Here is a 72,089-nt window from a genome sequence, read left to right as displayed (position 1 = left end):
ACTTCACAGGATCCTTCAAAAAAGCCAATATATGCTGATAAAGGTTTATTCATCATTCAAGAAGAACTTTGGATTCAATGTAACTGCAAGAAGTCTTGTTCTAAAGAAGATTGAAGAACTGAGGAGTATTAGAGCTAAAGATGCACTCCCAAAGACTCTAACTATTCCTTACACAGGGAGTAGAGTGCATCTAAGGCCCTACTGGATGATGGAGTTCATGGATGACAAAGGAGTTAGAAGATTTTTCAGATTAGAAGACCAATTGAGCATCTCTAGCAATGAGACTCTTTTGGAAATGCAAGAAAAGCTAAATCTCTCAGAGCCTGATGAACTGGAATTCCACAGACAGCTCCAAAATCAGATAGAAGAAAACAACAGAAAGCTTGGAAAGAGATCCAGATCTTTAAGGAATTAGATTAATCTGCTCAGGCTAGAGGAGCACCTTGAAAATGACTGTGAGCTAATCTTTGTGCATTTTGTTATTTGAAGCACTTTACAGTTTTATCTACTTACTTTTAAAATTGTATTTTTAGGATGTTTTATTATCATCAAGTTTCTCTTAATTTATGGCTACAATTCCAGTAGACATAAATTGGGGGAGATTGTTGTGGATATTTTGTGAACTTGATGATTTCATTAACAAAACACCTTAGTAGATTTTACTTAGTGAAAAATGTAGCACTCGATGGATAAGGAATATTGTCCCGACGGATGACTCAATATAGTCCCGACGGATGATGATTAATTATCCATCGAGTGAGTAGCTTGTGTAATAATGAGTTTGTAGCACATTTATGCATACACCTTGTTTAGATTCTGTAGAAGCACTCAAGACATGTTGACTTTAATTAGATATACATAATAGGTTGATTAATTATACGTAGATGATGTTTTGTAATTCTGCATAAATGAAATGGAGTCAAGTGCCAGATAACTACCCGACGGATAAACAACAATGCCACTCGACGGATGATCAACAAAGCAACCCGACGGATGATCATATACCCGACGGATGATCAATTCAAACATCTATTGACAGTGACAACACAGTCACATGCGTCGAGTGTATGCAAAAGGAATGCGGAAGCCTATTCAACTTGGTTTTAGAGAACAAAGGAGCATTGCCATTTCCATGCTATTATGAAGATATTCAAAGATGCTGGAATAGAGTAATGAAGCAGCATAGTATTAGACTTGATAGATTTTGTTTTATTATCTTGTCTTATTACTTTGTAATCTTGGTGATATATAAACCAAGAACTAGCAAATAGAACAATAACAAGAACAAGACTAAGAACATTATCTCAGAGAAATAATTATAAGCCGCATCCTTAGCATTTCTCTGTAAACTTAGTTGTTCATATTTGTAAGCAGCTGTGAGCTAATCTTGCTACATAGAGTTCTCTTGATATAATATATATCTCTGGTGGATACATTCAAATCCACCAGAAAGTTTTTAAGACTTGTGTTTTTAATTACTTGTGTTTTGATTTTACTAACTTTTTATTCTGTATTTTGTAAATCAAAAACTTATATATTATTAAGATAGAACATTTGTTTTTGAAAAAGGTTCAAGAATTCCATTCAACCCCCCTTCTGTAATTCTTGTTGCATTGTTAGGGACTAACAATTTTCTCTCTATATTTCTTCATACGTTCAATTTTCTCGAGATGTAAGCACATATCACTGGCTAGAACGTGTTTACCTTTTGTTGTACTCACTCGTTGTTGTTGATCTGTTTTAAACTTGTGTTTCCACTGTTGAGGTTCTGCATCAGTCGGATCTGGGAGCTGATCAACTGAATTTGGAGGGAACACACACTTTGGTTGTAATTCCGGTGGTTTTGAAGGCCCCTGGTCATCTACCTGTTTTTGAACAGTTGGAATCTCCACCCTGATTATTTGGCTTGCAAACCAGTATTTTCTTGCGGATTAATCTCCTCAACGATCATGTTTTTGTTGGAATTTAAAAATAGAGTTCATTCTAGCGCCGAATAATGTACTCCTATGTAGTACTAAGTATACGAATATTATTAAAAGAAGTTCTTTCTCTATTAAAATGCCCAACCCTTTACAATGAGCTAGTTGCCCTTTATTTATAGGAGGCATTTTTCTTATTACAAGTGGGCCTTTTTGGGATTTCTTCTGTAAGTGGGCCTTTTTGGGCCTCACTATTACAAATATGTACTATTGACTTATGATTATTGTGAGTTCTGTTGTTCGTGGGCCAACAATTATTTACTAGTCTATATCCGTGCAAAGCAGGAGTGATCATATATGTGATTGATATTTTTTTATCTTGTTAGTATAAAATTAAATATTTTTAGATCCTAATTTCATGAATTAAATAAATATTTCGATGATCAAGTTTAAGAAGTTCTTGCATAACGATATACAAAATTATGAAGTATAATATCAAGCTTTAATATTAATGGCTTTACACGAGGTAACTCGAGATCTTATTGCAATTATTCATATTTCTTCATTATTACCTTTCCTTATTAACTGCATGTATGAGTTCAGAAATAATTATGACGAGTACGTCAAAACAGTTAAACTTGATTTAGGTTTAAAAAACTGAAAGGGCAAGAAAAAATATTAATGAAAAAGATGCTAATATTCCTAAGTTGTCCCCATTTTGCTCTGTGTTTAAAATCTTATATAAAAACATAAAATTTACTTATTTTTGTTTTTTGTATACTTAAGCAAGACACCTAAATACGTTACAATTTCTTAAGAAAATATATATCTCCAAAGAAAACAATGACTCACAAATAGATAAAATACTTAGGATGCTTGTTTCTTGATCAAAGAAATAATAGAGAGGTGTTTTTTAGAAATGTAAGTTCGTGGGCGTTTCTTCTCTCCACAATTTTTTTATTAAAAAATGGAAAAATATATTTAATTAGTGTTTACACAGAGTCTGATATTGTTTAAAGTAAAAACCCAAAGAAATAATAAAAGTCATATTAATTACATTTAGAATTCATGAACAAAACCCAATACAAACCAGACCGTTCAAGGCCTGTTAGGGACTGAAAACGGCTAAAGCCCAAAAAGTTCACAGACGAGACTGTTCGTGAACAAGGCCCAATATGGCCGAAGACTAGAGACGTGAAGTCCAACATATACACTAACTCCTACAAGAAAGGATCTAGAATTCGCTGACTTACAGGAGTCCTAATTGCCTTATAAGTTGGAGACTTGTCCACCAAGTCTCCCAACCTAAGTCTAACCATAGACTCAACCTCTATATAAAGGGTTGTATCCCTCAACTTAGAACTAAGTTTTTGACTTGATTCTATACAACACAGAGATAAGTAGGTATCTTTCAAGGACCGACAGTCTTGAACACAAGAACAACCATTAAAGCTTAAGCTCACAAACCCTAGAATTAATTGCTAACAAAATTCTAGTTTTTATTCCACAATATTTGGCTCCGTCTGTGGGAAGCTAACAACAACCATGGTAAGCACACGGAGCAGAAGTAACAATAGAACTAATGATCCAATCCCGTCAAGGACACTCTCGTCCTCCATTGAGATCCCAGCGCACTCAACCTATGTTACTCTCGACGGAGGAGCTCCTGCGGTGAAAACTGACGCCCAGACTCAAGGGACGAATCCCCCAGTCCAAGATCCACCACTAGAGACGAATCCCTCAGCCCTATGGACGAATCCCCAACTTCAGCAGCTGTATGCGATGTTATATTCTCTACCTATTGGGTATGAGTTCTCGACGATCATGATTACAGGAACTACCAACCCACCTTATGGGATGCCTCTTTACCTTGAGGTTGGATAAAGTGGCCTCTGACGTCAAGGATTAGGACAAGGGCGAATACCCCAATATATTTGTGGCTTGGCCCCTATCCCTGAAGTACGGGACTTTTCTGGACCTTACTTCGAAAGGGATTCAAATTTGTTAGAAGAGGAGACCGCTCCCAAGAAGAAGGCATACTAGCAAGGAGCCTAAACCACGAGTTCACCATCAGCCTCTGTAATAACCCCAATATTTTGAAAATTTTTGAAACCCTTATGAATAGTGTTTTTGATGAATGAGAAAACTTTTCATGCCACACTATGTAGGGGTTCTGTTATTGATCTTCTGGGATATTATTAGTACTCTATGTGGTATATAAGTGTATGTAAAGATCGTCAGAATCCAATTCCGAACACTTTGATTTTTCCCGGAAATCCACTAGATACGGAAAGAATTAAGTATAAGGTAATAGGATAAAAAGGATTTAAATTAAAGGATTATAAGAGAGGATCATAAAAGGATTATAATGTATTGAGAAAGGTTAAGGAAACCCAAGTAATAAGATCCCGGGTATGATCCCTCAAACGATAAACGAAAACGAAAGTTAAGTGAACCGTATAACAGATCAGCGGTCATTAGGAAAACAATTAGGAAGCTAATCAAAGAGATTAGATGGGATGATGTCATCCAACCAATGAGAAGAGGACAAAGAGGGGAGGATGACATCACATGATGACATAAGCATGATATAGGGAGGAAGGAGATGTGGTTGGTTTATAACCACACAAAATCAAGGTTAGAAAGGTAATTACCCAAAAACAAATCAAAAACAACCAACCAAAGAATCAAATCAAAGCAAAAACACAAAAATCCCTCTTTCTTCCAAGCTTGCTCTCGGCTTTTCTTCTTTTTCAAAGAAGAAATTTTCAAAAATCAAGTTCCAAGCATTGTTAAATCACAAGGTAATTATCTAAGGTTCCTTGTACATAGATATGGATATCCTATAAGTTTAAGCTCCTAATTCCTTCACAATCTCTTCCAATAAATCAAGAAAGAAGAAGGTGAATAGTAACCTTCAAGAAATAACTTTAGTTTTCTTGAATTTTTATGAAAGTTTAAGGTTATACAAGCAAGGATCAAGGTTCTTTAGGCATTCAAAGCTCTTGTGTTGTGTTAAGAAGCTTCAAGGAAGGTATAATCTCTTAACCAAGCTTTGTTATTGAATGTTAAGAGCATAATATGAGTATTCTAGTTCATGAGAGGCTTGATGGTTGTGTATGTAGAGATTAGTTGGTTTTGGGATATTTTTGGAGTTGTAAATCTTGGTTGTTGATTAATGAACTTAAGTGTAGTTTAAATTCATGATAAAGAATAGTATAAATTGTTAATGTTGAGTTGTTCGGGCTGTTATGATAAAGTATGGATGGAGTTTTGATTAGGTTGTGATTGTGGGTTGATTGTGAGATGATTTGGAGTGGTTTAGAATTGGGTAATCGCGTAAACATAGCCGTCATAATGCCCGATTTACCGTAGACTGTTTTTGTTCTTAAGATCAGAACCCTTGAACTCACTGCCAGATTTTGGCCATTGCCATGTTTAGAAATTTCATGTTACGAGCTTCGTTTTGATATGTAGTTCGTTTGATTCCGATGTACGGTTTAGGAGAAACGACCGTTTTAAGTAACGGCATTTCGCGACCGAACCATTACCCCTCGCCTTACTTTGAAACCTTGGTTAAAGACCTTAAAGGACTAATTGAGCATGAAACAATTATGTTAAGTGGATTAGGCAGTTGGTAAGGTACTCGCGAAAGAATCGCTTTAAAACTCGTAATGGGTAATTTATTAAAAATGGTGGAGCCGAGGGTACTCGAGCGACTTAAGTAAATCGTTAAGCACGAAAGCGAACGTTAGGACTCTAAATGGTTAAAGTCTAGTTTCTTAAGCGACCGGGGTTTAATTCCGACTTATGTTGTTGTTCATAGGTTATCGGACCCACTCTAAGCTTAAGTCTATCCGGGAGCACTCAGGCAAGTTTTCTACCCGTTATACTGTTGTTGTGATGTATATGTGTATATGCATGATCTTGCGATAAATGCATATTTGTTATTAGCAAATTCTTACGATATATTGTAGCATGTGATATGGTATATATGCATGCCTGTTTCATATTCTTGGATTATATATCTGTTGGTTAAAATGCTTACAGTTGCATAATACCTATCCTAGAGATAAGCGGTATTGAGTTTACCCTTAGTATAGGGGATCAAAAGGTGAACATATTTCTAAACCGGGAGTCGATGTTCCCGAGTATAATATATATATTTTTATATAGATATGGTTATAGTTTTCGAAACTATTAATCGAATAAGGTTTATTCGATAACTTTAACTTTATTTTATTTATTGAATATTATTTCGAATATTCATCCGAGGACTTATGACTCCTTTATTTTATTATTGAATATTATTTCGAATATTCATCCGAGGACTTATGACTCCTTTATTTTATTATTGAATATTATTTCGAATATTCATTCGAGGGCTTATGACTCAGTTATATTATTAATGATTATTAATTGAATATTCATTTGAGGATGTATGACTCCGTTATTTTATTTAATGAATATTATTTATAATATTCATTCGAGGTATTATGACTCCGCTTGTTATTTATTAATATTCTTTATTTTATTAAAGAATAATGTTTCGATAATCAAACTTATTTTCGATTATTCAAATAAAGATAGTACTTTCGTATAAGTATATCTTTGGTTATTTAATACTCATTTCAAGTATAAGTCTTACAACTTCTACTTCAATTATTTGTATAAAGATTATTCTTTATGGGAATATTATTTAAATAATAATATTCAGACATTTTCTAAATATATTGGGACTGATTTACTTCATTAAATCAGCATTACTCCAAACACTCTTTAAAGTGTTTTCGAGTCTTCAAAATGATTTTTAAAAGTTAGAGCGGATCCCAAAACTCATTTTTATATTTAAGATCTTCCTTTTAAAAAGGGGATTTAAATACTCGCTCAAAACCTGGGGAATCCGGCTCTGTTGTGTATTTTACATTCGCAACGTGGTTGCTGTTTTGAGAAAACAATTTGATTACTTGCCCAACGTTCGGGAAGTAAGTCCATCTAATTGAGTCGGCATAAGCGATAGGCCGGGGTACGGTCTATCAAAGTGTAAGTGGCTGGGTGGCAGTCCATCAACGCGTAAGAGGCCGGGTGGCGGTCCAGCACAAGGTCCTTATGTGGCCAGGGTGATGACCGGTGGGGGATTCATCCATCTACTAGTAGAAAATGTTACTTATTGGTATCTTTGCCTGATCAGCAAGATATCGGGTTTATGCCAAAATTCTTTTCTTTCCAAAATTCATTGGATATTGCAACTCTGTTCATACTTTACATGACAGAGGTATTCAGGAAATGTATGAGAGATATATATATGGATATATATATATATATATCGGGACTTAATGAAGTATCTCGTAACTTCATTTCATTCAATAATAATTCAAAGATTGAATCTATTCAAGTCTTATCTTGTATTCTCATCTATGTGATGAACTTTTGAAACTAATTATAACTTGAACGGTGGTAGTTCAAGTAGTATTCGGAAAGATATAAGTATATTGGAGTATCTTGTAACTTCATCTTTTAAACTTATATCTAGTAAATGATTATCTTGTGCGTGTCAAAGATTTTCGAAAAAACGTTGAGACAAGGTTAGATATATGAGATCACCTTGCAACGATATTTTTATACAGTTATAAACTGGAACTCTGTGTATATTATACACGTCAGAGGATTTCAAAGATTGTGAAAAGTATATATGTACATATACTGAATATTATGTGACTTCATCACATTAAGATATCAAACTTGGTTCATTTCTTTTGACCAAGACTTTCATGAGTACTATGAGAAGGCTCATATATTGTTAATCATTATACATATTATTTTGGTGGGCTTGTTGCTCACCCTTACTTTCTTCTTTCTTCACACAACAACAGATAGAAAAGATGAACAGGACCAAGCTTCCAATTCGCAAGCGGTTAGGAAACGTTCCGCAGTCTTCTGGAAGCGTTGATGCCGCCGTAGCTGAGGTAGGAGCTACCAATAGGCTAGGTTTTCAACTATTGATGAACCAGACTTATGTATAATATGAATTGTAATAATGGCAAGGAATATGTAAATTTATTCAGAAGTCTTTTAAAGTGTAACGGTTTATAATTGTGGAATATAAGGACTTGTGTTATTTTTGGATATTCATCTCTGAGACTATAACTTGTGGTGTGTGTGTTTATTGTGGGGTCACAGTACAGAGTAGTTGATTGTTTATTAAGATTGGGTGTTATTAAGGGAAATGGAACTCGTGACAACCCGGATCTCCGACCCCGGATTTGGGGGTGTTACAGAAGTGGTATCAGAGCTAAGCGTTATAAACCTCAGAGATGATGTGACGTTAAGATAACAACTAAGATAATAAGAACTCTTGCCAAGTTCATAGTCGGGCTACCTAACGTAGTACTGACAGTTAAAACCCTTATGGGAACCCTTATAAATATCGTGATAGAAGCGTAGTTCATTATCGTATATGTTAGCGGGACTCCGAACCCTGAGGTTGAGGAGCAACAACGCGATGATGTTTCATTAGTTATTGGAGATCAGATTGTGGATCCAATAGAGCGTCCTAACACGGGACCGGATGATGTTCATATTGAGGATGTAGCGGTTGAGGATGTTGTCCTAGAAGGGATAGTTGCTGAGGAGGATCCCATGGAGGATCCTGACAAGAATGAATAAAGGACCACTGATGAATTGATGACCATGGTTAGGTCGACTACCAGAGGTAGGATTGGTCGGTCACTACCGGAGGTTCGTTCAAGTTTGTAAAGATAGTAGCCCCCTTTAACGCGGCTTACTCGTAAGACTGAGAAGTTGAATGGACAGAGAAATACGAGAACAACTTTCAAGAACTGAAGCAAAGATTGGCGAAGGCCCCTATGATGGCGTTGCCGGATGGAAAAGGAGATTTTGTGATGTGTAGTGACGCTTCGCATAAGGAATTAGGGTGCTTCTTATACAGCACAACAAGGTAATCGCGTACGCGTCAAGACAATTAAGGGAATATAAAATTCGATATCCCCACCCATGAGCTTGGGCTCGTGGCAATAGTTTTGCCCTAAATATTGGAGGCACTACTTGTATGGAGAGAAGTGCGAGATTTACACAAGCCATAAGTGCTCTAGTGCATTTTCACGCAGAAAGAGCTCAACATACGCCAGAAAAGGCGGTTAGAGCTAATCAAGAATTATGATTGGGAGATTCTTTATCATTCGGGGAAAGCTAATGTGGTGGCTGATGCCCTTAGTAAAAAGGAGAGACTCAAGATAATAATGTCTTTGTGAGAGTTTATAAGAGATTTTGAGAAAATGGAAATAGAAGTGAAGGTAACCGGAGCCGGTACCGAAAAGCTGTTTGAGATTGCAATACAGACCGAATTATTGGAAAAGAACATATTGTGCCGGAAAAAGTGATGAATGAAGGCAGAGAGCCAACAAATAGATATGAGATTAATATCGAGAAAGATGATAAGGGAATAATGAGGTATTCCTATAGAATTTGGGTTCCAAATGTTCAAGAGCTTAAAGATGAGATCTTAGATGAAAGTCATAGTTTAAGGAATAAGATCAAGGGCAAACCCTGAATGTGATAGTCAGGGAGGACGCCATCAAGATAGAAGGAACCCATAACATAATGAAGTGGAATGAGGATTTTAACGTATAAGATAACCCCAAGTATGGGAGAAGGATGAAACATTTCATACTAAGGAAACAGAAAGTCGAGTAAGGAAAGGAGACCCGAGACGGTACTCCTATACGGCAATTCATGGACCTGTCTAAAAAGGACTTAGACTATTATCCCCAACCACCACCCTGAGGAAATAATGCGGTGAGAAATTCTTTTAGGACCTTTAAGTCGCTAAGCCCTTAGAGTTCCAAGGAACAAGTTGACCCAGTCGAGGCAAGAGCCTGACTAAAGGAAATATAGGAATCATTTGAAATTCTAAATGATTGACGAATCACAAAAGACTGTTTTTGTCACTTACCCTCCTAAGAAAGAGGCCACCCGCTGGTGAAAGGCCAAGGAAGGCGCGGAGCAAGAGATTATAATAAACTGATTTAAGTTCAGTCAATTGTTTTCAGGAAAGTACTTCCCAAGGTTATGGAGATAGTGTAAAAGCTTTAGAGCCAGAACAAAGACAGACGAGTATGATGAATTATGAATCTAAGTTGTAAAAGTTGTCAAGATTCGTTCTGATGACAAGAATCCCAGAACGATGTGATGCTTGAAGTCAATAATTAGTGGGTTCATGAAATAATGATAAGAGAAAGGAAAATAAAAAGAAACTGAAGGGGAAAGGAATATAAAGGCAATAGAGTTTGAGGAATGATAAGGGAGTTGGGTATGCGGAAACCCTAAAGACTCGTAGTAATAGAAATAGAAATGTATGCATTCGTCAGGATGAGGGTGATTCACCATGAGTTAAAAATTGATGGTTGAGGGCATAAGAGATACATATAGTTTATCCCCTGTGAGTTGGGAGGATTCGAGGAAACCTTGAGATAGTTCGAAGGATAAATAATAAGACGCGGATAGACTAAGGAGACAAGAAAGTAAGAAAGTAGGAAAATTGGATGAAGGAAGTGACCTTCAAGAATGTGAAGTGTAAGACCGGTGGCTTGATACCCAGAAAGGGAGACGCCAAGTATGAAAGATATCCCAACATTGAGATGACTGTTGAGATAAACAACAAAAGTAAATAAGGAATTATTAAGAAGAAGTTCGCGTTGAACACGACCAATATCTTTCAGAACATCCTTGTTATCGTTACCAAATTAGGCAAGAAAAGCGGATAACCGTTGTTATCTTTTGGAGGCCATATTGATTGACCCCATTTTGAATACATATGTTATTGTGAAATTAGGCATATACTATCGAGGTGGGAATGATGGAATAAGACACCCTTATCAGGGATATATGACTTGATTTATCCATGGAAGGATGCATGTACCTTTTTAAAGGTGGAATTAAGGATAGAACATCGGTAACTTAAAATGAATCCTAGGGGAATGCCTAAAGGTTGGCATTTCACCCTTAATAGGGATAATATGAGTTTTGACAGTATGAATTGGAAAGAATTAAGGTAACAACAATCTTTAAGGATCAGTGGAGAAATTTTTTCAAAAGTATATAGACAATGATTCTGGTATTAATAAATGGTATCTTGATATGCCCTGTGCCTAGGGTGTACCTGATGAAGGATTTAAGGATAACCTTAGAGGTTTTACAAGGAGAAAGGTAATATTCAAAATTCTCAAGAATAGAAATTTTGATAAAGGAAATGTGATGTAATTATAATGATGCCAAGTGGGGCACGTGTTAAACCACGAGAAAGTATGGATCGAACCAGTAAAGGTCGAAATTGTTCAGGGCAATTAGAGCCTAAGATAAAAGATGTTCTAAGTATAATTGAGAGTCAGTCGTGACAGCGATTAACCTCTAAAGACTGAGGCAATAACTTATGGAAAAATGGTGATATTTTTTTTTACTCATCAGATTTTAAGGAAAACATCTTCACATAAGCTGTGATTGAAATGAGATATAAAATTTATTTGGAGGTGGTTAAAATGACATTGACTGTAAGGAAATTTTACTATCAGGAAAGGCCAAAGAGGTGGCCGACACTTTAAAGGTAAGAGGATAATTATAGGCGCTTGTGCCAAAGGAATACAGTGATGATGGTTAAAGCTATGAAGGTTGTATTATGGTTTGGAAGATTGACATTCCTTCTGATGACTGTGCAATACCCAACCGTAATAGTAGTTTGGTAAAGGTTTAATTTGTGTAATCGCCATGAGCGGGCTATCTATCTCAGAAGGTAATATCTTGAGAATAATCCAGGACCATGTTTCAAAATGGACTAAACTAACCTTTGAGTTAAGTCTTCTATTGAAGGCATATGATTAAGAATGGTATTAACCTGCTATCGTTGCTTTGATTGAAACTCTTCTGCAATTTTATCTGCTTCATGTCATGAAAGTACGTCAGGATCTGGAGTGTTCTTCATGAATTATGAATGGGGGTTATGTTAACTCCTTAGAAGTATTCTATACGACATGTATGGACTCCGTATGGTTAGATATTAAGATTTCATGGAAAGTGAATGACGACAGTAAGTCAGTGGTGGACCATAGTAGTGAAGCAATGATTCTGCGAGTAATGAGTCGATTACAACCATGAGAGTTGTATTGGAATGGATGTTGAGATTAAGTACCACTAATCGGGTCGTGGTGATGTATAAGTTATCATTGAATAGACTAATTAAGTAGATTATTTACCTATTGAATATTTATTCCTCCTTATCAATTGAGGGTCGTATGACTATACGAGGAAGGTTGCGGTGCAAGCATAGAATTCTAGTAACGATGATGTCTAGAATGAGATCCCAGGTTCGATTTTCAATATCGAGGGAGTTTCAAAGGTGATTGTGTAGAAGCTCGAGGAAGAGCATGGGTCCATAGAAGGATGGACGGAATAGCGAAAATATTTAGGCATGAGAAATACGATGCTATAATACTTGATGTTGATATAAATACATATATGTTTTGTTCTCCTATGACAGACCTCTATAGTTCAGAGGTAGATTCCAAGCCAGATATTTTATGGCAATAAAATTTTTTTACGTATATACAATTCTCTTCAGTTCGTTCTTTTCTCTTCTTTTCATTTCATATAAACTAAGAAGAACAACCCTTCCAGAAGGGGAGGTATTGCCGAATGACTATCTATCTGTGTGATAGAAGCCTAGTAGGATACCATCTATTGTTTAATTGCTTGTCAAGTACTAAGGCTGGCCACCTTCTGTACTAACTATGCGATATAACAAGTGTTCATGATCATAGTGATCTTTCAACAAATTCCTTTACTTCTATATGATTGATCAAACTTTGGGAAATAGAAACAGCTGAAAAAGGAGTAGTAAAGTTATGGTGGTATTCGAAATGGAGACACAATAGTGATACTAAGGTTGACGCGTGTATTAAAAGGTTATAAAATGCTAACGAGCAAAGGTGTAACCAGTATAATATTAGGAACGGAAGATAATAGCGATTACGAACTGGAAAAGAGTGGGTATTGAGAAGCAAAAGCTATAATTATAGACTCTATGATGAGGGTCTGTGCAATAGACTTGAAAGAAATTGGAATGATCACTTAACACGGATTGAGTTTTCTTACGACAATAGATCATATGTCAGTATTGAGGTATCGCCTTATGAGATCCTTGAGGGAAGACAATGTCGATCTCCCTTATGTTAGGTTAAAGTTGTAGAGCGCAAGATGCTCGGACCGCACTAGTCCAAAGGACCAGGGAAATAATAGATCTAATCAGAGGACGGCTGGTAGTAACCCAAGATGGACATAAGAGGTATGCTGATTTGACTCAAAAGGACAAAGAGTATGAAATAGGGGACCTAGTAATGTTATAGGTATCCCTTGGAAAGGATTGATGAGGTTCGGAAAGAAAGGAAAGCTAAGTCTATAATTTGTTGGACCCTTGGATATATTAAGACGTTTTGGGAAGTTAGCATATGAGCTAGCCCTAACCCCGAACATGTAGCAGGTCATAACGTGTTTCACGTATCAATGTTAAGGAAGTGTAATTCAGATGCCAGATAAATAGGGGCATATGAGCGCATAGACATGCAACCCGACATAACCTATATGGAGTAACCAGGAAGGGTTATAGAGTGAAAAGGAACAAGTGCTTAGGAGAAGGATTATCAAACTAGGCAGAGTTTGGTGGTGGGACCACAATGTGGGAAAATTTACTCGAGAGTTAGAAAGTGCAATGCTAAGAGAGTATCCCTATTCATTTTCTATCTGATTCCGGGACGGAATCCTTTTAAGGAGGGGAGACTGTAATAACCCCAATATTTGGAAAATTTTTGAAACCCTTATGAATAGTGTTTTTGATGAAAGAGAAAACTTTTCATGCCACACTATGTAGGGATTCTGTTATTGATCTTCTGGGATATTATTAGTACTCTATGTGGTATATAAGTGTATGTAAAGATCGTCACAATCCAATTCCGAACACTTTGATTTTTCCCGGAAATCCACTAGATACGGAAAGAATTAAGTATAAGGTAATAGGATAAAAAGGATTTAAATTAAAGGATTATAAGAGAGGATCATAAAAGGATTATAATGTATTGAGAAATGTTAAGGAAACCCAAGTAATAAGATCCCGGGTATGATCCCTCAAACGATAAACGAAAACGAAAGTTAAGTGAACCGTATAACAGATCAGCGGTCATTAGGCAAACAATTAGGAAGCTAATCAAAGAGATTAGAGGGGATGATGTCATCCAACCAATGAGAAGAGGACAAAGAGGGGAGGATGACATCACATGATGACATAAGCATGACATAGGGAGGAAGGAGATGTGGTTGGTTTATAACCACACAAAGTCAAGGTTAGAAAGGTAATTACCCAAAAACAAATCAAAAACAACCAACCAAAGAATCAAATCAAAGCAAAAACACAAAAATCTCTCTTTCTTCCAAGCTTGCTCTCGGCTTTTCTTCTTTTTCAAAGAAGAAATTTTCAAAAATCAAGTTCCAAGCATTGTTAAATCACAAGGTAATTATGTAAGGTTCCTTGTACATAGATATGGATATCCTATAAGTTTAAGCTCCTAATTCCTTCACAATCTCTTCCAATAAATCAAGGAAGAAGATGGTGAATAGTAACCTTCAAGAAATAACTTTAGTTTTCTTGAATTTTTATGAAAGTTTAAGGTTATACAAGCAAGGATCAAGGTTCTTTAGGCATTCAAAGCTCTTGTGTTGTGTTAAGAAGCTTCAAGGAAGGTATAATCTCTTAACCAAGCTTTGTTATTGAATGTTAAGAGCATAATATGAGTATTCTAGTTCATGAGAGGCTTGATGGTTGTGTATGTAGAGATTAGTTGGTTTTGGGATGTTTTTGGAGTTGTAAATCTTGGTTGTTGATTAATGAACTTAAGTGTAGTTTAAATTCATGATAAAGAATAGTATAAATTGTTAATATTGAGTTGTTGGGGCTGTTATGATAAAGTATGGATGGAGTTTTGATTGGGTTGTGATTGTGGGTTGATTGTGAGATGATTTGGAGTGGTTTAGAATTGGGTAATCGCGTAAACATAGTCGTCGTAATGCCCGATTTACCGTAGACTGTTTTTGTTCTTAAGATCAGAACCCTTGAACTCACTGCTAGATTTTGACCATTGCCATGTTTAGAAAGTTCATGTTACGAGCTTCGTTTTGATATGTAGTTCGTTTGATTCCGATGTACGGTTTAGGAGAAACGACCGTTTTAAGTAACGGTGTTTCACGACCGAATCATTACCCCTCGCCTTACTTTGAAACCTTGGTTAAAGACCTTAAAGGACTAATTGGAGTATGAAACAATTATGTTAAGTGGATTAGGCAGTTGGTAAGGCACTCGCGAAAGAATCGCTTTAAAACTCGTAATGGGTAATTTATTAAAAATGGTGGAGCCGAGGGTACTCGAGCGACTTAAGTAAATCGTTAAGCACGAAAGTGAACATTAGGACTCTAAATGGTTAAAGTCTAGTTTCTTAAGCGACCGGGGTTTAATTCCAAATTATGTTGTTGTTCATAGGTTATGGGACCCACTCTAAGCTTAAGTCTATCCGGGAGCACTCAGGCAAGTTTTCTACCCGTTATACTGTTGTTGTGATGTATATGTGTATATGCATGATCTTGCGATAATTGCATATTTGTTATTAGAAAATTCTTGCGATATATTGTAGCATGTGATATGGTATATATGCATGCCTGTTTCATATTCTTGGATTATATATATGTTGGTTAAAATGCTTACAGTTGCATAATACCTATGCTAAAGATAAGCGGTATTGAGTTTACCCTTAGTATAGGGGATCAAAAGGTGAACATATTTCTAAACCGGGAGTCGATGTTCCCGAGTATAATATATATATTTTTATATATATATGGTTATAGTTTTCTAAACTATTAATCGAATAAGGTTTATTCGATAACTTTAACTTTATTTTATTTATTGAATATTATTTCGAATATTCATCCGAGGACTTATGACTCCTTTATTTTATTATTGAATATTATTTCGAATATTCATCTGAGGACTTATGACTCCTTTATTTTATTATTGAATATTATTTCGAATATTCATTCGAGGGCTTATGACTCAGTTATATTATTAATGATTATTAATTGAATATTCATTTGAGTATGTATGACTCCGTTATTTTATTTAATGAATATTATTTATAATATTCATTCGAGGTATTATGACTCCGCTTGTTATTTATTAATATTCTTTATTTTATTAAAGAATAATGTTTCGATAATCAAACTTATTTTCGATTATTCAAATAAAGATAGTACTTTCGTATAAGTATATCTTTGGTTATTTAATACTCATTTCAAGTATAAGTCTTACAACTTCTACTTCAATTATTTGTATAAAGATTATTCTTTATGGGAATATTATTTAAATAATAATATTCAGACATTTTCTAAATATATTGGGACTGATTTACTTCATTAAATCAGCATTACTCCAAACACTCTTTAAAGTATTTTCGAGTCTTCAAAATGATTTTTAAAAGTTAGAGCGGATCCCAAAACTCATTTTTATATTTAAGATCTTCCTTTTAAAAAGGGGATTTAAATACTCGCTCAAAACCTGGGGAATCCGGCTCTGTGGTGTATTTTACATTCGCAACGTGGTTGCTGTTTTGAGAAAACAATTTGATTACTTGCCTAACGTTCGGGAAGTAAGTCCATCTAATTGAGTCGGCATAAACGACAGGCCGGGGTACGGTCTATCAAAGTGTAAGTGGCTGGGTGGCAGTCCATCAACGTGTAAGAGGCCGGGTGGCGGTCCTGCACAAGGTCCTTATGTGGCCAGGGTGATGACCGGTGGGGGATTCATCCATCTACTAGTAGAAAAGGTTACTTATTGGTATCTTTGCCTGATCATCAAGATATCGGGTTTATGCCAAAATTCTTTTCTTTCCAAAATTCATTGGATATTGCAACTCTGTTCATACTTTACATGACAGAGGTATTCAGGAAATGTATGAGAGATATATATATGGATATATATATATATATATATATATCGGGACTTAATGAAGTATCTCGTAACTTCATTTCATTCAATAATATTTCAAAGATTGAATCTATTCAAGTCTTATCTTGTATTCTCATCTATGTGATGAACTTTTGAAACTAATTATAACTTGAACGGTGGTAGTTCAAGTAGTATTCGGAAAGATATAAGTATATTGGAGTATCTTGTAACTTCATCTTTTAAACTTATATCTAGTAAATGATTATCTTGTGCGTGTCAAAGATTTTCGAAAAAACGTTGAGACAAGGTTAGATATATGAGATCACCTTGCAACGATATTTTTATACAGTTATAAACTGGAACTCTGTGTATATTATACACGTCAGAGGATTTCAAAGATTGTGAAAAGTATATATGTACATATACTGAATATCATGCGACTTCATCACATTAAGATATCAAACTTGGTTCATTTCTTTTGACCAAGACTTTCATGAGTACTATGAGAAGGCTCATATATTGTTAATCATTATACATATTATTTTGGTGGGCTTATTGCTCACCCTTGCTTTCTTCTTTCTTCACACAATAACAGATAGAAAAGATGAACAGGACCAAGCTTCCAATTCGCAAGCGGTTAGGAAACGTTCCGCAGTCTTCTGGAAGCGTTGATGCCGCCGTAGCTGAGGTAGGAGCTACCAATAGGCTAGGTTTTCAACTATTGATGAACCAGACTTATGTATAATATGAATTGTAATAATGGCAAGAAATATGTAAATTTATTCAGAACTCTTTTAAAGTGTAACGGTTTATAATTGTGGAATATAAGGACTTGTGTTATTTTTGGATATTCATCTCTGAGACTATAACTTGTGGTGTGTGTGTTTATTGTGGGGTCACAGTACAGAGTAGTTGATTGTTTATTAAGATTGGGTGTTATTAAGGGAAATGGAACTCGTGACAACCCGGATCCCCGACCCCGGATTTGGGGGTGTTACAGCCTCGAAGGCCAGAACGGACGATTCCCCAAGATATTCATGAGAGGATAAGGGCTCATGAAGTCAAGATCCAAAGGTTAAAGATTGACATGGAGATGCATCATTCGCCAAGACAAGTCATGACATGAAGGTCAAGGGATTTTCCGTGTCATAGACCTGGAAGGTCCTATACCAAGGCAGAGGGTTGCCATACCAAGGGCAGATCCGACTTACTTAAAGCCCCTTGGAGTTCTCGGTCATCCAAAACCCTCCATCACTAAAGACATCATGAACGCCCATATCTCCAGGAAGTTCAAGATGCCCTATCGTCAAGGTTTATGATGGCACTGACGACCCAGCCAATTATGTGAGGACATTCACTAATGCCCTATTGTTACAGCCCATGAATGACGCTATTAAATATCGGGCCTTCCCTCAAACCCTCTCTGGCACGGCTCAAAGATGGTATAGCCGTCTGTAACACCCCCAGATCCGGGGTCGGGGATCCGGGTTGTCACGGTCTTTCTTTCCACAATATCACTTCACTTAATTAATAATAAATAACCTTATGTCGTGACCCCATACTAACACACACCACAACCCGTTATAGTCTCAGAGATGAAATTGAAATAAGTACAAGTCTTTGAATCCACTATTTAAAAGTTATTACAACCCAAAATGATTACTTGATAAATTTACAGTTAATTGCCATTATCTGCCACAAGTTATAATTATACATAATTTGATTCTCAAAAGTAGATGGTCTGAACTACAATAGATCTACCTCTGCAGCTATAGCAGCTACAACATCATCGGGAAGACGCGGGACGCTTCCCACGCGCTTGCGCTGGGTCTGCTGGAGTCCGGCCATCTCTCCTAACTGTTGTTGTGTGATGAAGAAATAAAGCAAGGGTGAGCAGCAAGCCCACCAAAATAATATGTATAATGATTTACAATATATGAGCCTACTCATAATACTCATGAAAGTCTTGGTCAAAAGAAATGAACCAAGTTGATATCTTAATGCGATGAAGTCGCAAAATATTCAGTATATATATACATATATACTTTTCAAAATATTGGAAGTCCTCTTCCATGCATAATATACACAAAGTCCCAGTGTATAACTGTATAAAAAAAATATCGTTGCAAGGTGATCTCATATATCTAACCTTGTCTCAACGTTTTTCTGAAAATCTTTGTCATTCATAAGACAATTATTAATTAGATATAAGTTTAAAAGATGAGGTTACCAAATACCCCAATATACTTATATCTTTCCCAATACTACTTGAACTACCACTGTTCAAGTTATAATCAGTTTCAAAAGTTCATCACATAGATGAGACTACAAGACAAGATTTGAATAGATTCAATCTTTAAAATATTATTGAATGAAATAAAGTTACGAGATACTTTATTTAGTCCCGATATATATATATCCACATATATATATCTCTTAAACATTTCCTGGAACCTCTGTTATGTAAAGTATGAACAGAGTTTGAAAGATCCAATGAATTTTGGAAAGGAAAAGAATTTTGGCATAAACCAGATATCTTGCTGATCAGGCAAAGATACCAATAAGTAAACTTTTCTACTAGTAGATGGATGAATCCCCCACCGGTCATCACCCTGGCCACATAAGGACCTTGTGCTGGACCGCCACCCGGCCTCTTACGCGTTGATGGACTGCCACCCAGCCACTTACACTTTCATAGACCGTACCCCGGCCTGTCGCTTATGCCGACTCAATTAGATGGGCTTACTTCCCGAACATTGGGCAAGTAATCAATTCATTTACCAAAACTGCAACCTCGTTGCGAATATAAAATACACCACAGAGTCGGATTCCCCAGGTTTTGAGCGAGTATTTAAATCCCCTTAAAAAGGAAGATCTTAAATATAAAAATGAGTTTTGGGATCCGCTCTGACTTTAAAAATCATTTTGAAGACTCGAAAACACTTTATAGAGTGTTTGGAGTAAAGCTGATTTAATGAAGTAAATCAGTCCTCAGAATATTTAGAAAATGACTGAATATTATTATTTAAATAATATTCCCATAAAGAATAATCTTTATAAAAATAATTGAAGTAGAAGTATTAAAACTTATACTTGAAACGAGTATTAAATAACCAAAGATATACTTATATGAAAGTATTATCTTTATTTGAATAATCGAAAATAAGTTTGATTATTGACACCTTATTCTTTAATAAAATAAAGAATATACCTCAGCAAATAATCGGAGTCATAGATCCTCAAATGAATATTCAAATAATATTCATTAAATAATATAAACTGAGTCATAAGCCTTCGAATGAATATTCAAATAATATTCAATAAATAATATAAAAGAGTCATAAGCCTTCGAATGAATATTCAAATAATATTCAATAAATAATATAAAAGAGTCATAAGCCCTCGAATGAATATTCAAATAATATTCAGATAAATAAATAAAAGGAGTCATACGCCTTCGAATAATATTCGAAATAATATTTAATAATAAAATAAAATTAAAGTTATCGAATAAATCTTATTCGATTAATAGTTTGGAAAACTATAACCATATATATATATATATAAATATATATATATATATATCCATATCCATATATACAAAATCTACTCGGGATCCTCGACTCCCGGTTTTAGAAAATATTTTCACCTTTGGGTCCCTATACTAAGGGTATATGCAAGTTACCGCTATCCTCTAGCATAGGTATTATCAACTGAACCAACAGATATATATATGGAAAGAATGCGAAACAGGCAAGCATATCTATATACCATAGCAGCATGCTTCAATATATTGCATCATTTGCTAATTAACCAACATGCATCTATCGCAAGATAATGCAAATACATATATTCATCACAACAACAGTTATAACGGGTAGAAAACTTGCCTGAGCGACTTGGGGTGATAAAAGGCTCGGGACGAGTCTGGTAACCTATAAACAACAAGTAAGTTGGAATTAAACCAAAATCACTTGTAAATCTATACTTTAACTAACTTAGACTCTAACGCTTGTTTTGCGCTCACTGATTCGCTTAAGTCACTCGGGTACCCTCGGCTCCACCATTTTTAATAATTTAACCTTTACGAGTTTTAAAGAGATTCCTTCGCGAGTGTCTTACCAACTGCCTAACACACTTACCATAAATGTTTCATACATTAATTAACCCTTTTTGGTCTTTAACCTATGTTTCAAAGTAAGGCGAGGGGAAAAGTTTCGTTCGCGAAACGCCGTTACTTGAAACGGTCGTTTCTCCTAAACCGTGCATCGGAATCGAACGAACTACATATCAAAACGAAGCTCGTAACATGAGCTATCTAAACATGGCAGTGGTCATAATCTAGCAGGGGGTTCTCGGGTCCTAATGCTATGCACAAAAACAGTCCAAAGAAAATCGGACGTTACGACGGCTATGTTTACGCGATTTCCAATATTTTAAACCATTCAAAACCATTCCAAATCAACCTCAAATCCAACATACAACCAACATCCATCCTCATCACATCATAACAACCCCAACCAATTCAATTTAATCATTCATACTTATGCCTAAGCTTAACTTTAATCATACTTAAGTTCTTTTAATCAAAACAACAACATTTACCAATCCAACAACATCCCAAAACTCACTAATCTCTACATACACAACCATCAAGCCTCTCATGAACTAAAATAATCATATTATGCTCTTAACATTCAATAGCAAAGCTTGGTTAAGAGATTATACCTTCCTTGAAGCTTTTTAACACAACACAAGAGCTTTGAATGCCTAAAGAACCTTGATCCTTGCTTGTATAACCTTAATCTTTCATAAAAATTCAAGAAAACTAAAGTTATTTCTTGAAGGTTACTATTCACCATCTTCTTCCTTGATTTATAGAAAAAGATTGGCTTGGAATTAGAAGCTTAAACTTATAGGAAGTATGTAACTATCCATGGGGAAGCTTAGATAATTACCTTGCTAAATAGTAAGTGGTGGAGCTTGGATCTTCAAATTTTAAGAAAGAAGCCGAGAGTTAGCTTGGGAAGAAAGAGATTTTTGTGTTTTGTTTGATGAAAATGAAATGATTTGCTTGGTTGGTTGATTTTTGTGTTGTTTTTGGTTAATGACTTAATTAACCTTGATTTTGTGTGGTTATAATTCAACCACACTTCCTTCCCTTCTATGTCATGCTTGTGTCATCCTCATGATGTCATCCTCCCCTCCTTGTCCTCTTCTCATTGGTTGGGTGACATCATCCTCTCTAATCCCTTTGATTAACTTCCTAATTGTTTGCCTAATGACCGCTGATCTGTTATACGGTTCGCTTAACTTTCGTTTTCGTTTATCGTTTGAGGGATCATACCCGGGATCTTATTACTTAGGTTCCCTTATCCTTTCTCAATACATTATATTCCTTTTTATGATCCTCTCTTATAATCCTTTAATTTAAATCATTTTTATCCTGTTACCTTTTCCTCAATTCTTTCCGTATCTAGTGGATTTCCGGGAAAAATCAAAGTGTTCGGATTTGGATTCTGACGATCTTTACATACACTTATATCCCATATAAAGTACTAATAAAATCTCAGAATATCCATATCAGAACCCCTACATAGTGTGTCATGAAAAGTTTTCTCATTCAGCAAAAACACTATTCATAAGGGTTTCAAAAATTACCCAAAAATTGGGGTTATTACAGTCTCCCCTCCTTAAAAGGATTCCGTCCCGGAATCATATAGAAATGAATAGGGATACTTTCTTAGTATTGCACTTTCTAACCCTCAAGTCAATTTTCCCACATTGTGGTTCTACCATCAAACTCTTACTAGTTTGATAACCCTTCTCCTAAGCACTCGTTCCTTCTTAATCTATACCCTTCCTGGTTGGTCCATATAGGTTACGTCTGGTTGCATGTCTATGTGCTCATATGCCCCTATTTGACTGGCATCCGAATTACACTTCCTTAACATTGATATGTGGAACACGTTATGAACTTGCAACAGGTTCGGGGGTAGGTCTAGCTCATATGCTAACTTCCCAACGTCTTAATATATCCAAGGGTCCAACAAATTGTAGACTTAGCTTTCCTTTCTTTCCGAATCTCATCAATCCTTTCCAAGGGTTTCCAAGGGTATACCTTTAACAACACTAGGTCCCCTACTTCCTATTCTTTGTCCTTTCGTGTCAAATCAACATACTTCTTATGTCCATCTTGGGTTACTACCAGCCGTCCTCTGATTAGATCTATTATATCCTTGATCCTTTGGACTACTGCGGGTCCGAGAATCTTGCGCTCTACAACTTCATCCTAACATAAGGGAGATCGACATTGTCTTCCCTCAAGGATCTCATAAGGCGATATCTCAATACTGACATATGATCTATTGTCGTAAGAAAACTCAATCCGCATTATGTGATCATTCCAATTTCTTTCAAGTCTATTGCACAGACTCTCATTATAGCTTCTAGCATTAGAGCTTCTGCTTCTCAATACCCATTCTTTTCCAGTTCGTAATCGCTACTACCTTCCATTCCTAATATTATACTGGTTATACTTTTGCTCGTTAGCGTTCTATAACCTTTTAATAACCACGTCAACCTTAGTATCACGAATGTGTTCCCATTCCGCATACTACCACCACTTTATTACTCCTTTTTCAGTTGTTTCTATTTTCCAAAATTTGATCAATCAAATAGAAGTAAAGGAATTTGTTGAGAGATCACTATGATCATGAACACTTGTTATATCGCATAGTTAGTACAGAAGGTGGCCAGCCTTTAGTACTTGACAAGCAATTAAATAATAGCTGGTATCCTACTCGGCTTCTATCACACAGATAGATAGTCATTCGGCAATACCTCCCCTTTTGGAAGGGTTGTTCTTCTCAGCTTACATGAAATGAAAAGAAGAGAAAAGAATGAACTGAAGAGAATTGTATATATGAAAAAAATATACTGCCACAAAATATCTGGCTTGGAACCTACCTCTGAACTATAGAGGTTTGTCATAGGAGAACAAAACATATACGTATTTATATTAGCATCAAGCATTATAGCCTCGTATTTCCCATGCCTAAATATTTTCGCTATCCCGTCCATCATTCTATGGACCCATGCTCTTCCTCGAGCTTATACACAATCACCTTTGAAACTCCCTCGACATCGAAAATCGAATTTGGGATCTCATTCTATATATCACCGTTACTAGGATTCTATGCTCGCACCGCAACCTTCCTCGTATAATAATACAACTCTCTATTGATAAGAAAGAATAATTATTCACTAGGTAGATACTCTACTTAATTAGTCTATCAATGATAACTTATACACTACCACGACCCGATTAGGGGTACTCAATCTCAACACCCATTCCAATACAACTCTCATGGTTGTAATCAGCTCACTACTCGCAGAATCATTGCTGCCTTACTATGGTCCACCACTGACCCACTTTAGTCATTCATTTTCCATGAAGTCTTAATAGCTAACCATACGGAGTCCATACATGTCGTATCAAATCCTTCTAAGGAGGTAACATAATCACCATTCATGATTCATGGAGTACACTCCTGATTCTGACATACATACATGACATGAAGCAGATAAAATTTACAGAAGAGTTTCAATCAAAGCAACGATAGCAGGTTAATACCATTCTTAATCATATGCCTTAAATAGAAGACTTACTCAAAGGTTCGTTTAGTCCTTTTGAAACATGGTCCAGGCTCATTCTCAAGATAGTACCTTCTAAGATAGATAGCCCGCTCATGGCGATTACACGAATTAAACCTTTACTAACTACTATTTCGGTTGGGTATTGCACAGTCATCAGAAGGAATGACAATCTTCCAACCCAAAATACAACCATCACAGCTTTAACCATCATCACTGTATTCCTTTGGCACAAGCGCCTACAATTTTCCTTTTACCGTTAAAATGTCGGCCACCTCTTTGGCCTTTCCTGATAGTAATAGTTCCTTACAGTCAATGTCTTTTAACCACCTTCAACTAAATTTTCTACCTCATTTCAATCACAGCTTATGTGAAGATGTTTTCCTTAAAATCTGATAAGTAAAAAAAAATATCACCATTTTTCCATAAGTTATTACCTCAATCTTTAGAGGTTAATCACTGTCACGACTGACTCTCAATCATACTTAGAAATTTTTTTTTTTTAAGTCCTAATTACCCTGAACAATTTCGACCATTACTGGTTCGATCCATAATTTCTCGTGGTTTAACACGTGCCCCACTTGGCATCATTATAATTACGTCATTTTTCTTTTATCAACATTTTTATTCTTGAGAATTTTGAATATTACCTTTCTCCTTGTAAAACCTCTAAGGTTATCCTTCAATCGTTCCTCCTGTATTCCCTAGATACAGGGCATATCAAAATACCATTCACTATTACTAGAACCATTGTCTATATACTTCTGAAAAAAATTCTCCACTGATCCTTAAAGGTTGTTGTTACCTTAACCCTTTCCAATTCATCCTGTCAAAACTCATACTGTCCCTATTAAGGGTGAAATGCCAACCTTTATGCATTCCCCTAGGATTCATTTTAAGTTACCGATGTTCTATCCTTAATTCCACCTTTAAAAGGTACCTGCATCCTTCCATGGATAAATCAAGTCATATATCCCTGATAAGGGTGTCTTATTCAATCATTCCCACCTTGATAGTATATGTCTAATTCCACCATAACATCTGTATTCAAAATGGGGTCAATCAATATGGCCTCCAAAAGATAGCAACGGTTATCCGCTTGTCTTGCCTAATTTGGTAACGATAACAAGGATGTTCTGGAAGATATTGGTCGTGTTCAACATGAACCTCTTCTTAATAATTCCTTATTTACTTTCGTTGTTTATCTCAACAGTCACCTCAATGTTGGGATATCTTTCATACCTGGCGTCTCCCTTTCTGGGTATCAAGCCACCGGTCTTACATTTCCCATTCTTGAAGGTCACTTCCTTCATCCAATTTTCTTAATTTCTTACTTTCTTGTCTCCTCAGTCTATCCGCGTCTCATTATTTATCCTTCGAATTACCTCAAGGTTTCCTCGAATCCTCCCAACTTAAAGGGGATAAAATATACATAACTCTTATGCCTTCAACCATCAATTTTAACTCATGGTGAATCACCCTCATCCTGACGATTACATACTCTTCTATTTCTATTTCTACGAGTCTTTAGGGTTTCCTCATACCCAACTCCCTTATCATTCCTTAAACTCTCTTGCCTTTATATTCCTTTCTCTTATCGTTATTTCATGAACCAACACAACATAAGCATTGATTTCAAACATCCCGTCATTCTGGATTCGTGTCTTCAGAACGAATCTTGATAACTTTTACAACTTAGATTCATAATTCATCATACTCGTCTGCCTTTGTTCTGGCTCCAAAGCTTTTACACTATCTCCTTATCTTTGGGAATTACTTTCCCGAAAACAATTGACTGAACTTAAATCAGTTTATTCTAACCTCTGGCTCCGTGCCTTTCTTGGTATTTCACCAGCGGGTGGTCTCTCTCTTAGGAGGGTAAGTGACAAAACAGTCCTTTTGAGATTCGTCAATCATTTAGAATCTCAAATGATTCCTGTATTTCCTTTAGCCAGGCTCTTGCCTCGACTGGGTCAGCTTGTTCCTTGGAACTCTGAGAGCTTAGCGACTTAGAGGTCCTGAAAGAATTTCACACCACATTGTTTCCTCAAGGTGGTGGTTGGGGATAATAGTCTAAGTTCTGTCTAGACAGGTCCATGAATTGCCGTATAGGAGTACCGTCTCGGGTCTCCTTTCCTTACTCGACTTTCTGTTTCCTTAGTATGAAATGTTTCATCCTACTCCCCATAATTGGAGTCATCTTTTAATTTAAAATCTTCATTTTTCACTTTATTATATTCCGGGTTCTTTATATCTTAATTGCGACCTCCCTGATTATCACGTTCAAGGTTTGCCCTTAATCTTATTCCTTGTGGGGGCATATTACTTGGAAAATTTTGAGAATCTCCGGATATTTGTCTTACTTACTTTGCTTGTGTCTTCCCCTCGTTTAGTCCTTGCACGATTGCAAATTATGAATTCTTAAGTTTGATAAACTTCATGACACTCTCTTAAGTGTTAATAGAGCAATTAACAATGTGATTTATCACAATCAAACTGATCTGAACTAAAATTAACGAATATATACATAACCATTTGTTCGAGGGTACAACAACTGAACATATTAAAGAGGATTACATCATATGAACTTATCGCTCCTATCCTAAAAGTACTACCATAGATAGTCATCTCGTCATTAAAACTAATCATTCATAACTTAGGCTAATCCTCCAAAAGCGGTGCTACATGAGACCCTTGTTTGATTGCTCTGGCTCTGCACACTACCATAGATTAAGAGATGCGAGCACGCACGACATCCCTAACATGCTCCATCACAGAGGTGATGAGGTCTAAGATAGTCGCAAGTAGAGCTGGATCAACCTGACCCTCAAGATGGCCCCTAGCTGTAACACGGGTGGTAGCCTCAATCCTTTCCATGCTATACGCTAATCCTGCCGGAAGTATCCCACCCTCAATCCTTGGTGCCGTAAGTCGATCCAACAGATCACTCCTAACATTCCGGGCCTCTGACAGGCCACCCAAAGTCATATGATAATCAGCGATAAGAGAAGCCTGAGTGGTAGCATCTAGCAGTCCATGGGGGGCAGGTGGTGCAGACCCAGGAGATCCAAATGGATAACCAAGCACGGTATCAGGTGACAATGGTGCAGGGGATAAAGGTGGCATTTCCTCAGTATGTGTTGGGCTCTGTACAGGGGAGGGAACAGGAATTGGTGGAACCTCATGGATGTCTACAGGAGCCTCTGGAAGAGGGTCTGATACTGGTATAATTGGGGTCATGGAAGGCCCCACTCCTTCTGCCCTCATTAACTTTTGTGCCCTTCGTAACTCTTCATCCTCTAGGGCCACCCTCGCGGCCATTCTTGCTCTGGTAGTCGCCCTGACTACGGTCATCTGTTCCTCAACGGTCCTCTCTTCATTCTCATCAGGATCCTCCATGAGATCCTCCTCAGCCACAATCCTTTCCGGAATAACATCCTCAACCGCAGCATTCTCTATCTGAACCTCATCCGGTCCCTCATTAGGGTACTCCATCGGATTCACAATTTGATCTCCAACTTGTAATAAAACATCCTCATGCTGATGCTCCTGAACCTCAAGGTTTGGTGCCCCGCTGCCCTATACGAGAACAAACTATGTTACTATCACGATACCTATAAGGGTTCCCATAAGGGTTTTAACTGTCAGTGCTACGTTAGGTAGCCCGACTATGAACTTGGCAAGAGTTCTTATTATCTTAGTGAACTTATTATCTTAACGTCCCATCATCTCTAAGGTTTATAACGCTTAGCTCTGATACCATTTCTGTAACACCCCCAGATCCGGGGTCGGGGATCCGGGTTGTCACGGTCTTTCTTTCCACAATATCACTTCACTTAATTAATAATAAATAACCTCATGCCGTGACCCCATACTAACACACACCACAACCCGTTATAGTCTCAGAGATGAAATTGAAATAAGTACAAGTCTTTGAATTCACCATTTAAAAGTTATTACAACCCAAAATGATTACTTGATAAATTTACAGTTAATTGTCATTATCTGCCACAAGTTATAATTATACATAATTTGATTCTCAAAAGTAGATGGTCTAAACTACAATAGATCTACCTCTGCAGCTATAGCAGCTACAACATCATCGGGAAGACGCGGGACGCTTCCCACGTGCTTGCGCTGGGTCTGCTGGAGTCCGGCCATCTCTCCTAACTATTGTTGTGTGATGAAGAAATAAAGCAAGGGTGAGCAGCAAGCCCACCAAAATAATATGTATAATGATTTACAATATATGAGCCTACTCATAATACTCATGAAAGTCTTGGTCAAAAGAAATGAACCAAGTTGATATCTTAATGCGATGAAGTCGCAAAATATTCAGTATATATATACGTATATACTTTTCAAAATATTGGAAGTCCTCTTCCATGCATAATATACACAAAGTCCCAGTGTATAACTGTATAAAAAAAATATCGTTGCAAGGTGATCTCATATATCTAACCTTGTCTCAACGTTTTTCTGAAAATCTTTGTCATTCATAAGACAATTATTAATTAGATATAAGTTTAAAAGATGAGGTTACCAAATACCCCAATATACTTATATCTTTCCCAATACTACTTGAACTACCACCGTTCAAGTTATAATCAGTTTCAAAAGTTCATCACATAGATGAGACTACAAGACAAGATTTGAATAGATTTAATCTTTGAAATATTATTGAATGAAATAAAGTTACGAGATACTTTATTTAGTCCCGATATATATATCCACATATATATATCTCTTAAACATTTCCTGGAACCTCTGTTATGTAAAGTATGAACAGAGTTTGAAACATCCAATGAATTTTGGAAAGGAAAAGAATTTTGGCATAAACCAGATATCTTGCTGATCAGGCAAAGATACCAATAAGTAACCTTTTCTACTAGTAGATGGATGAATCCCCCACCGGTCATCACCCTGGCCACATAAGGACCTTGTGCTGGACCGCCACCCGGCCTCTTACGCGTTGATGGACTGCCACCCAGCCACTTACACTTTCATAGACCGTACCCCGGCCTGTCGCTTATTCCGACTCAATTAGATGGGCTTACTTCCCGAACATTGGGCAAGTAATCAATTCATTTACCAAAACTGCAACCTCGTTGCGAATATAAAATACACCACAGAGTCGGATTCCCCAGGTTTTGAGCGAGTATTTAAATCCCCTTAAAAAGGAAGATCTTAAATATAAAAATGAGTTTTGGGATCCGCTCTGACTTTAAAAATCATTTTGAAGACTCGAAAACACTTTATAGAGTGTTTGGAGTAAAGCTGATTTAATGAAGTAAATCAGTCCCCAGAATATTTAGAAAATGACTGAATATTATTATTTAAATAATATTCCCATAAAGAATAATCTTTATAAAAATAATTGAAGTAGAAGTATTAAAACTTATACTTGAAACGAGTATTAAATAACCAAAGATATACTTATATGAAAGTATTATCTTTATTTGAATAATCGAAAATAAGTTTGATTATTGACACCTTATTCTTTAATAAAATAAAGAATATACCTCAGCAAATAATCGGAGTCATAGATCCTCAAATGAATATTCAAATAATATTCATTAAATAATATAAACTGAGTCATAAGCCTTCGAATGAATATTCAAATAATATTCAATAAATAATATAAAAGAGTCATAAGCCTTCGAATGAATATTCAAATAATATTCAATAAATAATATAAAAGAGTCATAAGCCCTCGAATGAATATTCAAATAATATTCAGATAAATAAATAAAAGGAGTCATACGCCTTCGAATAATATTCGAAATAATATTTAATAATAAAATAAAATTAAAGTTATCGAATAAATCTTATTCGATTAATAGTTTGGAAAACTATAACCATATATATATATATATAAATATATATATATAATATATATATAAATATATATATATATATCCATATCCATATATACAAAATCTACTCGGGATCCCCGACTCCCGGTTTTAGAAAATATTTTCACCTTTGGGTCCCTATACTAAGGGTATATGCAAGTTACCGCTATCCTCTAGCATAGGTATTATCAACTGAACCAACAGATATATATATGGAAAGAATGCGAAACAGGCAGGCATATATATATACCATAGCAGCATGCTTCAATATATTGCATCATTTGCTAATTAACCAACATGCATCTATCGCAAGATAATGCAAATACATATATTCATCACAACAACAGTTATAACGGGTAGAAAACTTGCCTGAGCGACTTGGGGTGATAAAAGGCTCGGGACGAGTCTGGTAACCTATAAACAACAAGTAAGTTGGAATTAAACCAAAATCACTTGTAAATCTATACTTTAACTAACTTAGACTCTAACGCTTGTTTTGCGCTCACTGATTCGCTTAAGTCACTCGGGTACCCTCGGCTCCACCATTTTTAATAATTTAACCTTTACGAGTTTTAAAGCGATTCCTTCGCGAGTGTCTTACCAACTGCCTAACACACTCACCATAAATGTTTCATACATTAATTAACCCTTTTTGGTCTTTAACCTATGTTTCAAAGTAAGGCGAGGGGAAAAGTTTCGTTCGCGAAACGCCGTTACTTGAAACGGTCGTTTCTCCTAAACCGTGCATCGGAATCGAACGAACTACATATCAAAACGAAGCTCGTAACATGAGCTATCTAAACATGGCAGTGGTCATAATCTAGCAGGGGGTTCTCGGGTCCTAATGCTATGCACAAAAACAGTCCAAAGAAAATCGGACGTTACGACGGCTATGTTTACGCGATTTCCAATATTTTAAACCATTCAAAACCATTCCAAATCAACCTCAAATCCAACATACAACCAACATCCATCCTCATCACATCATAACAACCCCAACCAATTCAATTTAATCATTCATACTTATGCCTAAGCTTAACTTTAATCATACTTAAGTTCTTTTAATCAAAACAACAACATTTACCAATCCAACAACATCCCAAAACTCACTAATCTCTACATACACAACCATCAAGCCTCTCATGAACTAAAATACTCATATTATGCTCTTAACATTCAATAGCAAAGCTTGGTTAAGAGATTATACCTTCCTTGAAGCTTTTTAACACAACACAAGAGCTTTGAATGCCTAAAGAACCTTGATCCTTGCTTGTATAACCTTAATCTTTCATAAAAATTCAAGAAAACTAAAGTTATTTCTTGAAGGTTACTATTCACCATCTTCTTCCTTGATTTATAGAAAAAGATTGGCTTGGAATTAGAAGCTTAAACTTATAGGAAGTATGTAACTATCCATGGGGAAGCTTAGATAATTACCTTGCTAAATAGTAAGTGGTGGAGCTTGGATCTTCAAATTTTAAGAAAGAAGCCGAGAGTTAGCTTGGGAAGAAAGAGATTTTTGTGTTTTGTTTGATGAAAATGAAATGATTTGCTTGGTTGGTTGATTTTTGTGTTGTTTTTGGTTAATGACTTAATTAACCTTGATTTTGTGTGGTTATAATTCAACCACACTTCCTTCCCTTCTATGTCATGCTTGTGTCATCCTCATGATGTCATCCTCCCCTCCTTGTCCTCTTCTCATTGGTTGGGTGACATCATCCTCTCTAATCCCTTTGATTAACTTCCTAATTGTTTGCCTAATGACCGCTGATCTGTTATACGGTTCGCTTAACTTTCGTTTTCATTTATCATTTGAGGGATCATACCCGGGATCTTATTACTTAGGTTCCCTTATCCTTTCTCAATACATTATATTCCTTTTTATAATCCTCTCTTATAATCCTTTAATTTAAATCCTTTTTATCCTGTTACCTTTTTCTCAATTCTTTCCGTATCTAGTGGATTTCCGGGAAAAATCAAAGTGTTCGGATTTGGATTCTGACGATCTTTACATACACTTATATCCCATATAAAGTACTAATAAAATCTCAGAATATCCATATCAGAACCCCTACATAGTGTGTCATGAAAAGTTTTCTCATTCAGCAAAAACACTATTCATAAGGGTTTCAAAAATTACCCAAAAATTGGGGTTATTACACCGTCTACCCCCCAACTTTATTGGGTCCCTCAAAGATCTAAGCCAGATTTTCATCAAATAATTCATCAATGGTAGAGTGCACGAGAAGAGTTCGACTTCTTTCATGGACCTTGTATAAGGAGCAAAGGAATCCCTCTTAGACTACCTAAACCGATTTACAAAGGAGGCCTTGAAGGTCCCAGCTCTTGATGATAAAGTGGCTATAATATCCCTCCAGCAAGGGACTAGAGATGATTTCTTTAGGATGTCCTTGGCCAAGTGTCCCACTGAAAGCATGGTATAGCTACAAGATAGGACCTGAAAGTATACCAAGGTGGAGGAAAGTATGTATAAAGCGGCTGTTTGAGGCCACGGGAAACAAGAAGTGAAAGATGGAGTAAGAGTATGATGCTAAGGAGAATTATCCTCGTCTTGGAAAGAACTCTGATTATATGCCTAGGGAAATCAACAACCGAGATTCACTAAAAAACCTAGGTTGAATGCTTCAAAGAGCCAAATCCTTTTGGAAATTGAGAAGGATAAGGAGTTCAGATGGTCGAAGCCACTTAAGGGGGACCCCAAGAAAAGAGACAAGGACCGGTATTATAGGTTTCATAGAGATGTTGGTCATGACACCGACGATTCCAGACAACTCAAGGATGAGATTGAGTATTTGATCTGAAGAGGACAGTTTGGGCGGTTCACCAAGGGTGAAGAGGCCAGAGGCTAGAAAAGAGAGAATGATCGGAGGGAAATGATCGAGATCGTAACCCACAGCCCCGAGGATTGCTAATCAACCTGATCTCAGAAAGGCCAGCAGTTGCTGGGATAAAAAAGAATTCTCGAAAGGTTTATGCAAGAGAAGTGATGAGTATAGTCGGAGACACACCCAAGCGTGCTAAGGATGAGATGACACTTGAATTCGGCGACCCCTATTTTGAGGGTTTGAAGTTTCCTTGGGAAGATCCTCTGGTTATTATACCCATAATCAAAAATTGTCCTATCAAGAGAGTCCCGGTTGACAACGAACCGTCCGTGGACATTCTTTTCCATGACATGTTTCTAAGAATAAGGTACAATGACACCCAAATGTCCCCTACGAACGCTCTCATCTATGGGTTCAACGGAGTAGAGTGCCAATTTAAAGGAGCAATTCAACTTCCCATGACAATTGGAGAAGAGCCAAGAGTGGCCACACACATGTTAAACTTTCAGGTTATATTGGCAGCCTCTACCTATAACGCTATCCTTGGAAGGGCAGGAATTCATGCATTTAGGCCGTGCCCTCCACCTACCTGTTAGAAAGCAAACATGAATCTTGATGATAAGAAAATCACATGGCATAATTATGTTAAATAATGTTTTATCATTCAACGGCTAGCCATCATAAAGGATAGCCGTTGAAGGAGTAACCCATCATCTGATGAGGTTTTTGTAATATTTTTTGTGAGATTCTTGTTATAGAAAGAAATGTTGTTATTTATTTAGAAGTCAAGTTGACTGAATAGATATTCTAAAATAGGGTGGCTAATTGGAAATACTTGATGTCATGTAATTATGATTAAGTGAAGTGAGCTATCAATTGCTAAGTGAAACTAAAACATCAACAGCTAACTACATCAACCCATCAACGGCTAATCCAATTTTTGTCAACGACTAAGGAAACTCAAATAGCTGGTGATAAAGAGCCGGAATCCTCAATGACAAATTTAGAAGATGAAGCAGAAGAAGGAGGAGGCTCGGCGTGAGTGACATCAATGTTTAAGTATGCATCGGTGTCTAAGTATGTATCGGTGATTCTTTACCTCTTGTCCTTCAGCTTAACCAACTCTGCATGGGCCTCATATAGCTGCTCGTCCTTCCATTTCATCTTCTTCTCCAGAGAAGTGAACTTGGCCTTCTGCCTCTTCAAGGCCCTATCGGACTTTTTCAAGGCCTTCTTTCAGGACTCGGCGTGATGAACGGTCACCTGGAAGTGAACATTCCCCTGAAATGGTGTCGAGTTATAAGAAAAATTTGAAAAGAAATGCGGATTAATTAAAAATGGAAAGGGAAGTTAAAGGACATACCGAAGCTAAGAATTGCGCTCCCATGAGCTTTACCCTCTCTAGGTCCTACCCGACGACGACATATCTAAAGTCGGGAGGGGTGATGGAGTGGTAGGACCAATCCCAAGCATAATTCATGGATCCAACCACGGAGTCCCCACGGTAAAAGCCCAGTGTGGCTGCAAGGAACCAGTACCATAGTGATTGGCAGTAGAAACAATAGCCTCAGTACCAGCAGAAGAGGCCTCAACAATCGGCTATTTATGCTTCCTAATAAAGGTGGACTTTGTGGATTTGCCTCGAGTGTCAAGCCCCGCAACCCTAGTTTTTATCATCATTATCGTCTCCTCAACAACCAGCATGGTGGTGTCGTTGATCTCTTTCACAACTCAAAGAAAGAAGATAAAAAAAATAATTCATGTCAAAATATATGTGGATGGAAAGTAAAATAAAAGTGAAAAAATACCATGTACTGCAACTGAGGAAAGCCCGACACGGACCAACGAAAATTCCTCCAACAAAGTCCAACTACAAGTTTTTCCTTCACCCTTAATAAGTTCATTTTAGATCATACTCTCTTCATCTGTTAAGGCGATGGTTTTGGGGCTACCATTACTGACCTTACCAAAAGATGATCTAAAAAGAGTACCCCAGTTATCACCTTCCCATTTTAAGCAACCAAAGAAATCTCTCAACTGCTGGTTATTATCGGGGGTATAAGCACTGTTAAATATTTGAGGACATTTGGGCCTCTACCTTATATATACCGACCCAGGGGAGATTAAGGCACTATTATATCATTGAAATATTTTTCTAAAACCAGCTACCGAGAGGGGGAAACCCTGCCTAAGACATAATACCATAAAAAAGGAACATTTTTCCAGGCATTAAGGGGAAGTTGGAAGGGGTTGATTTATAAATAAGCTAAGAGCCTAGGGATAAACTCATAAAAAAGGAATTTAAGCCCAGTTGTAAGGGCATCTCTATAAATAAAAAGAGTGTCACTTTTCCAGTGACAAGTGCGATCACAACCATCAATATGGACTATTTTAAAAAGGGGTCGAACATTGTATATGGAGTTAAGATCGTTAATGTCAGAAATATTGTACACTTTGTTGCGATAATCAAAAGAGTTTAACTTCGCATTTGTGGGATATCTCTCGAATTGATCATATCTATCAATGATATGTAAGAAGAACGGATATGAATTTCGTTACCTCTTTTAGAAGCTGAAGCTATTTTAGCAGCCCTATCAACGCTCTTGTCCACCATGGATATAGTTGCAGAGGAGCTCGAAGTTTGGAAAATAGGAAGAGGATGAAGATTCAAGGATCTTCAAGAACAAGCCCAGAAAATGGCAAGCGGAAGGCCAGAGAATTCTTGGTTGTTCACTGGTAAACGCCTGAGGAAACTTGAGTAAGAGTTTGAGAAGTGAGAAATGAGAAATAAGAAGTGCAAAAAATTCAATCTCACTCCACTCTGATATAGCTTTCATAACCAGGATCCTAATCGAAATAGTTTGAAGTGTAAACCAGAATCCTTATTGAAGGACGTTCTGGTCGAAATTTCCATGACCAGAATTAATTGATCCTTAATTTGGTCAGGATTCTTGGTCAAAAGAACAAATTCTGGTTGAAATTATAGTTAGAATTTAGCCAACCCTGGTCGAATGAATTCTTGACCAAAATTTTCACGACCAGGATGAAATGGTCCATAATTTGGTTAGGATTGTGGTCAAGAATGATTGGGGTGAGAAATTTCAACCAAAACTCCTGATGGAATTGTATCCTAGTCGAAATGACCATGACAAGAAAAATTATCGATAATTCGATCAGGATCCTGATCAAAGGGGCAGTCCTGGTCGAAATTATTGTTGAGTGGCATTTATGACACTTTATAATGCTCTATTAAGCTTTGAATTGATGCATTTGTACTCAAGTTGTTGGTATTTTAATGTGTTTTCTAGTGTTTTTGCATTTCAGGCATTATTCTAAGAATTAGGTGAATTAGCATTATTTTGGTGCTAATATGGTGTTAGGATGGTGTCCAAAGAATAAAGCTAGGGAAGCCAACTCGATTGCAGTAGGAATTAAAGAAAATCAGAAGTTTTTCCAGAAGCACGGCGCGCCCGCGCTGGTCTAGCACGCGGCCGCACCAATTTGTCAGAAAGCCAGCGCGCCCGTGCTGATGAAGCGCGCCCGCGCTAATAAAGCGCGCGGCCGCGCCGGGTTGGGATCCCAGAATCCTGATTCTACTTGAATTACAATTGGAGAACTTCTATCTCGCATGGGCTACTATATATACTTAATTAAAGGACGTTTTCCAAAGAGAGACGTACCAGAGCACAAAGAGAGCCATAAGAAGACCGTGTTAGCATGATTCAACGAAGACAAAGAAGATCTTGTTTTTACTATTGAATCTTTGTTCTAAGTTGTAACTTGGATGCTAGTTTTCTTATTCGTGAACCTTACTCTTGTTTCATAATTGGTTTTGTTATTTATTCAGTATAAAGACTATGTTTATTATACCATGCTTTCATCGGAACCCGTGTTGATGATGAGTCCGATTTTGGGCTAATCGTTATCGTGGGGTTCTAGTGGATTTACTTATGAATTTATTTAGTTAAATTGTTTCGATACCTTAGTGTGTGGTGATTGTATGATAACCTACTATTGGTTGTACTTATTCGTCTTATGAGATTCGCGAACTTATAAGATAGCGTGTTAATCTTTAATGAAATGACAGTGAATTTAATGATTTAGAACTTTCCATGCTGGCATAGGTTCATGTGTTATTTTTATGCATGATTCGTAGGTAATTTTAACCATCTTACTTGCCCTGTGTAATCATGATAGATAACTTGTGCTTTAAACCTTTATGTTGTCAAATTCTATAGACATATAGGGTATCAATATAATTGGTGTCTATTCAGCTTCTATCTCTTTTGTGGATGTCTGGTAGTATGTTATTCATGCAACGAATGTTGGCGTTTAGCAGTTTCGTGTTATCTGATTAGTGTCATCACCATTGCATGCTAAGGTGAAGAACAATAAGGTTATTGAATGGAGTATTTAATAAAGTTAGAATCCCATGTTTGTCTCATATAATATAAAACTCTCTGTACTCTCTTAGTTATAATTGTTAGTTTAATTCATAGTTATAAATAACCTAAAATTGTTATCGTCTTAACATTGGATAATAACCTTATCATTGGTGCATAAGTGCATAAATTACATAATTAACTAAATCCAGTCTCTGTAGGAATGAACTAGAGAATATTCTATATTACTGGCGAACGCGTATATTTGCGTGAATTATAAGGGCGTGTTTAGCCCTAACAAGTTTTTGGCGCCGCTGCCGGGGACTGTAGTGTTAACTTTTAGTTTATGTGTTTTTCATCAGTGATCGTTAAAGTTCATTGACTCAGACATTGTTACTTACCTACTCTTTTTCTTGTCATATTTCAGGTACTCTAGCGATCATTTATGCAAACGCGTTCGCGAGTTCGTAGAAGAATTCTGGATAAAAACGAAGAAGAAGTTGTAGAGGAGCGAAGGGAAGATTTTGAGGATGAAGAGAAAGTAGTAGATGAAGAGAAAATCGAAGAACCACCTGTATTAGAGATGGGAGATCAAGCAGATAATACTAAGGTGTTGATGGACTATTCTAAGCCTAAGATCAATGATATTCAGTCAAGTATCATCAGGCCAGCCATCGCGGCTAACACTTTTGAGATCAAGTCGAGCACGATTCAGATGATACATAACTCAGTTCAGTTTGGGGGTTCTCCTACTGAAGACCCCAACATGCACATCAGGGATTTCATCAAAATCTGCGACACTTTCAAGTTCAACGATATGTCTGAAGATTTTATCAAGTTGCGACTATTCCCATGCTCTTTGAGGGATAAAGTGAAGTGTTGGTTACATTCTCTACCACCAGGGTCTATCACCAAATGGGAGGATCTTGCTCAAAAGTTTTTCACTAAATTCTTTCCTATGGCGAAGACTGCTGCCATCAGAAATGCTCTTACTCAGTTTGCTAAACAAACTGGTGAATCTCTGTGTAAGGCTTGGGATCGATATAAGGAGATGCTACGGAAGTGCCCACACCATGGCATGCCTGATTGAATGATTATCAACTGTTTTTACAATGGTTTAGGTGCACAATCTAGACTATGCTCGATGTAGCATCTGGTGGAGCCTTATGGGCTAAAAGCTATAATGAAGCTTATGAGTTGATTGAGCTAATGGCAGCCAATTAATACCAGAATCCTACACAAAGAATGTTGCAAGGAAAGGTAGCAGGAATTCTGGAAGTGGATCAAGCTACTGCTATAGCTGCTCAACTTCAAGCTTTGATGATGAAAGTGGACTCTTTGGCTAATTATGGAATTAATCAGATTACTAGTGTTTGTGAGCTTTGGGCGGGGGCACATGAGACTAAGCAGTGTGTTATTTCTAGTGAATCAGCCCAATTTGTGAGCAACTTTCAGAGATCACAACAACAAGCTCTGACCGCTTATCATCCGAATAACCGCAATCATCCTAACTTCAGCTGGAGCAACAATCAGAATGCGGTGCAACGGTCTTATCAGCCATATACAATAAGGCAGTATAACCCTCCTGGTTTTCAGCAACCGCAATATGCCCCGAAGCAAAAACTCCAACTTCAACAGTTACCTCAAGCTAATGAAAAATCTGAACTGGAGGAGTTGAGGATCATGTGCAAGAGCCAAGCTGTTTCTATCAAGACCTTGGAGAATCAGATTGGGCAAATTGTTAATGCATTACTAAACCATCAACCTGGCACGCTTTCGAGCGATACTCAAGTGCCAGGCAAGAAGGAAGCTCGAGAGCATGTTAAAGCAATCACATTGAGGTCTGGTATGGTTGTGAATCCCGAAAAAGCTAAGACTCGAGATTCTGAAGTGGAGGCTGATGAAGAAAAAGTGCAGAAGGAAGCTGAAGTGGAACCAAGGAAGACTATTGTTGAGCACACTCCTCCTGAGGGTAATATAGGGGATAAAAAGATCTATCCTCCACCTCCCTTTCCTAAGAGGCTGCATAAGTAGAAACTGGATAAGCAGTTTGCGAAGTTTCTGGAGGTGTTCAAGAAATTTCACATCAACATACCTTTCACTGAAGCTCTTGAGCAAATGCCTAGTTACGCGAAGTTCATGAAAGGTATTCTCTCTAGGAAGGTGAAGTTTGATGACTTATAAACGTTGCTCTCACGGAGGAATGTAGTGCTGTGCTGCAACAGAAATTGCCTCCGAAGCTTAAAATTCCTAGAAGCTTCACTATTTCTTGCACCATTGGAAAGGTGTCATTTGATAAGTGTCTATGTGACTTGGGAGCTAGCATCAATCTGATGTCATTGTCAATCTTTAAAAAGTTGGACCTGCCTGATCCAAAGCCTACATACATGACGTTGCAGTTGACCGATCGTTCTATTACATATCCGCGAGGTATTGTGGAGAATGTCTTGGTCAAGGTGTATAAACTCATTTTCCCTGCTAATTTTGTAATTCTTGATTTCGAGGAGGATAAGAAAATTCCCATAATCTTGGGAAGACCTTTCTTGGCTACTAGCCGGACTTTGATAGATGTGCAGAAAGGTGAACTTACCATGCGAGTGATGGATCAGGATGTGACTTTTAATGTGTTCAATGCCATGAAATTCCCTATAAAAAATGAGGAGTGTTTTAAGGTGGAAATGGTCGAAACTGTGGTTAATTCTGAACTCGACCGATTTCTAAGGTCCGATGCCTTAGAGAAAGCATTGTTGGGAAATTTCGATAGTGAAGATGATGAAGGTGATGAGCACTTGCAATATTTGAATGCTTCTCCCTGGAAGCGAAAGATGGATATGCCTTTTGAATCTCTTGGATTGGAGGAGTTGAAAAGTTCTTCGAAGCGCCTCAAGCCATCTATTGAGGAAGCTCATACTCTTGAGCTTAAACCTTTACCTGAACACTTGAGGTATGCATTTTTAGGTGATGCATCTACTTTGCCTGTTATTATTGCATCTGACCTTTCAGGTAACGATGAGGAGAAACTTTCGAGAATTCTTAAAGAGTTCAAATCGGCAATTGGTTGGACTATAGCAGATATCAAGAGAATCAGCCCTTCTTATTATATGCATAAAATTCTTCTAGAGGAAGGAAGCAAGCCTACTGTTGAGCAATAAAGAAAGCTAAATCCGATCATGAAAGAGGTTGTGAAGAAGGAAATCCTCAAGTGGCTAGATGCAAGGATCATCTATCCTATTTCTGACAGTTCATGGGTGAGCCCAGTTCAGTGTGTACCAAAGAAAGGTGGTATCACTGTGGTAGCAAATGAGAAGAATGAGCTTATTCCTACACGAACAGTTACGGGGTGGAGAGTTTGCATGGAATATAGGAAGCTGAGCAAGGCTACAAGGAAGGATCACTTCCCTCTTTCTTTCATTGATTAGATGCTTGATAGATTGGCTTGGCATGATTACTATTGTCTTCTGGATGGCTATTCAGGATATAATCAGATTTGTATCACTCCAGAAGATGAAGAGAAGACTATATTCACATGTCCTTTCGGCACTTTTGCTTTCCGAAGAGTTTCTTTTGGGCTATGTGGAGCGCCAGCCACTTTTTAGAGATGTATGATGGCTATATTCTCTGATATAATTGGAAATAATGTAGAAGTGTTCATAGACGATTTCTCAGTCTTTGAAACTTCTTATGATGAGTGCTTGCACAATCTTGGGTTGGTGTTGAAAAGGTGCGTTGAAACCAACTTGGTTCTCAATTGGGAGAAATGTCATTTTATGGTGCGCCAAGGCATTATTCTTGGTCACAAGGTTTCTAGTAAAGGTCTAGAGGTGGACAAAGCCAAGGTAGGGGTGATGGAAAATCTTCCTCCACCAATATCTGTTAAGGGAATTCACAGTTTTCTTGGTCATACGGGTTTCTATAGGCATTTCATCAAGGACTTCTCAAAGATTTCGAAGCCGTTGTGCAATTTGCTAGAAAAAAATGTTCCTTTCAAGTTTGATGACGAGTATCTTGCTGCTTTTGAAACATTGAAGAAGAGTTTGATTATGGCACCTGTCATAACTCCACCTGATTGGTCAGAACCATTTGAAATGATGTGCGATGTGAGTGACTATGCAGTTGGAGCAGTTCTTGGGCAATGCAAGAACAACCTATGTCATGTAGTCTACTATGCTAGTAAGACTTTTAATGGTGCTTAACTGAATTACACCACTACTGAGAAAGAACTTTTGGCTATCGTCTATGGTTTTGAAAAATTTTGATCTTATCTACTAGGGATGAAGGTGACAGTTTTTACTGATCACGCAACAATTCGATATCTCATCTCAAAGAAGGAATTGAAGCCAAGGTTGATTCGATGGGTTCTTTTACTTCAGGAGTTTGAGTTTGAGTTAGAGATCAAGGATAGAAAAGGGACTGAAAATCAAGTCGCCGATCATCTCTCACGCTTAGAGCATCCAATTGCTACTTCACAAGATACGTCTTTGATTAACGAGTCTTTTTCTGACGAGCAGTTATTTGGAGTGCAAGTAGAAGAACCTTGGTTTGCCGATATTGTGAACTACCTTGTAAGTAACGTTATGCCTCAGAGTTGACTCCCGCTCAAAGGAAGAAGTTTCTACATGAAGTGAAGTGGTATATGTGGGATGAGCCGTTTCTTTTTCGCCAAAGAGCTGACCAAATCATCAGGAGATGTATTCCTTACAGCGAAATGGGGGGATCTTGCGAGATTTCCACTCAACGGCTTATGGAGGACATTATGGTGGAGAAAAGACAGTATCTCGTATTCTTCAAGCAGGTTTCTTTTGGCCAATGTTGTTTAAAGATGCTCATCAGTTCGTTTTGAAATGTGATCGATGTCAACGTGTGGGTAATATGTCTAAGAGGGATGAGATGCCTCTTAATGTGCTTCTCGAGGTCGAAGTCTTCGATGTTTGGGGAATTGACTTCACGGGGCCATTTGTCTCATCTTGTAACAATCAGTATATCTTATTGGCAGTTGATTATATGTCGAAATGGGTTAAAGTTAAGGCGTTTCCAACGAACGATGGAAAGGTAGTGCTTAATTTTCTTCACAAGTAGATATTCACAAGATTTGGAACTCCAAGAGTCATAATCAGTAATGAGGGGTCGCATTTTTGTAACCGCAAGTTCACTGCTATGATGCAAAGGTATAATGTGAATCATCGCATTGCTGTGGCTTATCATCCTCAGACGAATGGTCAAGCCGAGGTATCTAACAGGGAGATCAAGCACATTTTAGAGAAAGTCGTGTGTCCATCAAGAAAGGATTGGTCTTTGAAACTTGATGAAGCTGTTTGGCCGTATCGAACAGCATACAAGAATCCACTAGGGATGTCACATTATCAGTTGGTTTATGGGAACGGGTGTCATTTACCGGTGGAGCTAGAGCATAAAGCGTATTGGGCTTTGAAGAAATTGAATCTGGACTTGGATGCGGCTGGAAAGAAGAGGATGCTTCAATTGAATGAGCTCGATGAGTTTTGATTTCAAGCTTATGAGAACAACAAAATGTATAAGGAGAAAGTCAAGAGGTAGCACGATCGGGGTCTAGTGCTCAAATAGTTTGTGCCGGGGCAACAAGTTCTTTTGTTCAACTCCCGTCTCTGTCTTTTTCCTGAAAAGTTGAAGTCAAGATGGCCAGGGCCGTTTGTTGTCAAAACTGTGTTTCCACATGGAGCTGTGGAGATTTTTGAGAATGATCCGGGCCAAGCATTCAAGGTAAATGGTCAGAGGTTGAAGCATTACTATGGTGACACGGCAAACCGTGAGGTGGTTAGTGCCGTTTTGTTGTCCGTTTGATCTCGAGTTTCTACGTCAAGCTAACGACGTAAAGCAAGTGCTTCTTGGGAGGCAACCCAAGTTTGTTGTACATTAGTAGGTAGAAGAAGCAAGAAGAAAAGAGAAAAACACAAAAAAATCATAAAAACAGAAAAATTCAGGGCCAACGTCAGAAGTCAGGCACGCTCGCGCTGATCTAGCGCGCGGCCGCGCTGGAATTACAGAAACCAGGCGCGCCCGCGCTGATCTAGCGCGCGGCCACGCCGATTTGGCAGAAGTAGCGCGCGGCCACGCTGGGGTCCCGATTCTGAAAAAAATAAAGAGCAGTTTTGTGAGAGAAAATCGGGATTTTTAGCACAAAATCAATTCCTACCCGAATTTTAGTCTCCCACATCCCAAATTTCCCTCTCCAAATCAAACCCATTATTCCCATTATTCACATAATCAAATCCCACTTCTATTCCATATATAATTCTCTTTTCAACACCTATATATACATACACTTTTACACAAAATTCTTCACCACTTTACAAATTTCTCAAACACAAATTCTCTCTCAAACACAAAACTCTTATCCTCTCAACTCAATTCCAATGGCACCCAAGAGACAAAGAACATAAGTAAGCAACATCACTACCGATTCTTCTAGTGCGGGTGGTGTAAGGACGAGGTTCTTTACTCCTGAGGCTGAAGCGGGGTATATGAGACTTCTCTCAAAGCCTATCATCAAGGAGCGAGGTTTTCTGCCATCAGGGAAGGATGGTAAGCTGTTGTAGATGATTCTGAAGATTGGCTGGGTTCCTTTTTGCGAGGCACCCGCTGCTGTGCCCATGAATGTTGTTCGCGAGTTCTATGCGAACGCGAAGGCTGAGAAAAACGGCTTCACGGTGGTGCGGGGGAGGACTATGGAGTATAGTGCTGAGGCTATTATGACGGTGATTGAGCAGCCCGCGAGGAAGCCCGGGCAGGACACTTGGAATGATAAGACTCCAGAGGAATTTAATCTGGATCTTATTCTTACTACACTATGCATGCTTGATACTCTTTGGAAGATCAAGAGGGGCACTACTGAGTATTCTACGTTCCCAGCTTCTAGCATGAACAGGTTTGCCCATGCATGGAATGCGTTTATTTGTGCTAACATCATGCCATCTTCTCATGTGCATGAGATTACTGTGGAGCGTGCACGGGTGTTATGGGGCATTCTTCAGGATGATTATGTGGATCTTGGGATGGTGATTTATTAGGATATTCTGAAGTTCTTGAGGGGGAGTACCACGGGATCTATACCGTATGCGTCCGTTGTGACGAAGTTGTGTGTGGCAGTTGGTGTTCATTGGCCAGCACACGAGCAGTTGCAGATCCCGAGTGCTCTTATTGACAGCACTATTTTGGCCATGATGCAAGAGTGGGATGGAGGCAAGCCCGATCTGAAGGGGCTTGGTTATACTTTTGAACATCTACCTGGTGGGAGGCCAGCTGCTGGGGCCACTCAGGCGAGCAGGACTGCTTGGAGATCTCATCTAGGAGATGAGGCGGGGCCATCGCATCAGGCACATGAGGAGGAGGAGGAAGGAGCTGATGTTGGAGCTGGCATGAGCATGGCGCAGTATAGGCGTCTGACGAGGAGGATGGATGCGATGCATGACATCCACAGCAGGTTTGCACGAGATCTCACCCAGGCATTGAGGACAACTTTAAGAGCCACCGGTGTTGACATCCAGTGGCCAGTATTTGGTGAGGATTCCGTGTATCTACCTCCGGACACGCCTGCCACACCACCCGTTTAGGATGAGGAGCCTGATTCTGATTAGGTAGATTCCTTACTATTACCTTCACTGAGGATAATGAATATTTTAAGTTTGAGGGTAGTAGTTGAAGGAATATGTTTTGTGTGAGTCGCATATAGTTTGCATATTCATGATAGTTTAGTTCATATAGTTGCATTTTTGCCATGTAGTTTTTTTAATTTATTTTTGGTAGTTTTTATGTTAGTTTGTTCATATAGTTCATGCATTTGCATTATAACATAAGTTTGGGGGTAGTAGTTGAAGGAATATGTTTTGTGTGAGTCGCATATAGTTTGCATATTCATGATAGTTTAGTTCATATAGTTGCATTTTTGCCATGTAGTTTTTTAATTTATTTTTGGTAGTTTTTATGTTAGTTTGTTCATATAGTTCATGCATTTGCATTATAACATGATCCCATAGATGATTTTTCCGATTGACTAGTGATATTGATGATAGTGTAGTGATGTCGTATTTAGAGATGTGGAGTCGTATTAATTTGATTTGCATGCTAGAGACACTTATATTTCACTAAGTCTTATAGGTTAATTAAGTGCTAGATCATGATCATGGTTTGTTTGTTTGTCGAGGTTTAATCGCTTTTTATATTTAAAATTTAGGATATTCTCTTAATAATAAAATAGCATGGATTTTTAGAAATTAGAGAAAAATTGGATTTCATTGCTAGTTGTTGTGGCTAGGTGTCAAATGGCTAGTAGCCGGCTCATATTTATATGAGTAGTCTAGGGTTGAACGAGTTGGAGTGAAACACACTTGTTCAGAAATTGTGAAAAAAAAGAAAAAAAAAGAGAAAAAAAAAAGAAAAGAAAAAAAATAAGTGGTATGTATAATTGATCACGAGTGGGCTTTTTAGTACTCGAGTTATTAAGTTCTTTGAGACTTTGTGCCTAGTGACCTAAGGCTTTTATAGTCTGGGATCCGCTAACCTAACGCTCGCTACATGGGTACTATTGTATAAGTCTTTTGTGGACCTCACTCATTGCACGATCAAATAAGCATAAGTGTGTTGTTTTGTTTGAATAAAGGCGTGAATCCATATAAAACTCCAATATAAGAACTAAAGTGTTATTAGTTATTTTGAGTCTAGCTTTTTATTTTATTTATAACCTTGCGACTGCCTTGATGAGTAGTGAGTCATGATTATTGATCTAGTTATGATAGTATATCTGTAAGAAGTTGCACACGCGCACGTCTCTAGTTTGTAAGTTGATTTGTATAGTTTGATTGATCTTTATGCGAGTCCTGCATTTTTTGAGAGGTTGCTTGTTGATTGGTTTATTTATTCTATTGGGATCGTTGCATTCATTTAGTTGCATTCATGCATTTTTGTTTCTTATTCTTTGAGTCTGTTAATGCCGAGGACAAGCATCGATTCAAGGTTGGGGGTATGTTGAGTGGCATTTATGACACTTTATAATGCTCTATTAAGCTTTGAATTGATGCATTTGTACTCAAATTGTTGGTATTTTAATGTGTTTTCTAGTGTTTTTGCATTTCAGGCATTATTCTAAGAATCAGGTGAATTAGCATTGTTTTTTTGTGTTAATATGGTGTCCAAAGAATAAAGCTCGGGAAGCCAACTCGATTGCAGCAGGAATTAAAGAAAATCAGAAGTTTTTCCAGAAGAACGGCGCGCCCGCGCTGGTTTAGCGCGCGGCTGCGCCAATTTGTCAAAAAGCCAGCGCGCCCGCGGGCGCGCTGATGAAGCGTACGGCCGCACCGGGTCGGAATCCCATAATCCTGATTTTACTTGAATTATAATTGGAGGACTTCTATCTCGCATGGGCTGCTATATATACTTAATTAAAGGATGTTTTCCAAAGAGAGACGTATTAGAGCACAAGGAGAGCCGTAAGAAGACCGTGTTAGCACGATTCAACGAAGACAAAGAAGATCTTGTTTTTAATTTTGAATCTTTGTTCAAGTTGTAACTTGGATGCTAGTTTTCTTATTCGTGAACCTTACTCTTGTTTCGTACTTGGTTTTGTTATTTATTTAGTATAAAGACTACGTTTATTATACCATGCTTTCATCGGAATCCACGTTGATGATGAGTCCGATTATGGGCTAATCGTTATCGTGGGGTTGTAGAGGATTTACTTATGGATTTATTTAGTTAAATTGTTTCGATGCCTTAGTGTGTGGTGATTGTATGATAACCTAGTATTGGTTATACTTATTCGTCTTATGAGAGTCGCGAACTTATAAGATAGCGTGTTAATCTTTAATGAAGCGACAATGAATTTAATGATTTAGAACTTGCCATGCTAGCATAGGTTCATGTGTTATTGTTATGCATGATTCATAGGTAATTTTAACCATCTTACTTGCCCTGTGTAATCATGATAGATAACTTGTGCTTTAAACCTTTATGTTGTCAAATTCTATAGACTTATAGGGTCTCAATATAATTGGTGTCTATTCAGCTTTTATCTTTTTTGTGGATGTCTGGTAGTAAGTTATTCGTGCAACGAAAGTTGGTATTTAGCAGTTTCGTGTTATCTGATTAGTGTCATCACCATTGTATTCTAAGCATAAGAACAATAAGGCTATTGAATGAAGTATTTAATGAAGTTAGAATCACATGTTTGTCTTATATAATGTAAAACTCTCTTTACTCTCTTAGTTATAATTGTTAGTTTAATTCGTAGTTATAAACAACCTCAAATTGTTATCGTCTTAGTATTGGATAATAACCATATCATCGATGCATAAGTGCATAAATTACATAGTTAACCAAAGCCAGTCTCCGTAGGAACGAACTACAGACAATTTTATATTATTTGCGAACGCGTATACTTGCGTGAATTATTAGCCCTAACAATTATATATATATATAATTGAAAAGGTAAATAATTTTTGGAAAATTATTTTCTTTTTAGAGAATTCAAGGAAAAACTTCAGTAAATCAGAATATTTCTGAAAAATATTTCCTGAAGAATATTTTTGTAAATTGCAAGATAATCGCCGGAAAAGCAAGGGAAAAGTACCTGAAAACTCCTAAAGTAGGTATGAAAATGAGTATGGAAAATTATAAAAATTCCGAAAAATACGGCGAAGCCTCGCAAAAGGCAGATCGTTGTAAATGTGTATGTCGCTCCACACTTTACGCTAAAAATGATACCCTGCAAGGGCATAAAATAACTTAACTTCTACGAAATCTTGCACGGTTTCCTAGAAGTCAGGTGCAAATGATGGGGAATAAAATAAACCCTAATTGTTTAATTAATGTCGCATTAATTAGACCTAATTTGGTCCGTAAGAGATTCCCGATTAACTAGACTCGAAATCCTAAATTTTTATTAATTTCGTAATTAATAAATATGGTTAAAATCAGCAGCTAAATAGTAATCTAATGATGATAAAATTTCTTGGAGATTGAACTCCAAGAAACCTCAAAGGACAAGAAATCAACTTACTACATTCTAGGACTCCAAAGTCCAATCTGAGTCTAACCCACCAAGTCTCCTAACCCTAACCCGATTCAAGGTTATCCACACCTATATAAGGGGTCTCACCCCACAACTCAGAAATACGTTTTTGACTTGATCTTTGGCATAGAACAAGGTACATAGGCATCATGTGAAAGCAGAATCGAGTCATGAAACACGTGAACAATCAAATGAGGGTCTTCAGCTTCGAACCCTAGGATTAATTATAACCTAGTTTTCTCCCCATAACAATTATATACATTCATTCAAAGTTATAGACGCATGAAATATGAACAACTTAAAATAATTAGCGTCTAAGTTCTTATTCAATCATATAACTTTTTATGCACATGTATTGCTCTCTAAGATGAGAACATGCTTGTATTAAAAAACAAAAAAATCAAAATAAAAAGTATTAAGATGGTCATTGTGGGTTCAACCTCGATTCTTTCATACTTTTTATAAAATAACGGTGTACATATACAGGCAAATGATCAAATGGAAACCACTAAAATAGAAACTTAAATGAAAATCAAGAGAAACAACCCCTATATGACATCACCCACCCCTTAGATCACATCACCCAACTTCAAGATCATATAACCTATCCCGGATCTACTTTCGGCCGCCCAAAATCCACCCCTGGCCCAATGGGCCTCACCAAGACTCGAATCATAATCCCAGATAAGGCCCATACATGCAAAATAAACCCTAATGGGTCCTAGTAGGCCCTACCCTTGCCTACCAGACCCATCCCGGCCCCAACCTAACCATGCCCAGGCACACCCTTGAAGCCACCCTCGGGCCCCAGTATCATTACTACTAGGGGCATATGCGGTTAGTTTTGGTGTGGTTGGGAGGTCAAATTCGGACCAAATCACATATAGCGGTTTTCTTAAATCTCCAGCCTCAGTCGCAATTGCGGTTGCGATTAATCGCGACTGTTTTAACCGCGATTTTGCGGTTGGTGCGGATCGACTTGCGGTTTAACCACTGACTTATACTATAAATGATAAATAAAATAGTTTATTAGAATATACCCGCCAAATCTTATAATTTTTGTATAATTTAAATGTTCAACATGGGATTATTGTAAATTGTAAAACACATCCAGTAGTATATACTATAATAAAATAAAAAGATAGTACCCAACACCCCAATGGCCCAAACTTTTTCTTTTATAACTTTTATATATAGTATTTTATAATATATAATTATATTTATATATATATAGATAGCAGTTTACAATTGCGGTTCGATTTTTACGATTTTTTTAAAAATTAAATTCGCAGTCAATACAAATTTGCTATTCCTGTACTTTCAATTCACATTCGATTCATAGTTTGTAATTATCCTAAAAATTAAGTGTTTATTTAATTTTATTTTAGTGGCTTTAATCGGAATAGCACATGTATATATTAATGTTTTAATCTAACTAATTTTTATTTTTTTCGCCAATAAGCCCAATCAATCAGCAAATCATAAATTTTTTTGATGTCAATATTCCATAATTAATGTTTTAACCAAATATATAGCAACCATACCATGGTAGTACAAGAAATGAATCGAGAAAAAAAAAGAAGAAAAGAAATGGAAACCCAAACAGCAGCAGCAGCAGTAGAACCAAACCCTAAAAAACTGAAAATGTCCACAACAACCTCCGATGACGACACTAACTCATCCGCCGCCGACAAAAAGCCCAGATACAAGCGCCGCAAAATAGCAATCCTATTCGCCTACTGTGGTGTAGGCTATCAAGGAATGCAAAAAAACCCTGGTGCTAAGACTATTGAAGGCGATTTAGAAGAAGCCCTTTTTCAAGCCGGCGCTGTTCCTCAACACGACCGTGGTGTGCCCAAGCGCTTCGATTGGGCCCGCTCTGCTCGTACTGATAAGGGTGTTAGTGCTGTTGGTCAAGTTGTTTCTGGTAGGTTTTATATTGACCCTCCTGGTTTTATTCCCAGATTGCAATCTTATTTGCCTCATCAGTTTAAGATTTTTGGTTTTAAGCGTGTTACCGGCTCTTTTAATGCCAAGAAGTTTTGTGATCGTAGGAGGTATGTTTATATGTTGCCTGTTTTTGCTCTTGATCCCACTGCCCATCCTGATAGGGAGAGTGTGTTAGCTAGTTTGGGTTCAGGTCGTGGTGACCTTGTTAAGTGTTTGGAGTGTTCTGAGAGAGGTAGGAAAGTGTTCGGTCTCATGGGTAAGCGGTATTTCAATGCCGAGAAGGAGGTTAATAGTGTGATGTCTGAGTCAGGCATTTTGTCAAACACCTTGTCTGAGTTTCAAAGTGAAGATGTAAAATTGATTGAATTAGCTAATGCTAACGGTGATAATGATTTGTCTAATGTTAATGGTAATGACATTCTAGCTGAGCGTGAGAACAAACATGGAAATGACCAAACTGAGCTCATCGAGGAAAAGAAGATTGATGTTGATTTGAATGAGACTGCGCTTTGTTATGATGAAAACCAAAAGGAGAGATTTAATAGAATATTGAAAAGTTTTGAAGGAACTCACAATTATCATAACTTCACCACTCGAACAAAAGCTGATGATCCCTCTGCTCACCGATACATTATATCTTTCAAAGCTGATACCACAGTTACTGTTGACGGTATTGAATTTATCAAGTGTGAGGTTGTAGGACAAAGCTTCATGCTTCATCAAATTCGGAAGATGATTGGTGTAGCGGTTGCAATTATGCGAAATTGTGCTCCAGAATCCTTGATTGATATTGCTCTCCAGAAGTGAGTGTTTCACTATATTATGTAAACATATTATTTTTTATGTTCGCCTTTGCTACCTGAATCAGACTAATCAGTATCTAATTGTGTAAATTTGACTTGTATGTAAAATTAGGGATATAAATATTACTGTTCCTATGGCTCCCGAAGTTGGATTATATTTAGACGAGTGCTTTTTCACATCATACAACCAGAAATGGAAAGATAGTCATGAAGAAGTGTCTATGAAAGATTATGAGGCAGAGGCGGAAGACTTTAAGATTAAGCACATATATTCCCACATTGCATCATCAGAACATAAAGATGGAGCTGTTGGCCTTTGGCTGCATTCTCTGAATTATCGCAATTATCCTGATTTACTTGTAGCAACAACCAATGGTAAGACGACTGATGTAAAAAATGTTGAAGGTGAGATAAAAACTGATGGGGGAAATGCTGAAACTGATGCTACAAGGGAAGTTAATGTCACAATTGATGTGAAGAATACTGATGTCATTGCTGAATGAAGTTGCAAAGATTTATCTAAGTATAAAGGTGCTAGAAATTTGAAGTGCACCCAGTGTTCTGTTACAAGGGTGCTAGAAATTTTGAAGTACACCCAGTGTTTTGTTATTTATTCGAATTGTTTATAATTCTCCAAGAACTTATCTTTTTGGTTTGGATCAGACGGAGACGCTGCTATCTGTCTATCTGTCGTGGTCTTGGTGGTCTTTAGTCTTTTCCTTTTTTTTTTTTTTTGACTAATTTTGGCTTATAGCCTTACAAATGAGTATCTGTTCTCAACAATTCTCGGGGTAAGTCAGGATCGAATCCAGGATCTGGGACGACAGAGGATAAGCCCTTGAGCTATCCAACCGTGCTCTAGTCTTTTCCTTTTATTTCTTAATCAAATGCTGAAAATTTTCCATTGCTTTAGCGATTTCTTACCAGTTTGCTTATTTTTGTAATAAAATTGGGGTGTTTTTGAAACTTGTACTAGTGCACTTGCGTAGTTATTCAAGATTCACATATTCCATAAAAGATATCGGTGTTTGGAAAATTTTAGTGAATAGAAGGATATTTTGAGTTAAAGAGAGGCCATAATAATGTGCATCGGTGATTTATAAGTCATGCATGTTTACAATGTAGACATATTCCATTTATACACGCATATATACTTAGGACCACACAATTAGATATCAAGTGTGCTGACATAGATGCGACAATCTCGCACATACTAATATTACTCTTAATCTATAATCTCCCAACCTGAAGGGAAAATTAGTTACAAATCCTAAGCAATCCAAGGAGAGAGAAGGAGAGAGAGAGAGGGAGAGGTGTTTTATTGCATCTTCTTCTTCTTGTTCTCAGTTTTCTCTCTCCTTGGTTTTAATTTCTGTTTGTTATTAATCCATGAAAACTTGAAACCCTCCAACAAACCAAATCGGTCCTGGCCATACTCATCATAGATATGGCCGTGGACTGGTCAGAACTACCTCCTGAATTACTATATACCATAGCCACCAACTTGAAGCATCTCCAAGATCATATCAGATTTCGTTCCGTTTGTCAAGCTTGGCGATCCTCAACACCTGAAACTCCAGTTAATCTCCCTTGTCAACTCCCCTGGCTCATGCTCCCTGCTCATCATTTCTGTTTCAATCCTCCATCTCATCACCGTGGTTTTTATGACTTATCCAACAACAAAATCCATGCGCTTTCCCTCTCCAAAATCACTCATAGGAGCCGCCGTTGTGGTTCTTCCCACGGCTGGCTTGCTTTTTTGGAAGAATCACCCTCTTTTTTTATTTTAAATCCTTTGACTCGTGCTGTTGTCAATCTTCCTCCCTTGTCCCAGTTTCCAAATGTTATGAGCTTTGATTTTTCCAAGGTGGGGCGAGAGTATACTCTTAAAACTGGGGATGATGATGATGTTTACAGTTGTAATTTGAAGGAGATGAGGGATTCTTATATCAAAAAGGTTATTCTCTCACGCTCTCCGCATTCTGGATCCGATTATATTGTTGTAGCTTTAATTAATCAGACCGGTGATCTTGCTTATTGTAAAAAACATGATCTTTCTTGGAAATTTATTGAAGCAGCACATGGATATTGTGAGGATGTTGTTTATTATAACGGAATGTTTATGGCTGTCAATAAGTATGGTGAAATTGCTGCGTGTGATTTAAATGGCGATAAGCCTAATGTTTCGTTTATGAATACACCACATATAGTCGGCGGTGACATGCAATATCTGGTGGCTTGTAAGGATGAATTGTTGTTGGTTACTAGGTATTTGGAGCTTGAGTTTAATGGTGAATCGAGCCAGCTTGATATTATATACAAGACAACTGAATTTCAGGTGTCAAGATTGAATTTCAAAGGGGTAAACTGGGAGGCTTTGAACAGTTTGGGTGACATGGCTTTGTTTCTTGGGGAGAATTCTTCATTGGCAATGTCGGCTTCTGAGTTTCCTGAGTGTAAAGGGAATAGAATATATTTCACCGATGATTATTCAGAGTGGAATTACGATGGTGTTAATGGGGATCATGATTTAGGTGTTTACAATTTGGATGATGGGAGCATCGAGGCCTTGCCGTGTTACCCATTCAATTCATACTCAACGCGTAGTTGGCCTCCACCTATTTGGGTTACTCCCAATCCATGCTAGTTCGTAAGTGTGCTGCGTTCAATTTTTGTATATTTCTACATGCTTTCAAATTGCAGTGTTCTTATAGTAGTTGGTACTTGGTGCTAAGGTGTCTTTTTTTTTTATTACAGATATTTTCAGCTTATGTTCGTTCCTAATGATGTATTTTATATTAGGCTTTAATCCATTAATAATACCATAAAATCCCTGCTCTACAGGGACTTCTGAATTAATTCAGCCAACTCTTATTTTTTTTGGTATATTTTAAGTTAGATTTTTTTATTATCTTTTTTTTTTACTTGTATACAATATTAATTATGCGTCACCCTTTACATTTTAGTCCATATTTTTCAAATTTTGTTCAATTTATAAAATTTTAGTTTTTTACTTCGGTTCTTTTGTCTGCTATGTTTTTTTTCATCTGTTTTTGCATAAGTGTACGCGCTTAAGACATACATAACCACCAGTTTGATTGCAGCAACACATACTATGAGAATCAACTATACCGGGATCATCTATTTCTGCATCACTTTTTAATGCCGATGTAGTTGTTTAGACTGATAAATAGGAGAAACCTATTTATCTTTTCTGGGCGACTAAAGTGTAAATGACGTATATTACTGAAATAATTCATTCCTGCAAGATTAGTTTAATTATTAGTAATTAAACTCGAAAAATTAAAAGGGAGTCGAAACACAAGTTGCGCTCCCACCCCTTTTTGAATACAAAAACTTAACCTATGAAAAGAAAAACACCACTCTTAGCATTATTAGGGAATAATGAGAAGACTTTTGAGACGCGAGAGAACATTCAACGCTTCCGTGTCTAGTTCCCCAAAAGTAGAGAAGGTAAAGGGGACGAACGAATAACCATGGCAAGAGTAAATCCTAGAATACTTTCTTTTTTTTTCTTTTCCACCGCATTTAGCAACGCCACCCCAGGAGCCCATGAACTCACTCCCCCACCAGCAAAAGGAGAAATACCAATCACATCCAGACATGCATCTTTAACTTGGGACCAATTGAACAACAATAGATCTGCAGGTCTGAGTTCTTGCCCAGCATCCGAAAGAAATCCCAAAGGAGCCTCCTTACGCACATGAACGCTAACCTTGGAGCAGATATCCACCAGAATGTCGTGCACCAAATTATGCCTGAATTTCACACCTATATCACTTAAACAGTGAACTGCGTGATCGCCCCACAGGTCCATCTTGTGAACATTACAACTTGGACACAAGGTGCCTTCAGTAAACAAAGGAATTGCAAAGCGGTAGCACAATACCGCCCGAAATTGGCGTTGGTTCATCCTCTGCCCCGACCCATCAATAGGGATGGTAAACAAGAAATCCTTAGTATGAGGAGCGCGAATGCAGCTCAGAATAGAGATCTGACGGGGACTCGACACATAATGAGAAGCAAGACTGGTCTCAATGACATCAAAATAGTTCTTTGCCAAAGACTTCATCAATTTGGGGGCAGGAGAGCTAATGGTGCCAGAGAGAGCATTCGCACCACAAATGGACGAGAAATCATCAAGAGCACACTGAAAAGAAGAACCACACGATGTGATACCCGAACTCGACAGAATCCGAGTCTGTAATGCATTAGTCTGAAGGCGAGAAGCGAGAAAGGCATAACGAATAACATCCCCCACACATAAGATGCCAAGACCACCCAACTTGATTGGGAGCGTGGCTAACCTCCACTGCCAATCCCCAAAACCAGGGCCAGAGCCAGTAACAATCCTCTCTAGAGAAATACGCAAAGCCTGATCAAACTGCGTCTGGGCCTCCCCAAAGAACGGAGGTGGGCAAGTCCGCAATGTGTAATACAATTTTGCAACCCCTGCGCAATTGCGAAGAAGAAGAAGCTCACACTTGGGGTCCTCAAGCTTGTGAATAGCCTCCATTAGAGCAATAGTCTTGGAGGCCCTTTTAGAAGCCAAATCATGACAAAAACCTGCATCGACACTTGCTGAACTCCCAAGAAGTTTGACACCCTTAAGCGGCCGTGAAATATTAGTGGGAAAAATGCCATCCACCCGTCCTCGAGGATCCTCCACCGGCCAAAATAGTTCAGTCTTATCAATATTCAGAAACAGACCACGAACCGGCCCATCAGCCCGGATAATATCAAGCGTCTTGGCCACCATAAGGGTATCCCCAACAATAGTTCCATCATCCAAATACCAAGCTTGAAGAGAAAGCTCACAAGACTGCGCAATGGCCTGAGCCAAAGGGTGAAGCGCCAAAGCAAACAACAAAGGACCCAAAAGATCCCCTTGTTGAACCCCTTGACAAGACCACAAAACAGAGTCGCCATAATAGAGTCGGGCCGGGCGAGAATAACAAAACTCAACCCAAAGAGATATAGAAGGACACCGCACACGGGCCTCCTAGAGAAGGATACTCCTGTCAATAAGGTTGAAAGCATTCTTGAAATCCACCAGGAGCATAGACAGCCCCACATCATCCCCCATAGCCTCTAAGAGCCTGTTGACAGAATGCACAACTGCCTCGCAATCACCAGGAATACCAACACCAAACTGAAAATCCCGTAAATAAGATGCCATAGAACTACCAACAGAAGAAGATGCAGCCTTAGATACCAGCCTTCTCCACACCGTACCAACAGCAAGAGGGCGAATACCATCTCCTGGCTTAACCAAAGGAGTCAATGGAGCACTAGCAATAAACTCCCCCGGCTGGGCGGGGCACTTGCCACTAAGGAACAAGTTGACAACCCCCGTAATAGAATTTAACAGATCATCAGCAACCGCAGAAGCAGCCCCACCCAAAACATCCAGTAAATGTTGGGCTCTAAGCCCGTCACGCCCACAAGAGGTCCCTTTAGGGAAACTTCGAATACGATCCAACACCAAATCTTTGTGATCGTGGAGGGCATCCATCTCAATCACAGAGGAAATCAAGACTGGAGAGGGTACGAAAAGGTGCTTGGATTCTAGTTCAGCCAAAGTGTCTGGAGTATCTTGAGTAACGACGGAGGAAGTAAACACCTTAATAGCAGCAGTAAAGTGCCCATCAGCCAACTTATGCTTGCACTGGAACAGGTTAGCCTCCTCAAAATTCCTAGACTTTTGTAACCTCCGGGTGGAAGTTGTTAAAAAGGCCAAGCGATCCTTCACCAAACCCATCCTATCGCCCGGATCCCTCCACCGAAGAATGGCACTAGAAATATGCTCAAACTGACGTCGTTCTCTTTCCCCAGACCGCCGCTGAGCTCTGTTGGATGGCACAAACGAGCTCAAAGTACAACAAGGTAAAATGAGAAGTTGCACCCAAGAAGACAAATCAGCCGGACACGCTAGAACCTTATCCAAGGCACTAAGAAAAATTCTAGCAAAACCAAGTCTCAGTTTAGAGGGAATGCACTTGACCGTGCGTCTTTGACTCGAAAGAAACTTGTCAAGAAGGTCCACGTCAAAAGAAATAGAATCCAACCCGACAACACCCCCAGAAGGCACACCAACCGGATCCCTGGAAGACCCCGACGAAGAAGAAGAAGAGGCCCCTCCCTGCCCCACATCAATATTAACAGCCACCCTGTGCGAAACAATAGGAGTAGGAATACGACATAGTGCGGCTTCGGTAACATCTGGTGCCGAAATCACAGTCCCATCCGCGTGTTTACAATTCTTGCTGAACGAGTGAGTGCGAAGACACTCACCACACAACCAAACGCCGGCTTGATGAAGTGCAAGATCGAAAGCAGAGAATAAGATAAAGTCACTAGTAATACGCGATCTATGTACCACCTTCAAGTTGTCTGTGTTAAAGTGATGGGTTCGCAAATGAGAAATAAAATATGACTTAGCCAGCCCTTGACCTCCAGGACCACCACAACAACCATCACTCCCTTTCAACGAATATAGAATTCTCAATACCAATACCCCTAGATTGATCATGATTGTCTCAAAGAACACGACCGAATAAAACTAAATATACCCCTATAGTTAAGCTCAATACCCCGAATAACGCCTACCTGGACTTACCTGGACATACACATCTAATTTTTTTTCTCCTAAGCAATAACCAAACACCTTTCGTGCAACAGAAACTCGCACCATATCAGAAACTCGCACCAAACACCTTCCATATTGTTCTCGAATGACACAAAATAATTTAAAAAAAAACTATAAACAACTCTGTTCAGTCTTTCACTTGCATAAAACCTTGGAGTGTGGACAACTTCCCATATATTAAAAGAAGTCAATAATCATAATATAAGTTCAGAATACTATTTAGTTTCCTATATCAAAATTCAAGAAGAATCAAAGTACAACTACAATATTTAATGATCACCAATACTAATTACAAGTTTTACTTAATTGTAAATAATGCATCAACTTGTCTAAGTATAAATTTTACCAAAAACTGTGTCAAGTATAATTTTTTCTTGGTGTAAATTGTACCAAAAAGAAAAGTCAGATCTAAAGAAATTAAAAACTTGAATACAAATATCAGTCCTTTGATATTTGAGCACTTTTAAAATGCCATAACTTTTAGATTTTACTTGAGTTTCTCTAAATTCTTCTGTATGAAGTATTTCTTTATCATCTGATTCAAAATCTGAAGAGTTGGATCTCATTGAATCAAATAAGTATCCTTTGCGACATATATTGAATAAATTACATTAATCTTTTTTGTGTAGGAGAAACGACTCCAAGAAACGTGACTCTCTTTTTAGCTAACATAAAGGTCGTTTGAAGTTGGTTAGTGAGGGATACCAATAAGAAAGATTTATACCGTTGAACAGATATTGGGGAGATTTAGCAACACAATCAATTAACGGATTTTCCTTATACACTCTGATCGTGTCTGTCAGATATGTTGCCATTATAAAGTTGTGATCAACCACGAAAGCTGATTTTTTGCATGTAGTATAAACCTCTCTATGATCTCTTTATGACTTTATATGCAACGATGCAATGCTCGGAGTCAAGATGTGCACTTAGTTCATCAATCATATATATATATATTTGCAGTATGCAGGAGTTCACAAACTAAGATAAGTTCAAAGATATCTGAAATACATGTACTTTGGTTGGCCTTTTAAGAAAAAAAGTGTTGGATCAAAATGATAAAACCACTGAATTGCTTTACTCTTCAGCTCAAATAACTGACAAATTATGCTAAATAACACAAAATAAAAAATTCATTACCTTCCCAAAGAACGGAAATAATGCAACGCTTTGCAGCCCCCTTTAGAAAGATCTATTCTTTTTTTTTTGTTATCAATTGCTCAATTAAAAATGACTTCATTACACTTGATTTAAACTGAATGTAAGTGTACTTGTTATAAATTGAATCATGTAGCATATTCCGAACCGTTTTTAGATTCTTGACTAAACTTTTGGGGCTTGAACGATACATTTAACTTGGGTATATTGGTATTAAAGCCATCCACTTTTTCCGGCTTGAGTGAACCAACCAGCAAAGATCATCAAGTGCAACAGATTTTGTCTTAGAATGATGTACAATAATATGTTCAGAATACATCTGTAAGATACGACAAGAAAAAAACACATACCAGCATCCTAATAAAGATTATTGTGTTTCTTGTCTCATTCTCACCCCGCATTACAATGATATGAGAATACGTAAATTCACCCTTTGTCATTTTAAGCTTCAAACTAATCCCCCCGGGTTATAGTCTTGGTTGGATATTCATATCGTGCATATGTTTTCATGTCCTTGGCACTTTCAAGTTGAGTCTCCGTAATCTGGAAGGATAAGGAACACATGGTACAAAAAAATCTCCAAGAAACCTCTCGGAAGAAAGAAATTCCTCTCTAAATCGAACACACGGTACAAAAATTTTCCAGAAGAAACCTCTCAGAAGAAAGAGATTCCTCTCAAAATCATTGATTTTTTCTAGGTACAACAAATAGCAAAGAATATGTTAATTCCCTGTCAAATAGAAAATAGAAGAGTAACAACGCCGTCTGCACCAGGTTTTCCATATAGGCATAAATTGTAATCCGATAAATAATCCAGGATGCTAAAGTCACGCTCCACAACAACCACATAACTAATTCAAAATATCAAAACTGAGTTATTTTACTTTGTAGACAAAAGATGAAATACATAAAATGGAGAAAAGATAGGGAATCAAACCTATTAGGCTCGAGTTAGGATCTAAAAATTGAGCAACCTTGAGCTTTTGTCTAGCCCAAAGTACTTTTTTCTAGTATCTCTCATTATTTTGGCAAGCACTTGCCCGTCATGGCCTAGAAAGACTTTTAAAATGTCATCACGATTTTTTTGATTGATGATTGTCTTGTTTGATTTATATTAAAGTACAAACATATATGTTAGATGTGAAAATATCAAGTGCCCATACACTGATTAAGCTATAAAGCCAAGTAAAAATTAATGAAAATCAAGAGTGCTACCAAGCAGAAGTAGTAGTTGCACAATAATTTCATATTCACTTTCTTATAATGGTAAATATAAAAGAATATTAGAGAGCCCGGGTTGCTAAAGGAGTAGTCAATGTGGCACAAAATATTAAGATTCTTTAAATAATTCATGTTATTTATTGTTAGTCGTAATAATTATACAAAACCCCAACTGATATTGCATCATGTATTACAAATTATGATGGCCTCAGAAGTTGAAACAAACTCAGAAGTACTTAAAATATACCAGGATGAATGCTCAAGACGCATTTCAAAATTATATATACAATGACTATAAATATGAACCCCAAACATGCTATTCTAAATGGTCCTTCAGTTTAAAGAAACGAATATAGAAGATAAGTTTATATGGGCCAGTAGCTTAACGACTAAATGGAGTTATCATTAGAATTAAGTATTCTAATTTATTTAGTCAGGAAGCTTTAGCAATTGCTAGCAAGAATTAACAGAAATAAAAATTATAAACATTGTCCCTAATGGTTTACATGTGGTTTTGAGATAACTTTTCGTCAAGAAAATAGATAAAAATCTAAAAAAGATGCCATGTTTGTAGCCTGTAGAACTTGAGGGGGTGAAACTCGTCTTACATAGTTTTAGACCCGAGTGCATTTTACTCCAAATTCAGTCTCTAAAATATCTTGTGGAATTACTATCAAATTTAGATACATACTGTTCACAATGCACGAGCAGTACCTGGAGGCTTTAAAGTTAGAGTAAAATATTATAAACCTTCAGTGCTTGACAACTTTTTAATTAAATAAACTACTTTCCAAAACTTAAGAATAAATGTTTAAGTAAAGTTTTGCTTACCTTTGATATATTTTATGTCTCAACAACCAATAAAACTCAAATATAAAGGCACCGACTTGGAAACAAACATTATAATTACATGAGGGCTTCCCCATATATTATTAAAGATTTTATTAAAAAATTAAGGGTCCCTAAAATTTATCTTCAGTATAGGTGTAAAATATTTTTGCAACTCAGAACCTCTAACGTACGCCAAAATTTCTATCTAATCAGGATGGTTCTAGAAAATACAAGTAAACCAAAAAAAAAAGTGTATGAATTAGAAAGGACTTCACTATCTCTGTAATTAAGTAATGGGGAAAAAGGACAAACATTATATTGATTTGACCAAGATTAGATTTCAATTTCTCAGCTAAAACTTAGATTGCAACCGACTTTCCGATGTCGTTTGAGCCAACCAGCCAAGAATTTGCCCCGACCTAGAAATTATGCTGTAGATAAAAGTGAAAATAATACAAACTACCTAGACTTATAAGATTCCAACACTCTTTAGTAATTAAGTTCTATAATTACATTATCAGATGCAATTTAAAAGTGTTGAGACCATAACGGTGAGTTGTTTCCTTGTCCAAACCTTTAGGAAGGTTAATGATCTGAATTTTTTTAAAAGGGCATTCTTGCATCAACTAGAGAAAAAGGGTATTCCTTCATCAAAGAGAGAAAGAGTACCAGCTAATTTCATGTGATCTGATATTAACTAGTAAATAGTTATAAATTCAATTCATAGTAATTCAATTTTTAAAATTTCATATTTTATATACTTATATCCCTACCAAATATCTAACTATAACACACTAACCAGCAAGACATCAATCGCCATGATTTCAGATTACTGTTAGCATCAACCTGATTCATCATGATTTTTAGCCCTCTCTGTATTATAATGCATCAATAATTAGTGTAATGTTATTTGAAACTCACCTGTTTACGTCTCTGTATCCATTTTCATATCATTTTCTGACCAATATATAAACAATCCCCCGCCCCCTAAAACCCCTCCATTTATCTCCCACGCAAAGTTTAAGATTTTTGTATTAACTCATTACAAATCATTATTTTTAATAAAACAATTATGAACCTCTCATCTTTCTCAGGTTATAACACATGTCACATATTAAAAAGAAATTCCAAATATTAGCCAGACTAATTAACCAAATTAAAAAAATTAAACATATAAACTGAGAATTCAGAAAATCGAAGAGTTCAAAATTCAGTCGAAGCTTTAAATTTAGTTAATTAACATGTATATTAACCAAATAGATAAAGTATCCCAGCTTGCAAATTTACCTTAAGGTGAATCAAATTTGGTGGGATGGTTGTACCAGATTTGTGATGTTGATTGCGAGAGTCCTCCTCCTGCAGTTCATCGGTGTATGCAGTCGTGTAGGAGTTTTGAGTAGTGGAGTTGATGACTTGATTTAGGGTGGGAAGTATGAAATTTGATCGGAGAGTCTGTCGGGTGAAAATACGCTAGGATGAGTGATTGTAATTGAGTTTGGGTGTAACACTATTTATCAATATATTATTTTATTTTAATTTTTAAAACGAGAGGATAAGCAAACTAACCAAAAAGGTATCGGATACAACATGGATCACATAAAAAAATTTAGGTTGGCTTGCCAGTTTTATGCTTGCAAAACACGTGTCTTCTGATATCAAACTTTTGCAATTTTTTATGATTATTTTGATAAATTCCTCATATTATAATATACAATTTACTGGGATACATCATACATCTGAGTAATTGTATGTATATCGTTACTGTTCGAGACTTTGTTAGGTGAGTATTATACCCACTATTAGGTACGAGCCCAGAACAAATCTCTACGAGCATAAAAAAGGAGTTGGGCCTAAATTTATGTAAAGTGCGAGCTGGCCGCACTTTGGTTTATCTCTTAAACGAGTGGGATGCGAGCCTATAACATGGTGACCTTTGATGGCCCACTGCGTTAGCGACTTTCAAGCTATAAGATCATTGGGCCCGCTATATATAAAACATGGTACATATGTCCAAATGAAGAAGACTAAGTGTATAATGCGGGTCGGTCCTATGAGCTCACATTTTACTATTCTTGAATTAGTAGGATGCAGGCCCACTACATGGCAACCCTTCTGTGAGAATGCTAGCTCGTATCACTCGTGAGCTAGGCTACAGGTTTCATAAAGGGAGGTTGTCCTCATGCGAGCTGGGCTAGTGAGCTCGCATCGCAAGGAAAGGCCTCGCGAGCAGAAATAATTTAGTAAGGAGTTGGTTCATTGTTAAAGAGGATAGGCTGGATGGGCTATTCGTAAATTTCAGGATTGACACGGGACAATCCTACAAACATGAAAGGAAATGCGGAGATTTCGCGAGATTGTAGGGAACGTGTGAGGTCGGTCGAGATTTGCATAACTTATTGGCTAAAGGCCTAATTTGGAGATGGGCTTGGGCTGCATGGGCCGAAAAACCCTAAACCTAGCCATGTAACTTGTTCCCCATGAACTACATGAGGCTTGATCCTATAAATAAGGTACATATGAACTTATATGAGGCATAAATTGATACTCGACAAAGAGTAAAGAAAATCATATTCTTTTTTATGGAGTTATCATACAAGTCATCCACCACCATACCACCTTCCTTCGCCCTAAAACACCACCATTGATCTTTATTCCGGCCATCAACCTCTAAAACACCGTTAAACAAAATTCTCCCTTTAACATTTGGCACTAGAAGGAGGGGGTTTCATCTTAGGGAGAAAAGATGGCTGGCGAAGGCAAGTCGGTATTAGTACCGGGAAGCAGTAGCAAGAAAGGAACCCCAAACGGGCTAGAACAAACGTTTCAGAAGAACCAGGCGCCACCACCACCACCACCCGTACCTATTGATGGGAAGGCGGTCTTAGCCTATCATGAAGGGCTCAGCAACCAGATGAGTGAAATCAACACCAATATGTCCAAGGTAGAGAAGGGCTCTACCAGGAATGCTAAGCGTAAGACACGTCGGCTTAAGCTTTTGCAGCACAATGGGAAAGGGAAGGGACCTAAAAAATGGCTCATTCACAAGTTCAATGATGTGGAAGGAGAGACTGGATGGAATAAGGAGGCATCCTTGGAGTGGGATGAGATCCCCCCAAGCCAGGTCAAGCGGGGAAGCCGGATCTCTGAGAGATGGGGGAAAAAGCCAGCTTCGTCCGAGGCAAGATCAACCAGCATGGTGGATCATGAAGGGAAAAGATTGAGCGAGCACGACCTCAGACTCAAGTTAGATAGTATGAAGGAAAAAAGAGAGAAGAAAAAGCCTAACGATCAGGAGACCCGGTAAAGGAAACGCGCGGTGAGTCCCCCGCGCAGGCGCCGCAGGGCTACCACTCTTAGAAGAACTGAACAACAAAGAGGTAGAGCTAACAAAGAGAAGGAGTCTGGAGTGCGAGCTGGTGGAGGAAGGCACCACGAGCGGCCAAAAACCTCTCAGCACTCAATTAATGCACATGATGAGGGGGAGAGGGAAATTGTAATATAGGGGGATTTGAGGAGGAGACTAGATCGAATGGAGCAAGAAAAGAGAGGTGGACCGGCCTCAGCAACCTCATCTCTATTCACAGCCGCTATTCGAACCACTTTCCTACCCCGAGTGCTCAGGCATAACCCCAATCTTCTTTTCAATAAAGAGGCTGACCCGGCTGAATACCTCATCCAGTTCAACACAAAGATGGTGGTCTATCAAATAGTGGAACCAACCCGATGTAGACTCTTCGTGACATCACTCCGAGGGAGCGCCCATAAATGATTTTCAAATTGGGGCCATGCATCATAAGAACATGACAGTAGTTTGAGGACCTCTTTTCCAGACAAATTCAATCCACCCTCCACTTTTCCACGCCAGTGACCACACTAAAGAAAATTATGAAAAGAGAGGGAGAGCCCCTATCGGAGTATTTTCAATGATTTAATGTCAAGGTCCCCAAGGTCAAGGATGCTAGCGAGGAGACCATCAAGAATTTTTTTATTTCTGGGTTATAAGAAAGGTCAAAATTATGCAAGAGCCACTAGGCCGGCGAGCCTAGAATCCTAGATGAGTTTTATGAGCAGGTTGAGCCTTTCAAAATGGTAGAAAAATTGATGAGGGATTTAAAGATCAGTGAAAATTATCGAGATAGGAAGGACATATCCTTCAGCCCCGAGGAGAGAAGGAAGACTTACCAAAGTAGCTCAAGCTCAAAAAAGGCCGCTAAAGGCAAGGAGACAACCAAGGAGTCAGAGAGGCCTTACACAAGCAAATGGCAGACACACACACCCCTCATGGCCTCCATTGACCATATATGCAACATATGTGGGGAAGGGTGTATTCAGAAAGCAACCCCCTTCACATACAACAACAAAAAGGACACTTCAAAATATTATGCATATCATGAGGCTACGGGGCACGATACAACAAATTGTAGACAATTAAAGGATGAGAACAAAACATTGATCCTCTAGGATAAGTTAATGGAGTGGGTTGTCAAGGAAGTTCGAAAGCACATGATAGAATATCCTGATATTCCTTCACCACCACCAGAAGAGAAGAAGAGGGTACCTCGAGACAATAACATCCACATGATTCTATGCGGGTCTCACATTGGGGGAGACAACCGAAAGGCAATGGACAGGTACGACCGAGATACGAAGGATAATCCTCTCACTGATGTCAATCACGGTAGAAAGAAACCCCTGGAGTTCTTTGAAAAAGAGGTTAATGATATTGTGTTTAGAGAGGTAGATGCCAAGTGGGTGCATTACCCTCATACTGATGCCCCGGAGGTAAAATGAAAATTGGGACAATGAATGTAATACCGGGTATTAGTGGATATCGGTAGCTCATTAGATGTGTTAATGTATGATTCTTATAAGAATCTAGACTTATTAGATAAGGAGATGACTTCCTTAGGCGGGTACCTCTACGGGTTCACAGGAGATTCGATTGGAGTAAAATGGACAATTCAACTCACAGTGACCTTGAGAAAAGAACCTCATATGGAAACCTAAATTGTTATGTTTATTGTGGTAGACCAACCATGTTCCTAAAATGCTGTAGTTGGAAGGCCACTCATGAGGGCTATGAGAATGATGGCCTCGATTCACCATATGACGGTGAAATTTCCAACTCCGAAGGGGGTAGGTGATAAGTGACATTTTATACCACTTAGAACGTCTTAAAATGGCTTAAATTGGTGTCTTGAAATCAAGTATTTTGTGTATTTGATGCGTTTTTCTAGTGTTTATGCATTTCAGGGTATTGGTTGCATTTCGGGGAAGGAATCATCAAGAATAAGCCTTGGCATGTGTTCACCATTACGAGAGGAAAGAAACGGGCAGATTACGGCGAAGAAATGGAGCAAAATCAGATTTTTTCCAGTAGAGGTCTGAGCGCCCGCTCAGCATTGCTGAGCGGCCGCGCAGCAAGCTGAGAATGCTGAGCGGCCGCGCAGCAAGCTGAGCGGGCTCTCAGCTTGCCGCGCGGCCGCGCAGGGTCGGGAAAAAAGATATAATATTTCTGGACTTCTACTTCTGTTTGGTTTCCACTTCTATATAATCTGAGTTTTATGGGACTATTATATAAGTAGATTTGAGACGTTTTCACAAGTGGGGATTGAAGAAGATTGTGTTTTTACACAAGGAGCGAAGGAGATAAGGAAGAAGACCGATTTAGCACACCGCAACGAAGAGGTTGCATATTTTCTTGTGATTCTTGTTTCGTTGTAACGTTGGATGCTAGTTTTCTTGCTTTGAACTTATTTACTCTTGTGACGTACTCTGTTTTAATATAATTAGTTTAGTTATTATTTTCTTGTGTTTGCTTATCATGATTTCATATGAACCCATGATGACGATAAGTGCTATTATGGGCTAATCGTGATCATGGGGTTACAACGGATTTATTATGGAATTCTTTAGTTAATTGTTTAATACTTTAGTGTGTGATGATTGTATGATGTCTAGTATTGGTTGTGCGTATTCGTCTTATGTGCGTTGCGAACATATAAGATAGGGTGTTAATCTCTTGTGAAGCGACGGTGGATCTTGAGATTTAGAACTTGCCATGCTAGCATAGGTTCATGTACGTTGTGCATGATTAGTGGGTAACTCTAACAGTTTTATTTGCCCTATGTAATTAAAAGGAATAACTTGTGCTTAAATCGTTGTGTTGTCAATTTCTGTAGACATATAGGAACTCAACATAATTGATGACTATTCAACTTCTATCTTAATTGTGGATGCTTGGTAGAATGGTATTAGTACAATGAAAGTTGGCTTTTATCAGTTTCGTGTTATTCGATTAATATCATCACTGTCACATGCTAAAGGTAATAACAATGGCTATTGAAGGAAGTAATAATGAAGTTGTGATCTCATGAGTGTTTTATTATTGATAATTTGAAGTGTTAAGTAAGTGATTAATTAAGTAGTTAATTGTAGTTAATATTTAATCAACAATCTTAAGTGTTAGTGTCTTAACATTGAGAATTAATCATACATTGGTGAGTGAGTTTAATTAGACAATAATTTAGTCTGAGTCTCTGTGGGAATGAACTAGAAAGTATTCTATATTACTTGCGAACGCGTATACTTGCGTGAATATTAGTGCGTGATTTCGCCCTAACAAGTTTTTGGCGCCGCTGCCGGGGACTCGGCGTATTTGTTTAGTTTATGTACTTACCATCATTGGTCATTAGGACTCAGTGATTAGGATGTAGTAGTTACTTATTGTTTCCGGTTATGTTTCAGGTACTTTAGCAAGCGTTTATGCAAACTCGTTCTCGTGCTCGCAAGAGGACTTTAGATACAGCTGAGGAGACAGATGAAGTTCTTGATATTCCGGAGAAGTTAGATTTTGAGGATTCGGATTCAGGAACTGAGCAGAAAGAACCAGTAAACATGGGAGATCGTATTGTTCAAGCTGATCCAGCACTTATGGATTTTTCTCGGCCTAAAATTGATGACATTCAGTCAAGCATCCTTCTTCCGGCTATTCAAGCTAACACCTTTGAAATCAAGCCGGGCACTATTTAGATGGTGCAGAATTCTGTTTCTTTTGGAGGAGCGGCAACTGAAGACCCCAACATGCACATAAGGAATTTTGTCGAGATCTACAGCACTTTTAAGTACAATGGCATGACTGATGAGGCTATCAAGTTGAGGCTTTTCCCATTCTCACTGAGGGACAAGGCTAAAGACTGGTTACATTCTGAACCAGCTGGGTCCATCACTACGTGGCAAGATCTTGTGCAAAAGTTTCTGGTGAAGTTTTATCCGATGGCAAAGACTGCTGCTAGGAGGAGTGCTCTTACTCAGTTTGCGCAGCAACCTACTGAATCTATGTGCGAGGCTTGGGAACGCTACAACGAAATGTTGAGAAAATGTCCACATCATGGAATGCCGGATTGGATGGTGATCACTGGTTTCTATAATGGTTTGGGGGCCCAATCTCGGCCCATGCTCGATGCAGCAGCTGGAGGAGCCTTATGGGCTAAAAGCTATACTGAGACGTATAATCTTATAGAGACGATGGCTGCAAATGAGCATCAAAACCAAACTCAGAGGATGACGTCAGGCAAGGTAGCAGGTATTCTGGAAGTTGATGCAGCCACCGCTATTGCAGCCCAGCTTCAAGCGCTATCAAGGAAGGTTGATTCTTTGGCTACATATGGAGTTAATCAAATAGCTATGGTTTGTGAGCTTTGTGCAGGTTCTCATGCTACGGATCAGTGTTCTCTTGTCAACGAATCTGTTCAGTATGTGAATAATTATCAGCGACAACAGCAGCCTGTGCCAGTAACCTATCATCCTAACAACAGAAATCATCCAAATTTCAGCTGGGGAAATAATCAGAATGCTATTCAGCCACCATATCAGCAAGGAGTGAGTAAACAGTTTAACCCACCTGGATTCCAGCAACCACAACAGTATGCTACAAGGCAATCATATCCTCAACAGGGAAGTACAGCTGCACCTACTAGTGCTGATTTTGAGGAACTTAAGCTGTTATGCAAGAGTCAGGCGGTTTCTATCAAGACCTTGGAAAATCAAATCGGTCAATTAGCCAATGCAGTGCTCAATCATCAACCTGGCACTCTTCCCAGTGACACGGAAGTACCAGGCAGGAAGGAAGTTAAAGAGCAAGTCAAGGCTATTACCTTAAGGTCTGGAAAAGTTGCTGATGCTGAAAAGGCAAAAGAAGGAGAAGCTGAAATTAGTGATGAAGAATCTAAGCAAAAGGAGAAAGCGGCGGAACCAAGGAAGACTACTGTTGAACACACTCAGCCTGAGGCTAATACAGGGGAGAAATAGCTCTATCCTCCACCACCTTTTCCTAAAAGATTGCAGCAACAAAAGCTGGATAGACAGTTCGGGAAGTTTCTGGAGGTGTTCAAGAAACTTCACATCAATATACCTTTCGCTGAGGCTCTGGAGCAAATGCCTAGTTATGCGAAGTTTATGAAGACTATTCTTTCAAGGAAGGTGAAACTGGATGACCTTGAAACTGTTGCTCTCACGGAAGAATGCAGCACTGTTCTGCAGCAAAAGTTACCACCAAAACTGAAAGATCCAGGAAGCTTCACCATTCCTTGCTCTATTGGCAATCTGACTTTTGACAAGTGCCTTTGTGATTTGGGAGCAAGCATTAATCTGATGCCGTTATCGATCTTTAAAAAGCTGGATCTGCCTGATCCAAAACCCACATACATGTCGCTACAATTGGCTGATCGTTCCATTACTTACCCAAGGGGCATAGTTGAGGATGTGCTCGTCAAGGTGGATAAGCTCTTCTTTCCTGCAGATTTTGTTATTCTGGATTTTGAGGAAGATAAGAAGATTCCCATAATCTTGGGAAGGCCTTTCTTGGCTACTGGCCGTACCTTGATAGATGTGCAAAAAGGTGAACTTACTATGCGGGTACAAGATCAGGATGTGACCTTCAACGTATTCAAGGCAATGAAATTCCCTACAGAAGATGAGGAGTGCTTAAAAGTGGATGTGATTGATTCCGCGGTTACTTCGGAACTTGATCGCATGCTAATGTCTGATGCATTGGAAAATGCCTTAGTGGGGGATTTTGACAGTGATGATGAAGATGGCAACGAGCAATTACAATATCTGAACGCTTCTCCCTGGAAGCGAAAGCTGGACATGCCGTTTGAATCTCTTGGTACTTCTGACCTCAAGAATGCTGAAGGAAAACTCAAACCATCAATAGAGGAAGCACCTACCTTGGAGCTCAAGCCATTACCTGAAACTTGAGGTATGCTTTTTTAGGTGATTCATCTACGTTACCTGTTATTATTTCATCTGACCTTTCAGGTAGTGAGGAAGACAAGCTCTTAAGGATTTTGAGAGAATTCAAATCGGCTATTGGATGGACCATAGCAGACATCAAGGGGATAAGTCCTTCATATTGTATGCATAAAATTCTGCTAGAGGAAGGTAGTAAGCCAACTGTGAAACAGCAGCGAAGACTGAATCCCATCATGAAGGAGGTGGTGAAGAAAGAAATTCTGAAATGGCTAGATACAGGCATCATTTATCCTATTTCTGACAGCTCGTGGGTGAGCCCCGTACAATGTGTACCTAAGAAAGGAGGTATCACTGTGGTCGCAAATGAAAAGAATGAGCTCATCCCCACTCAAACAGTTACTGGATGGAGAGTATGCATGGATTATAGAAAATTGAACAAAGCCACAAGGAAGGATCACTTCCCTCTTCCATTTATTGATTAGATGCTTGACAGGTTGGCGGGTCATGAGTATTTTTGTCTTCTGGATGGTTATTCAGGGTATAATCAGATTTGTATTGCACCAGAGGATCAGGAAAAGACTACCTTCACTTGTCCATTTGGCACGTTTGCTTTTCGTAGAGTTTCGTTTGGGTTATGTGGCGCCCCGGCCACTTTTCAGAGATGTATGATGGCTATATTCTCTGACATGATTGGAAATAATGTTGAAGTGTTCATGGACGACTTCTCCGTCTTTGGACATTCATATGATGAATGTTTGAATAATCTGCGCGCCGTACTCAAAAGATGCGTGGAAACTAATTTGGTGCTCAATTGGGAGAAATGTCATTTTATGGTGCGTGAAGGCATTATTCTTGGGCATAAGGTCTCTAACAAGGGTCTGGAGGTGGACAAGGCCAATGTGGGAGTCATTGAAAATCTTCCCCCACCTAACTCTGTGAAAGGAATCCGTAGTTTTCTTGGTCATGCGGGTTTTTATCGGCGATTCATCAAGGACTTTTCAAAGATATCTAAGCCGTTGTGCAATTTGCTTGAGAAAGATGTGCTTTTCAAATTTGATGATGAATGTTTGGCAGCATTCGAGACTCTCAAGAAGAGTTTGATCACTGCACCAGTTATTACAGCACCAGATTGGTCAGAACCGTTTGAGATGATGTGTGATGCGAGTGATTATGCGGTAGGTGCAGTTCTGGGACAACGCAAGAAAAATCTCTTCCATGTGGTCTACTATGCGAGTAAGACTTTAAATGGGGCCCAATTGAACTACACCAATACTGAGAAGGAGCTTTTGGCTATAGTCTTTGGTTTTGAGAAATTTCGATCTTATCTACTTGGTACGAAAGTAACAGTATTCACTGATCATGTGGCTATTCGCTATCTGGTTTCCAAGAAGGACTCGAAGCCGAGACTCATTCGTTGGGTGCTTTTACTTCAGGAATTTGAGTTAGAGATCAA

The 72,089-nt window shown here is 38.0% G+C and overlaps 2 protein-coding genes, 1 long non-coding RNA gene and 1 other non-coding gene across 9 annotated transcripts; 2 read left to right on the top strand and 2 right to left on the bottom strand.

Moving 5' to 3' along the window:
• Positions 1–38,683: 38,683 nt before the first annotated feature.
• Positions 38,684–38,790, bottom strand: LOC141699536 (small nucleolar RNA R71). The gene has a single exon (XR_012565988.1). It is a non-coding gene; the product is annotated as a small nucleolar RNA R71 (small nucleolar RNA).
• Positions 38,791–50,299: 11,509 nt separating this feature from the next.
• LOC141698681 (uncharacterized) lies at positions 50,300–52,163 on the top strand. The gene is made up of 2 exons (XM_074503454.1): positions 50,300–51,501; positions 51,614–52,163. Exons 1-2 carry the CDS (start codon positions 50,309–50,311, stop codon positions 52,002–52,004), a joined length of 1,584 nt encoding a protein of 527 aa, XP_074359555.1. The 5' UTR covers positions 50,300–50,308; the 3' UTR covers positions 52,005–52,163.
• A 526-nt stretch (positions 52,164–52,689) lies between these two features.
• Positions 52,690–59,094, top strand: LOC141698682 (F-box protein SKIP23-like). 2 transcript variants are annotated; one of them, XM_074503456.1, is made up of 2 exons: positions 52,690–54,151; positions 58,801–59,094. In XM_074503456.1, exon 1 carries the CDS (start codon positions 52,949–52,951, stop codon positions 54,146–54,148), a length of 1,200 nt encoding a protein of 399 aa, XP_074359557.1. In that variant the 5' UTR covers positions 52,690–52,948; the 3' UTR covers positions 54,149–54,151; positions 58,801–59,094. The 2 variants fall into 2 exon arrangements, with proteins under 2 accessions (XP_074359557.1, XP_074359556.1); XM_074503455.1 differs by lacking the exon at positions 58,801–59,094 and having other exon boundaries at positions 52,692–54,360.
• Positions 59,095–59,592: 498 nt separating this feature from the next.
• LOC141698684 (uncharacterized) lies at positions 59,593–63,015 on the bottom strand. 5 transcript variants are annotated; one of them, XR_012565203.1, is made up of 3 exons: positions 62,669–62,972; positions 60,267–61,271; positions 59,593–60,180 (listed from the first exon to the last, which is right to left on the bottom strand). It is a non-coding gene; the product is annotated as an uncharacterized LOC141698684 (long non-coding RNA). The 5 variants fall into 5 exon arrangements; XR_012565204.1 differs by having other exon boundaries at positions 60,267–60,379; positions 62,669–62,965; XR_012565200.1 differs by having other exon boundaries at positions 59,593–61,271; positions 62,669–63,015.
• Between the last annotated feature and the right edge of the window lie 9,074 nt (positions 63,016–72,089).

This window comes from Apium graveolens, chromosome 11, assembly GCF_009905375.1.
Source record: "Apium graveolens cultivar Ventura chromosome 11, ASM990537v1, whole genome shotgun sequence".
Classification (NCBI taxonomy): Eukaryota; Viridiplantae; Streptophyta; class Magnoliopsida; order Apiales; family Apiaceae; genus Apium; species Apium graveolens.
Note: the sequence above shows the minus strand (reverse complement) of the source record. Positions and strands in the feature narration are given on the sequence as shown.

What these genes read in the sequence shown, in the direction of transcription:
- LOC141698681 (XM_074503454.1), top strand. Translation starts at nt 50,309, where the DNA reads ATGAATCGAGAAAAAAAAAGAAGAAAAGAAATGGAAACCCAAACAGCA. An exon ending in ATTGATATTGCTCTCCAGAA is followed by an intron (nt 51,502 to 51,613) that starts GTGAGTGTTTCA and finishes ATGTAAAATTAG; the next exon opens with GGATATAAATATTACTGTTC.
- LOC141698682 (XM_074503456.1), top strand. Translation starts at nt 52,949, where the DNA reads ATGGCCGTGGACTGGTCAGAACTACCTCCTGAATTACTATATACCATA.